Source organism: Melopsittacus undulatus, chromosome 5, assembly GCF_012275295.1.
Source record: "Melopsittacus undulatus isolate bMelUnd1 chromosome 5, bMelUnd1.mat.Z, whole genome shotgun sequence".
Classification (NCBI taxonomy): Eukaryota; Metazoa; Chordata; class Aves; order Psittaciformes; family Psittaculidae; genus Melopsittacus; species Melopsittacus undulatus.
The window spans coordinates 46,496,562-46,566,806 of NC_047531.1; the positions used below are offsets into that span (position 1 = coordinate 46,496,562).

Below are 70,245 nucleotides of genomic sequence, written 5' to 3' on the forward strand. Positions count from 1 at the left end.
AAGTGCAGAGGGAGATGAAGCCCATGGATGTGGAGTTTGTGGCCAGCCTAGCAATGCACAGGACCCCAGGTTTCCCATCTTTGTGCCTGTCCACCTCAAAGAAGTCTCTTCCTCCTACGCTGCATAGCCCCTGCAGCATCAATTGTGCTGCAGTGATGAGGGATGAAGGCTAATGACCTCTGGCTACTGATTACCTTGAACCAAGCTGTGGAGACTTTTATCCCCATGCCCTTCCTCATCTCTGCCCTCACTCACATCCTTCCTTGCTCCTTGCCAGACAAGGCAGGGTTGCCATAGCAGCTGGCATCTTCCACTGTCCTGCCTCTCAGGAGGACAGGCAGCACCAGTAAAAGAGATGGTTTTTAGCGAGAAACCTATGGCCTGTTTGTGTCCTTGTCTAATGAGAACAGCAGCTGGGGCTCCTTTGGTAACCTTCTGAGGCTGGTCTAGTCACCTCAGAACATCCAGGTGCTGTACAGAGGGAGGACTGCTAGTGTATTGGGCACACACGATGCTCCTCACCCACAGCCAGTCATACCCAGCTGCTGGGTTGCATTCAGTGGTGCCCACTTCTGAAAGCTAAACTGTTCTGTGACAGCATTAAATAAAGTAGGGGTCTGCAGACCACTGGCAGTGTAGACATCCTTGGCACTGAATCACACCTCTTCAGGACTCTTCAGTCCCCTCTCTCCCTGTCATGCAGACATGCTGCTGCACTTCAGATGCAAACAGGGCATCACCTTCCACCCCAGAAGCAGCTGCATTAAAAGGGGAGCTGAACGCCACCCCTGTCTGCCCTAAGCAGCATCATTTAGGAAATGCACTTGACTGGCTGTAGCAAGGGAGTTGAGGTTGCTTTGTACAACAGCTGGCGTCCTCTGTAAAGATGGCACTCATTTTGGGGATATTTTATATGTTTTTAAACATTCATTCCTTAGGACAAGATTCTAGATCTTTGATCTATCCATTCTTATATTTTAATGTGTCATTATGTCCTGGTGCACCTTCTCAAACCTTTCACACAAACACTTCAATGGTGTTTTTGTGAATCATGGCCTTTACAGAGCATACTTCTCCCCACCCCCAAAAAACCTAAACATAAACACCACAATCACAGAATCATAGAACAGTCTGAGTTGGAAGCGACCTTCAAAAGCCAACCCCCATGCAGTGAGCAGGGACATCCCCCACCCTCAACAAAAAAAACCCAAACAACCAAGACCACCAGATTAAGAAGCATCCCAGCCCTGTGGGATCTGGGAGATCTTAGATCTGTCATAGACCTGTGCAGCAAACCATGCCTTTCTCCTTCCCTTTCAAGATAATGGTGGCAATGCTGCCTCTCCATCTGCTACCATCAGGATTCCAGGCTTGTGGATGGGGCATTCTTGCATGGACACAGCTTCTCCCAGACTCCTTCAGAGGGTGGTCTCTTGGTGCTGCTAGAGACAGACAAGGAAAGAAGTGTAGTGTCTAATGACGGCACATCAGTGCTCAAGGCTAGGCTAACCCAAGTAGTTTGTGACCCAAAGGTGAGTGAAAACCTCCAGTGCCAAGGTGTCTAGACAAAAGTCCAAGCAGGACAGCAGGCAGTTGAACACGATCAACACAATCATGGTAACATCAGCAACAGAATCTCCTGCTATCCTTGCTATAACTGGCCCTAGAATAGATACTCCCTTCACTCTGAATTACCACAAAAGTTCTATTTACAGAGTGGAGGTACCTTTGCACAGTTACATCACAAACATCTGGGCATGGAACAGCAGCTGATGTTGCAAACAGAGCTGCCATTGGGACAGAGGCAACCCTCTCAACTGAAGGTTAGCAGAGTTTCTCCTTTTCATGTGTCAGGACAGAGGAAGGAGGCCCTGCAGAGAGGGGACCTCTGCCACCAATTGTGAGTTGTGTTAGCCTTGGAAATGCAGGCAGAGTAACAGGGGAGACCACAAACTGATAGTGATCATGGGGTGGCCTTACTGATTTCACCACCAGAGACAGGGATATAGAAGAAAATAAGTGGTTTCTGCTGATAGAAACAGGAGGGGAAAATGGAGGAAGACTTTGGAAGAAGGAAAGTCATAAGAAATGGAGGGAGGCAAGGCATGCTATGTGATGGGTTCTTTGTTTAAACAAAAAGTGTGGTAATCTCCATATGTTTAGGTGGTGTTTGAGAGAACATGATAGGGATTTATTAGAAAATAAAAATGCTCTAATTGAAAGAGAGTGGAAGCAATTTGTATTAATAATGGGAGAAATCATTAAATAATGAAATTGTTTAAAATCTATTAGTTTCCTCCATGCAGTGAGACAAAGGGGTTGATTATCTTGCAATAGAACGTATTAAAAGGAGAGCCCAGCCTGCTGGTCCCCTATGCAGATTAAAGATGTAATTTACTGAAGCAATTTATTTTCTTTGGGGAAAAAGGGGAAAAAATGGAAAAATACGATAAGAGCTGATATCAAGTCTTGGATTCTTAATTTGAAGACCTACCTCTTATCTGCCTTCTTTCAATCATCAGGAAAAAATTATTTGTTCCTTTGTTGGGGTTAAAGCTGCAGGAGCAAACAGGGTGGCTGGGGAGATAAAAATATGATCTCATGAGGAGGTCTGTTACTCACTTCTTGAGGTTTATATTATTGACAACAGTTGCTTCAAATCCAAGGCAAATCAACCTGGGCTGCCTGGAATAGCAGCAGGTAGAGCTTAGAGGTCAGTACCGAGGTGCTGTCTATCTATTCCTTATGGAAGACAAAAGGAACACAGAATCATGTTGCTAAACCAAAGATTAATTCAGAGCTACTTCATTCATTCAGTCTGTCTCTGTGCTAATCTGGCCCTTACAAACCTGAGTGAGAGAATGACAAATGACTCCAGTATTCACACTTACAGTCCCTTCCAGTCAATGGGAATTTAGGTACTGAAGTAGGAATTAGGCACTTTGCGGTGTGGCTAGCGGTGGAGCTCTCCCTTGTCCTGTGATTTGCCTGGCATGCCCACTGAAAAGGCTTCGCAGGCTGGTGCTTTTGCTGTTCTTTGGTTTTCTCAGACAAAGACCTAGATCCCTTCTTGCCCTTTTTCTCCTCTCTCCACTGTGACCCAGTATCACCAGAAGGATCTAACAAGACTCCACAGCCCTTCCTGCCTCCTCTTTCCTTGTGTCATCTGCTTGTGCTCTTTGCCTTGCTGTATCCAGACATCTCTCACATGTCACTTTGCCTCACCTTGCACCTCCACACTACTTTTGGCTTGCAGGCAATAGGGCATGAAGTCCTGCCACTCTTAAGTAGGCTCAAGGAATCCAGACCCAACTGTCCTTCCCTCCAACTTTACTATCAAAATCCATCAGAATACCATTATAAGGCACTCGTCTCGTTCTCCTAAGACAAACAGCTAGATTCTGCCTTGAAAAATAGTAGACAGGGTAAAATGGAGACATCAAACTGCAATTTCATATGTTTTAAGAAAACTACGTGAGGATTCAAGTTGAACTTAATACTGCAAAGACCACGAGTAAGGGAGTGTCTGTGAGAATCCATAACTTCCTACAAAGAGGATAAAAGACATTAGAGAAGGTATAAAGGTAAAAGAGATATGGCTGTAGTGGGTCTAAAACAGGGAAGCCAAGCCCAGATGTAAGGTGCTGAGAGATTTATGCTGAGAAGTCTGTGGTGTGGGCCAAAGTGGGTCTTAGTCCCAGCGTGAACCAGAAAGTAGGGCTAGGGCTTATCACAGGAGATAGCTTGGAGCTACCATTGTATTTAGGCAGTGATGGAGCTGTCAATGCACTCTCTGTTCTGCCAAGAGATCTCTGTGAGAGATAATGACTTTTCACACCTATGTTTTGCTATGGAATTATTTTTGCATAGCAACACCATTTAAAGACTTTGCCTACCTAGGTGCTTTGATGAATTCTTATTTCCTTTACTTAAGCTTCCAATCAATTCTTCTGTGTCTGTTGTCCTTTCAGACTTCTGCATATGCCTCTGTACCTTAATACCTATTGATTTCTTTTCTTTGTTTTTGCATCTTTCTTTTACCTCTGCTTTGCATAGGGACAATATGATAATATCAGCTGCCTGTAGGGAGGAAAATTATTATTTCCTCTCTTCCTCACTGTGAGAAGCTCCTTAGTATAATATATTAAAATGGATCACAGACAGAGAGTGTGCCCTCGCCTTCAAGAAAATCAAACTTTTTCTCCAACTTCCTAGCATAGCTACAAACTATTTAACAATCTGCCCAGCATCTTTCTCAACAGAGGTCACTCAAGCATATTTGTGCATTCTACCACTTCAGGTACAGCAATTGACAGCCCCTTTGATTCAAACTCAGTCAAATACAACAGTTCAGAAACCAAGAAATTAAACGAACTTGAAGCTGAGGCTTGTCTTTCTGAAAAGTACATCGTTAGTTTACCTACACTGGGTAATCAGCATTAGTTTACCTAAACTAGGTGCAATGTAAAAAATAGCTTATCCATACTTTGGAGATCAGACAGGTTACTGGGTGAGTAGATGGAAGCAGCTCTATAAGCTACACTTTTTATTCATGTTGGATTCAGTAGCCATACAGTTTCATACTGGTATGCCGGTAGATTCTGCGTACACAAACTTCTTCATCATAAGCACACACTATAATGTGTATAACTGTATAACCACTCACCCAGTCACAGCTGTAGCAACCAATGCATTCAGAGCATGACATTCAGTGAGATTAATTAGTTTCAGGGCACTGAGTGCACTGATGAGCCTTATCTGCCCTGACCAGTCTCACCTGGGGCTTCCACTGAGACAACCTGTGCCCGCAGCCCTCTTTAAACACAGGCCAAGGCACCTCCTTTTAGTGTGTTGTAATTGCGTTGCTCTGGAATAGAAAAGAAATCTGTTTCATCATCTTGGTTTACCTAAGCTTGTTAATAGATCTGGTGCTATCACAACCCCTGCTCAGGTAGTGTGCTTATCTTAACCTTGGCTCCTGATTCATCCTTTTTTATGGAGCAGTACTGCTCTTGTTGCTCCCCAACAATTGGCATTCATCTTCTTCACCAGCAGTAACAAATATGTATTTGCCACTCTTCCCTGTCCGGTGAGGGCACTATCACCTGAAAATAAGTGAGGAGAGAAAACTATCAGTACTACAGGGTGATCAGAAACACATTTCTACTTGCTTCACTGAAAACAAGTGGGTATTTATTCTTGATAAACACAAATAAAGTACACAATACTGTATTTCCACCAAATCCTTTCTCCATCATTAAGCACACACCCACAAACATATCCCCCAGTATTTCCCCAGTGAAGTAACATAATGATTGTAGTGTACTGTGCTGATCTTGGCTTGCTGTGTGTAGTGGGTAACTATCAACTTGTTTTTCCTTTCTCTGGGCCTCTGTGGGTGGTAAGGGAAAAGATAGATCCCAATATCAAGACTAGGACATAGATCAAAATGACTGTGGGTGAAGGCACATGGATCTGAAGAAGCCTTTGACATTTCTCAGTTACACATATGCACTGCCGCTCGGTCACCCACCCAAAATGAGAATCCTGATATAATGCTCTTCCTGTCTCTGGTGTATGATAGCTGCACAATCAAGCTGCAGAACAAACCGCACTGCTCCTAAAATCATTCCTATTCTTTGCCTGAGTAATTTAAAATCATCTTCCCAGAAGATCCTTTGCAGAAAGCACTTCTCTTGCTTGAACTTGTCTTTCCTTTTCTTTACTCTTCTATGCCTAGAAGGCTCTGAAGACCCATGGACACAGCCCTTTGGGGTTACAATTGTGACAAACGCATCCAGGACTGTTCTCAGGCTGTCTCCACTGCAATTGTCAGCCTGCTTCTGAGTTTGGCTGTGGCTTGTGCAAGTCAGCAACCTGCTAAATTGAGGTTCATGCAAGTCTGTGACAGCTTGGCCAATGCACAGAGGGCCAGCTCCATCTTCTAACCTGGTTATAGATATCCAGAGAAAATCCTACTCACTCTCCTCACCTCTGTTCTTCCTCTGCAGTGGAGCAGCAGCCATCCTCCTTTCGGATGCTCACTAGTCTAAGGTATTGGAGGGATGGCAGGGATGGCTTTGACAGCTCATTTGCACAATGCTTCAAAGCCAAATCTTGGCAGAGGATTCTGCTGACCCCTGCAATGCAGCCAAGAAGGAATGCCAGAATCTTTGATTTCTCCTTCCTTTGCTTCATTTAGTGCTTCATATCTGTTTCTCGGAGGCAGAAGAAAGTAAGTATTGTCTTCTGTGCTTTGCTTGGTATGTGTCTGGGTGTGGGTGCATGTGCATTGTGTGGAGAGACACTTTCCTCAAGATACAAAGATCATAGAATCATAGAATGGTTTGGATTGGAAAATCCTTGAAAAGAAGTGGAGTAAAAGACAGCAATGATAGATTGGTTGAACAGAGGGGTTGAACCTGAGACCACTGATGTTGGTGCTGGGAACAGCAATCAGGCTCTGCAGGGGAGACAACAGGAAGGATTGTAAGGGCTGGGGCTAGAGATCAGGGAGGAAACAGTCCATGTATCTCAGCTAATGCTCTCTGGCAGGGTAGCAACACTAATGGATATTAAAAGTGTCAGCTTCAAGATTTAGCAAAATGGTACCTCTCCTGATGCATCTCATCCTGGCACACAGAGCCCAGAGCAGAGGAGAAATTAGGGCCAACAGGCTGTACATGTTGAGTAGAGGGCTGCCCTTTCCTCTTGTCAGGAACCTTACTCCTGTGACTCTGCATCTCATGATGACAGTCCTCCGTAGTGCTGTTTGCCAGCAGCATGCCAGTTTCTGGGCAAGAAGCCACTCCCCATCACCCACACAGGTCTGTTCTCCTCTATGCTCAATGATGCCTTGCCCTCAGGAAGAACAAAGGGAGACATGTCCATCCTTCAAAGGGAAGGAAGAAGCTTGGGTATGGAGCCATCTCCTGCTGCCCCATTGAGTGGAGTGAGGTGGAAACATGACAGTAGTGGCTGGCTGCTGGCTGAAGTCCTGTGAGCTGGGTCTTTCCAGCATGTTCTGGTGGCAGTACCATCCTCAGTCAGGTATGACTTGTCTCTGCTCTATGGCAGAGCACTAGCAAATGAGATACTGCCATTCCTCGGCCCTTGGAGACCCTCTGTGGAGACATGGTGAAAGGAAGGGATTTACCTGCCTTTCCTCACTGAGTAGAACATGGGGTACAGAAAGGAAAAAGCGAAAGAAAAGAGCATTTAGAGAGGTGGAGCAATGTACTCTTTGCTAGTTCCACCCACTCCCCTTAATGTCCTCTGCTTTCTCCTTGTATCTCTGATGGGGTTTTTTTGGCACAGCGGTAGTGACTACTGGTGTCTGATCTGAATACTGGGAGGGAAAGCTAATGAAGGGGTAAGTGTGATGCCCCAACACTCTCCTGTTTATGCTAGGTTTCACCTTCATCTATCTATATCCAAGCCTTACCCTCTAGAGTGCCGAGAAGACCCAACTGAGTTTTGTCCTTCTATTGCTAAGCAGACACAGCCTGGCCTGACAGAGTTGGACTCCATCTCCTTCCCAGGTTTTCCTTGGCTGTGTTATGACTTGATCCATTTTTTTGCCAAGTGGATGACTGCCACACTGCCAGCACTGGAGATGGATGCTCTTGTTACACATTCAGCTACGGAGCTGAGGCAGTCAAGCTGAGGCTTGTCCCTGAGGCAGTCAAGCTGAGGCTTGTCCCTGAGGCAGTCAAGTTGTCAGTGACCCAAGCAATGTGATTTTCCTTGCAAGCTTACTCACAGCTGAAGAGAAGACTTCCAGGTACCCTCCTGTCTTCCTCTGGGCTAGAAAGGAGCAGTGTGCACAGAAATGTGTCACACCTTTGTGCTAATGCTCACTGTGTCCAAAGCGGCTAACCTAAATACTCCAAATTCCTAAGCTTTTGACACTGACAAATCTTCCCCTACTTTAACTGTACACCTATTTCACTACCACTCAGGCTTATATTTTGTGTTAAAGGGGCTGGAAAGGGAGGGAGGCTAGCTCCAGCTGTCACAGTGGCCAAGCCCTGGGGTCAGATGTGCTTTTGGAGCATACATCTTGATGGCAGATAGATCAGAGTGGCAGGGAGGTCCCCAGAGGCAGCCTGACTTTTCCCTCCTACACTCCCTCCCTACCTCCTTATTGCAGTGAAGGTGAGGCTAAACTGGCCAGGAGCCAGGCAAGCACAATCCCACTGAAATGCTCAGAAGAGAAGTAAGGAGCAATCACAGAAAGAGGCTAGATGATCTTTTGAGGTCCCTTCCAACCCTTGGGATTCTGTGATTCTGTGAGTGGGCAAAACCTCAGAAAAGTCAAAAAGCAAGAAGGAAATAGGGAAGAGCTTGCAGCTCAGTAAATGAGACAACACAGAGAACTGAAAGGGTTATTCTATTATAATGTCCCATTTTATAGCGGCCACATAAGGAAAAGGTAAAGATGAAATAGCTAATCCTCAGCAGCATTGGGAGGTCTGAGACCCACCTCTCCACAGGTGAATTAATTGACTTCTAATTAAAAGGTGAACTCTTGGCCTTCAGGTGCTCAAAAGGAGTGAAAAATCCTTCTTGCCTTTAAGACAATTCCTGAAGGGGCTGCTGGTATCTAGTTTCCCCTTGCAGTCAAAGCCTCTCTTGATAATAAGGTGGTTTCCTCCTGCCTCATATTCTGTTCTCTGATGAGTGGCCAATACATGTCCAGGGTAAAATGATCAGGCAAAGCAACACTACTAAATGAATGTGAACACAGGCTGCCCTGGTGCCTCTCTGTGGATCTGCCTATTTTTGTTCTCTTGTTCTTTCCTTTGTTCTTCCTTGCTAATCTCTTTCAATCCTGATCTTGTCCATACTCCTCCTTTCCATCCCGGGGTTCCCAGAAGATCCATACTCCAGGTCTAATCAGGTTCCCCGACCCTTGAGCTGCACCCTAAGGTTGCTTCTTTGGGACAGAGACCTCTGCAGTGCCTGAGGTCTCCTGATCCAAAACACAGAGAGAGAGTAGGCAGGAACAGATATACTAAGTGGGCTTCCCCTCAGTTGTGCAAGCCCTGCTACCACCTTTCGCTTCCCTGATGCACAGGGATCTCAGGCACTGCTCTATATATTCCCCCTGCTGCAATATCTGGATCTCACCTGCACATTTGGGTGGCTGTGACTTAACCGGGTCTTCGGGTTTGTGAGGGCCTCCCGGCCTTCCCTGCCCTCACTGTTTCTGGGCAGGTAGCACAATCAGCCTATGTGACAGCACACAGCCTTGGAGTCCCAAGCAAGATGGAATGTGCGCTCACTTTCACATCCACACTTATTTCTCATCTTGTTTTCCTGCTCCTAGGTATTACAGCCTGAGGGAGGGAAGGAGGCACAGTGAATAGGGTCTCTGCAGCAACAGGGAAACAGCTTTGCCAAGTGTCTGTCCTCCAGGAGGTTTTTGACCTCCTCACCACCTTCAGGGCAGATGAACTCTCTTCAATGGTCTGCAGAGGAGAGGCAGACCCAGCAGAGCAAATCCCAGCTTATGCATTGCAAAGCGGCTTTTTAAAAGATAAATTTACCCTATGGGAAATAGTGTAGATATCCCCTCCAAATGCACACACACATCCCTTGCTCTCCCCTGACCACAGACTGCAACTCCCTGTTCAGACCCAGTGCCTGCCACATCTCCTTAGTACCCTTCCTCCTGGAGCCCCATCCATACCCCCCTTATTCTTAAGGCATCCTTCCCCCAAGTCATTTCCAGGAGCACACCTCCTCCTGGTTCTCTTCCATGTCCTTCCTTCATGTTCCATTTGTCTTTTGACCCAAGCCTCCTTCCCACGTGCATCTGACACACCTCCCAGGAAACCCACTTTCTTGCTCCTTCTTCCTAGGGAGCAGTTCCATCCTCCCCCCTCTTCTGCTGCCATATTCCTACCTAGAAATGGTGCTTATCACATTCCTAAAAGGAGCAGAGGAAGAAGCCAGCAAGCCTATAAGGCCTCAGTGGTCCTGAGGGGTAAAGCCCCCCCCTTCCTCTTGTACGGATAAACATTCTTCCAAAGCCTTAGGGCTGGGACAAGCACTGCTGTGAGGGGAGATGGACTGGAGCAAGAAGAAGGTATTGAAAGCATGCCTGATGAAGCAAGATGCAGAGCTGGTTTAGGTATTCTGGTTGCAGCAGCATGTAAAATCCCATTATGGCTTTACTATGGTGAGTTTAATACATTGAACCTTTCGTCACTCCAGCTGCCCCTGCCAGGCATCTCTGAAATTCACAGCAACAGGTTTTCGATCTCTTAGCAATTCCCAGCTCACTGGAGCAGCCTGCCTGCATAGGAAATATGCAGCATCTCCCAAAACCACCCAGAGGACAGACGCTTTCTTCTTTTCCTTCCTGCCCCACAGCAAAGACTCCATGCTGTGTCAGCAAGCCTGGCTCTGGAGGAGGGACAGTTGCCCATAGCATTGTGTAGTTGGGTAATTTCCCTCACCTAAAGGCTGGAGGTTTGTCAGCAGTGGGTTGGGCTGTGAGCTGTGAAAATGTAGGGATTTGACATGAAAATGGTAGCCTTGCTGTCTGGTAATGACACTGAATGATGTGGGATCTTTTAGCAGCATGCTGAATGCTTTCCAATGCCAAGTTCTTGGTTTTCCCCAGTGTACGTCTACATCTGCTTCCTTAATGCATTTGGGAAACAGGCATGAGGAGGTATCAAGGAGGAGTCTGTAGCAAAACTAGGAATCTTGGATTTCTGTGGGAAAGCTAGGAAGAGACTCTGTATATTGCTCTGTGGCAACATGAGCATCAGTCTTTCCTTATAAAAAAAACTCAAAAGAGAAAAAACAAACCAAAGAAGTATTTTTTGACTGTGATTGCAAAGGACTAAGCAGAGCTGCACATGGTGCATAGATTTTTTTCTGTCAGGTGATGGGGACACAGGAGAGTCAGCATTTGTGAGATGAGTGTAACAGCATGCCTTATAGCAGGAGTAGAAGTGTCAGATGAAAGGAGTGCATGGAAATGGTGCAGATTCTTACCATTTTGTCCTAAGCGTCATGACACTTAAAAAAGTCCTCAGCAGCTGGAACTGGGGGAATCAAAAGACAATTTAAATTCTCATAACAAATATGAAAAGGAAGGAGGGAAACAAGTTTCTGTTTTCCAGGACAAAATATCCTCAAAATATAACTAGGCAAGGGCCCTTTGGAAATTCAAATAAAACCCTTTCTTTAAAGTCCAGTCTTATGTTTGGGGAGGTTGGTGATATTTTGATCTAGTTTGGGAAAGGTGAGGTGTGGTCAAATGGTAAATGGGTACAAGAAGGTACTGCAGTGGAAATAGAACGTGTGTGTAAGTGCATGTGTTCATAGCATCATGGAGTGGTTTGAGTTGGAAAGAAACCTAAAGCTCATCCAGTTCCAACCCCCTGCCATGGGCAGGGACACCTTCCACTAGACCAGGTTTCTCCAAGCCCTGTCCAACCTGGCCTTGAGCACTGCCAGGGATGGGGCAGCCACAGCTTCTCTGCACAACCTGTGCCAGGGCCTCATCACTCTCATCATAAAAAACCTTCTTCCTTATGTCCAATCTAAATCTACCCTCTTTTGGTTTTAAACTACTGCCTCTTGTCCTGTCAGTATAGGCTTTGGTAAAAAGTCTTTCTCTGTCTTTCATGTATATTCATATGAATACTTTTGGCTCTAAGTATCAAAAGGCTGCAGCAGGGTGTCCAGGGTGAACAAGCCCAGCTCTCTCAGCTTGTCTCCATAGCAGAGGTGTTCCAGCCCTCTGATCATTTTCATGGCCCTCCTCTGGACCCACTTGAAAGGTCCATGTCTTTCTTGTGCTCAGGGCTCCAGAGTGGGATGCAGTTTTCCAGTTGGGGTCTCATCAGAGTGCAGTAGGGGGAGAGGATCCCCAACCTTGACCAGCTGGTCACGCTCCTTTTGATGCAGGCCAGGATATGGTTGGCTTTCTGGGCTGCAACTGCACATTGCTGGCTCATGTTCAACTTTTCCAACACCATCCCCAGGTCCTTCTCTGCAGTGTGGCTCTCAAGCAATTTACCCAGTCTGCACTGTTATTGGGGATTGCGATAACCCAGGCACAGAATCTTGCACTTGGCCTTGTCAAACTTCATGATGCTCAATTGGGCCCACTTCTCGAGACTAACAAAGTACTCCTTTGTCATCCCTTCCCTTTGGTATGTCAACTGCACTACTCAGCTTGGTGTCTTCCACAAACTTGCTAAGGGTGTACTCTATCCCATTCCATATGTCATTAATGTAGATATTAAATAACTCATTACTGGTTGTCTACCATTGGTTGGCTACTGGTTGTCTATGCACACCAATAATGTACCATTACACGAATTTTAACTGCATCAGAGTAAAGGCATCACTGTAGGGACACAAAACCATGAGAGATGAAGCTGTGCTTGTCAGGGGTTAGGGTCAGCTGGCATTTCCAGGAGCCTCTAAGAGCACTTCTTCCCCAGTTCACGTGTGTCTGAGCTGCTTGCTCCCCCTTGTCCCTTTCCACTGCCTCCCTTGAAGTCCCTGTAGCCTTTTTGTGTGTGAAGCACACTTCTTCCTGCTGAATGATCCCTGGAGAGGAAGCCAAGCAGCCCATTAGCTCCTGGATATTGAGATCACAGCTCCAGAGCACAGCGGTGCAGCTGGTGAGGGGAGTCAAGGACTGCAGCAAGGAAAAGAGAGCTCTGCACAACAGAGCCTTCGTACACTGTAATCATGATTTCAGGCTTGCCAACCCTCCCTTCTTTTCCCTCCCCTGATACCTTGCTGTTTATTCTGGGTCTGTTATTGGCTTCCATTTTTGTAGTTTCCTAGTCCTGTGTCAGCTCAAGGACAAGCATAACCACATGTGAGGAAGGGGATATCTGTGGTGCAGATTTGGAGAACCTTCTCTCACCCTGGCACCAACAGCCACAGGATCCTTCCTATGCAGATGATGAAAATGTGAAGAGCTGCCTCTGTCTCTCTGCATCCACTGAGAGCTGGTCCTGGAAGCCCTGCTGAAATCTGGGGTGTTTTTCTCAGTTAGAAGGCAGCAGGCAACAGGCAAATCACTGTTATCTGTGTCTCTTCCTTCTCGGGGGGGGGCTGTGTGTCTTTTTCATTTAGGTAATAACAGGCTTTTGGCAGTGCCTCCAGCACAAAGCCAAGCTGCAGGTGAGCAGCAGGAGCTGAAGAGTGGTTCAGGTTTAGCAACTCATCTTCCACTGATAACGGGTTTTTTTCTCAGAGCATTGTGAAGGCAGACTGAGTCTGTCTGGGGGGCAGGAGAGGCAGCATCCCTCATCAGGACAAACAAAGAGGGGGATGTGTTGGAGGTGAGAGGACAGTGGCAACATTATGGAGAGGGATGAGCAAAGCACAGGGGGCAGAACGCACTGTGGGAAAAAGACAACAGAGACAAAAGTGAGCTGAAAGGATTAGTACAGGGGAAAGTAAAGGGAAAGTATAGGGGGTTCTGGAGAGAAGCATGAATCTGAGGAAAATTGAGAAGCATCGAATTTCTGATAATGACAAAAAATCCCCAGAGTAGCATTTCTTGAGGAAAGATACTCCATACTTCATGCCATGTTCGGGTAAGAGTCAGTTACAAGGTCCAAGACGTTCCTGTTACATGACTTTTCAAACAGTTGCAGAAGTTTTTATTTTTCCCTGCTATGTTTTCTCTCCTATGCTGCAATAGAAGATACATGAGAGAGCACACACACACAACGAACAAGCTCAAACTCAGTCATGGATTAGGTTTGTTAATACATCAGACTGTTTCAAGGTGTCTCTCCCAACAAGTCAGTCCTAAAACCTCATTTTTCTCCCTCCAAAATGAGTTGAATTCAGTTTTCTATGTGCACATTGCATATGCACCTCCCATATGCTGCAGGATGGTCACAGCTTTTGGGCCTTTTGCCCCAGTGGGAGATCTGTGAACCCCAGAGGAGGCTCTGGTGTACCTGTGAATGTGATTCCAATCAGATGAGGCTTCACTGTCACTCAGGAGCTTGGTGACTAGCAATAAATATTCATAGAATTGATTAGACATTAATTGCACAAATCACCACCTCTTCAGCCAACCCCAGGAACCTTGCAGCCACCCACATAGTTAGAGAGGCAGCAGAAAGTGTCTTTTCTGTAAGTCTCTTAAGGTCAGCCTAGCACCTCCGAAGGAGATGACTGTCAAATGCCTCACCTCTCAATGTCCTTTAGCACAGCCACCACAGTTCTTCCCCAAATTCTGCCCCAGATAAAAGGCTGTGCTCCCACTAGTGTAGTCCTATAGTCCCTGTAGACCTCACTGCAGTATGTCCTGCCTATATCTCCCCACACACTGCTTGCTGTCCCACCCCACAGGGACTGCCCGGGACTGCCCCTCCCTGCTCCTCTGTAATATTCATTCTTCCCTTACAAACTGTTCTGTCAGGGCTCTTCTGCAAGGAGAGGGCGAGGAGAGGCTTTGGACTGGAATGCATGTGGACTGTGTGTGCACCTATGTATAGGCAGATGTGCTTGGGTATATGTGACTATATGAGTGTGCAGGACACGGCACATTCCCATACATGTCTATACCTGTGTTTGTACTCAGAAAAGGACATGCAACCCCACTAATTCAGCAAGGTAGAGGACCAAAGACATGCTATGCTAGCAGGGTACATGGTCCCCTCCCTGCACATGCTGTCTCCTTGAGGGCCCAGATGTGACGGTCACCTTGCACCACCTCCACTCTCCTGTTGAAGCATGGAGCTGGCATGTCTAGTGCCACTACACCATACACAGCACCCAGACTCTTTCACACTCCCTGACTCCTTCCTTGTAGCCCCCTCTGTCCTATCACACAGACTCCTTGCAGTTAGCACAATAACACCAGCGGGCAGGAGCAAACTGGTGTCTGTACTGTGTACAGACTCACACACAGGCTCACACACAGAGGAATGTGATAACCTGGGACAGGCCATATTCATCTTCATTGCAGGGAGGCAGCAGGATTGGAAATGGCATGGCAAGATGAGATGGCTGCATGCCTCTGTCACAGGCACTTAGAGCAGATGTCACAGCAGTGACACTCCAAGACACCCAGGTCAGGTCTCAACCCCAGTCCGCCTGGGCTTCTTTCAGCCCCCACATTGACCATCTGTCAGGCTGGAGACAGGAGGGAGCCAGAGAAAGGTGCAGCAGAGAGGCTACAGTGCCTCTGAGAGCCATCCTGCCCTCCAGTTTTGTGCTCTGGCCTGTTTATGTGAAATCCCTTTAAGAGGGAGGACGTACTGCAATAGGTCCCCCACCCTCAGCTAACAAGCTGGTTTCCAGCCACCAAACGTAAAGGATGGGAGACAGGAGGGACTGTTCCATTGGACCCACAGTTGACTGCCCTCTTCAAACCAGCTCCAATACAGAGGGGCTGTGCTTCTTTCCATACAAATGACTGATTGCAGAGGGTATTACAGCTTTCTCCCATCCCTCTGAGGCCCTTGTAATAACCTTTTGTTCCTTTAGGCTTATGGTACAAGCTGGCAAATCTGTTGGTCCCCCTTGGTGTCAATCCCTGGACTGCTGTGGAGGGGTGAGATGCAGAGTCTCACACAGTGTATCACAGAGGGAGTTAAAAGGGCAGTAACTCCAGTCCGGATAACCCCATTTAGCTGGCATAAAGGAGCTGCTTGGTTTTCCCTTTGCGCAGAAGGGTGTGTAACACACAGCTGAGTAGTTTCAGGCCTGGCAGGGATGGACAGTACATCAAATGAATGCTACACCACTGAACAGCACTCCTGGCCAGTGCACTGGCAGAGCCTTGCTTTCCCACAGGCCCCCACTTGTTCAAGAGCTTTCATCACCAAGGACTTTCAGAGCTTTTCCACCCACTGGAAAAGGACAGGTTCAATCCATGCTTGTTCAGCATGGAGAAGAGAAGGCTCCAGGGAGACCTTAGAGCAGCTTCTAGTGCCTAAAGTTGGCCTACAAGAAACCTGGAAAGCAACTTGTTACAAAGGCATGTAGTGACAGGACAAGGGCTTAATGGCTTTAAACCAAAAGAGGGGAGATTTAGGTTAGATATAAGGAAGAAATTCTTCCCTGTGAGGGTGCTGAGGCCCTGGCACAGGTTGCCCAGAGAAGCTGTGGCTGCCCCATCCCTGGCAGTGTTCAAGGCCAGGCTGGACAGGGCTTGGAGCAACCTGGTTGAGTGAAAGGTGTCCCTGCCTGTGGCAGGGGGTTGGGACTGGATGAGCTTTAAGGTCCCTTCCAACCAAAACCAGTCTGGGATTCTGTGATTGTATGCCTTTTGATCAGCTCTGAATCCGTAATTGAGTCTAGTCTGTCTCCATTTGTACACTGCCCTTCCTCTCCACCTCCCAGAGCTTTTCTCTACCCTTTGCTAGATACCTAAGCTGTACTAAATGAGACTGCTGTCTCTCCTCACAGCTGCTCCATCTCTGTTGCTGTAAACAATTTCTAGAATGCCTTTTTAAAATGCATTAGCCTTCCAAAAAGAGGCTGATGAACAGGGCACAGGAGGAAGGGAAGAAGAGGGGATGAGGCAGGGTGCAATGATGCACTCCTATTCCACTCCTCTGCGGCTTTCTTCTCCCAGACCTTTTATGAGAATAGATGGACATCTATTACAAAAACAAATTACTGGGTGCACACAGAAGTCCTTAGGCAGGCAGGGAATAAGTGTGAGTCTTCTGTATGTATGTCTGTGTGAGCATATACACTGCCTGTGATGAGAAAGGGGAATACATCTACCAGATAGATAGCAATCTGTCACATTCAGTACCTGAAGGGCACTGTGTGTCTGTGTGTTCCTGTGTGTGGTGCTGCAGTTGCCCTCAGCAAAGGGAATGTGTGATGGTGTCCAGCACCGCATTCCTTGGTGGTGCCATTCTAGTGGCACATGTCATTCCCATCATAAATTTGCAAGGGCTTCAAGCACAGGTGTCAAAGCACACAGATATGAGTAGATGGCCAAGCTTTACAGACCTGTCCTGAACACACCCCGGCCAATACCAAATGCACTGGTGTTTAGTAGGCATGACGTCAAAGATACCACTTGGACAGTGCACATGTTGCATTCCTGGTGGGCAACATCAGGTAGTATTGTGCTCATGGCGCCAAGGACATGCTATAACAATGAGTTTGGAAATGAATTTTCTGTGCTGGAGCCAAGGAAAGGTGATGGAATCTCAAACTTACTGTCTCATTCCCTACCTCAGTCTCTAGGAGAGAAGAAGCCTGGTTCATCTCCTTCGGACTCTTGTGGTTATTTTGACGTATGTAAATTACACAATTACCTGTCTCTGTGCATTGTTTTGCCTCTCACAAGATGTCCTTCCCACTGTGTCCTGCTAGGAAGAACTCCACTCTGCAGTGCATGGATATCTGGGGGAAGAAGGGAATGGAAACGACATAGGAAGCCTGAAGAGGATTTGGGTGAGGAGGGTCTGTGAAGGGCTTGGATAGCCCCTGCTGTCATAGGAATGATCCAGCTAAACTCTAGGGAGGGCTTAGACTGCACAGACTGTGAGTAGAAGAGAGACTCAAGGCTACAAATTGATGGCTTTTGCCACACAGAGCATGAGCCTGGGAGGTTCAGGAACAGATATTTCTCACCCAAATCCTAGGCTCTGGAGCATCTTTCATCAACCAAGTGCATATTTACATTTCTCTTACATATATTGGAGATGTTGCCAAGGGGGCATATTCTGACTTCACCTCCCACCTCTGGACATGACCCTGCCCCCCTGCATTGAACCCAAAGCAAGAATGAATGTGTGTGCAAGCACATGTGCTCTAGAGTGATGGGCAGCAAATTCACTCTGTATCACATCAGTGACAAAAAGATTCAACACAGGAGACATTTGCAGGCGAGAGCAGAAGAAAACCTTCACGTTTCTTCTCTAGGGTGAACGCGTGCTTCAACTCCGAGATACACTCCCTGCCTCTTGAAATTAATTCAACATTCCTGTGGCTTGGATAAAAATAACTGGAATGAATAATCAGTCTGTGCTGGCCCTGCTGCAGATTGCCTGGTAGATAGAGCCCTCTGCAGGAAGAAAAAAGGCAAGAGACAGCACCAGTACTAGAAGACACCACAAAAGGTAACAGATAAAAACCAGAGCTTACCACATCCCTTAACCCTGCAGGTGTAGTTGTCTCTAGTGAGTCTCTGGTATTTGCCTCTGTGCTGCTCCCAGTTTGCAGTGTTGCATCTCCTTGCCCCTTTCCCCTCATCCCATTACCTACTCCCATGCTGCCCAGCATCTGTCTGCTTGCACCATGCATTAACCTGTCTGCATTTTGGGTGCAGTGCAGAGCTGCGGTGGTGCTCAGGCTGCTTTGCAAGGCACAGGGACACAGCCCTACTATCTCACATCCTCTGCCTTTATCGCTGAAACGATCATGTGGGCCTGAGTTTTGGGCTTGTTTCAAGCACTTTTATTTCTTCCTTTACACAAGAGACAAAAAACCCCACCTCAGACTCCAGATGAAAACAGTGTGTGTAGATGGGTTTGCCTCAGTGTGTGTGTGCTTGTGTGTGTGGTGTGTATACAGCCTTCTGGCTGCATGCCTTTCAGATACAAAGCTCAGGCCTCTGCGGTGGTACAAGGAAGCAACCTTTCTCGAGGAGCCATCAGCCAGGAGGAGAGCTAGTGTCTGGGTTTCTTATGTTTCGTATGGAAACCTGTGGTAGTCCCTGAGTCTCAAAGCAAAAAGACAAAAGACCCAGAGCTGCTTATCTGGTCCTACAGCCTCTCTACACTCAGTTATCCCTTATCTCCCTATCCTAACTTCCTAAAAACTAGGACTTAGTTACAGATCAGGGTCCTCCCAGGATTACAGCCCTCATGACTATAGAAAGAGGTAGAGAGGGTTCTCTTCTGAGCAGAGGGATTCTTATCTTACTCTGGTCTCTGGTTTCACAGTGAGATCTTAGATATCAGTGGCTCCTTCTGTACCACAGCTACACATCTGTTCATAGAAAGGAAACCACTGGGCTGCTCTGCAACTGACTGGACCATGCTTGGTGGCTCTGAGAGCACCTACATGGCTCCTCAGAAAAATACCCAGGCCTGGTTTGATGGCAGGAGGGGCTGGAACATTCTGGGGATATTCTTGACTCCTCTCAGATCCTGTCCTACATGCCTGGAGCTATATAGGAGAACCCAAAGGCCAGCTGCTGTTGAGCCTTTACATTTGGACATGGGAAGCGCCATGCCCATTGTTCCAACAGTCCTCAGTGGGTTGCATGCTGTGCCTCTGCCTTCAGTTTGAAAAAGGAAGAAGCAAATCTTGCAAGTTGTCCTATCAGTCATCTTCCTGTCAAGTGGGAGGCAGAGGGAATCAGTGCTCCCACATTTCTGCACTGGAAGAGCCCAGCATGGGAGGGAAGCTGTCCAACAACTACATCTTCCTGCTGTCAGTGGCCAGGTCAGAACTCAGTTTTTGCTGGCAATCTTTTTCTTACGGGCAGATACCAGATCATAGAAAGGATCCTGTGTGATGCTCATCCTGGAAATAAGAGCAAATGGTAGCAAAAGTAAGAGACTTAATGCTGGAAAGAAGCACAAGCAACCTAACTGAACTTGAACTTATGTGGGTGCTAAGGATATAGATAGTAGTAGCCTGAGGAGTATAAAGAAGGACTACAGAGCTCTGGGAGGGGTGGTCAGGGGTTCTTGAGCTTAGATAGTCTTTTTGACAATCTCCAAGACACAGGGGAGGACCTTCCAAAGGCAAGGAGGATTGGACAGGTTAATAAATGGTTAAAAGGGTGGTGTCATAGTCAAGGGTTTGGGTGTCTTGGACATGGGGCCCACATTTGTAGGCCAGGCCTACTGGGGTCTGGTGGAACTGCTCTGATAAAGAAAGGGAAGAGTGGCTTTGCTGGGAGGCTTGCCAGACTTGTCAAGGATGCTTTAAACTAGTAGTGTTGGGGGAGGGGAGCATCATTCCATCCCAACGCACCCAGTCAGTTGCCAGCACCTATAATAAATACTCTGAGCAATGTAGTAATATTCTAGCCGCTCCAGCCACTGAGCTGGCTTCATTTGGAGCTCGGATCAGATGCCTCTATACAAATGCCTGTAGCATGGGGAATAAACAAGAGGAATTAGAGACGTGGGCACGTCTACGGGGCTATGATATAATAGGCATCACTGAAATATGGTGGGATGGCTCATTTGACTGGAGTGTTGGAATGGAGGGTTATAGGCTTTTTAGAAAAGACAGGCCCAGTAGGAGGGGAGGGGGAGCTGCCCTTTATGTTAGGGATAGGCTGGAGAGTATGGAACTCTGTCTGGGGACAGGTGATCAGTTAACAGAAAGTTTGTGGGTCAGGGTTAAGGGGAAATCGCTGATGGGACACATTACTTGGGGATATGTTACAGACCTCCTGATCAAGAGGAACCTGTGGATGAAGAACTCTACAGACAAATAGGAAAAGCCTCACGCTCACAGGCCCTTGTTCTCATGGGGGACTTCAACCACCCTGACATCTGTTGGGGCGACGGTACGGCCCGGCACAAGCAATCCAGGAGGTTTCTCAATTGTGTGGAAGACAACTTCCTTCTGCAAGCAATAAAGGAGCTGACGAGGAGAGGTGCCCTGCTTGACCTCGTGCTCACCAACAGGGAAGGGTTCGTTGGAAATATGACTCTCCAGGGAAGTCTTGGATGCAGTGATCATGAGATGGTCGAATTTGAGTTCCTCAAGACAGTGAGAAGAGCATGCAGTAAGCTCACTGCCCTGGACTTCAAGAGAGCAGACTTTGACCTCTTCAGGAACCTGCTTAGCAAAGTGCCATGGGATATAGCCCTAGAGGGCAAGGGGGCCCAAGACTCTTGGTTAACATTCAAGGATCACCTGCTACAAGCTCAGGAGTGTTGCATCCTGACTAGAAGGAAGTGCAGCAGGAGGGCCAGGAGACCTCCTTGGATGGATAAGGAACTGCTGAGAAAAAATCACAGGAAAAAAGAGGCTTATAAAAGGTGGAAACAAGGACAGGTGGCCTGGGATGAATACAGGGATGTTGTCAGGGTAGTTAGGGACCAAGTTAGGAAAGCTAAGGCCCAATTGGAGCTAAACTTGGCAAGGGATGTTAAAGATAATAGGAAGGTATTTTATAGGTATGTAGCGGCTAAAAAACAGACTAAGGACAATGTAGGCCCCCTCCGGAAACTTTCAGGAGAACTGGTTACACAGGACTTGGAGAAGACTGAGGTTCTGAATGGCTTCTTTGCCTCGATCTTCACTGGCAAAGGCTCTGACCACAGCACCCGAGTCTTGGAAGGCGGACGCAGGGACTGTGAAAACCTAGACCTTGGGCCCACTGTACATGAGGATCTGGGTCGAGACCATCTTAAGAACCTGAATGTACACAAGTCCACGGGGCCTGATGAAATCCATCTGCAGGTCCTGAAGGAGCTGGCGAATGAAGTTGCTAAGCCACTGGCCATCATATTTGAAAAATCATGGCAGTCAGGTGAAGTTCCTGATGACTGGAAAAAGGGAAATATAACCCCCATTTTCAAGAAGGGGAAAATGGATGACCCAGGGAATTACAGACCAGTCAGTCTCACCTCTGTGCCTGGCAAAATCTTGGAGCAGATTCTCTTGGAAGGCATGCTAGAGCACATGAAAAAGAGAAATGTGCTTGGTGACAGCCAGTATGGCTTTACTAGGGGAAAATTCTGCCTGACCAATTTGGTGGCCTTCTATGACATGACTACAAAAGTGATGGACGGGGGTAGAGCAGTTGACATCATCTACCAGGACTTGTGCAAAGCGTTCGACACTGTCCCACATGACATCCTTGTCTCTAAATTGGAGTGTCATCAATTTGACAGGTGGACCACTTGGTGGATAAAGAACTGGCTGGATGGTCGCACTCAAAGAGTTGAGGTCAATGGTTCAATGTCCGGCTGGAGATCAGTAACGAGTGGTGTCCCTCAGGGATCGGTGTTGGGACCGGTCTTGTTTAATATTTTTGTCGCTGACATGGACAATGGAATTGAGTGCACCCTCAGCAAGTTTGCCGATGACACCAAGCTGTGTGGTTCTGTTGATATGCTGGAGGGAAGGAATGCCATTCAGAGGGACCTTGACACACTTGTGAGGTGGGCTGATGCCAACCTCATGAAGTTTAACCATGACAAGTGCAAGGTCCTACACCTGGGTCAGAGCAATCCCAGGCACAGCTACAGGTTGGGCAAAAAGGAAATTCATGGTAGTCCTGCGGAGAAGAACTTGGGGGTGTTGGTCAATGAGATAAAGAACATGACCCAGCAGTGTGCACTCACAGCCCAGAAAGCCAACTGTATCCTGGGCTGCATCAAGAGGAGCGTGACCAGCAGGTCGAAGGTGGTGATCCTGCCCCTCTACCCTGCTCTCGTGAGACCTCACTTGGAGTATTGTGTGCAGTTCTGGTGTCCTCAACATAAAAAGGACATGGAACTGTTGGAACAAGTCCAGAGGAGGCCACGAGGATGATCATGGGACTGGAGCACGTCTCGTATGAAGACAGGCTGAGAAAGTTGGGGCTGTTCAGCCTGGAGAAGAAAAGGCTGCGTGGAGACCTCATAGCAGCCTTCCAGTATCTGAAGGGGGCCTACACGGATGCTGGGGAGGGACTATTCATTAGGGACTGTAGTGATAGGACAAGGAGTAATGGGTTGAAACTTAAACAGCACAGGTTTAGATTGGATATAAGGAAGAAATTCTTTACTGTTAGGGTGGTGAGGTACTGGAATGGGTTGCCCAGGGAAGTAGTGAATGCTCCATCCCTGGCAGTGTTCAAGACCAGGTTGGATGAAGCCTTGGGTGACATGGTTTAGTGTGAAGTGTCCCTGCCCATGGCAGGGGGGTTGGAACTAGACGATCTTGAGGTCCTTTCCAATCCTAACTATTCTATGATTCTATGATTCTATGAACTGAACTATGTACAGACCCACAGCAGAGGATTTAGCTGTGGCTAAGGATTCCCCAAAAGGGACCTTAAAACTTTGAACTTAAGAGGCACCACAGTTGCTAGAATGCAAATAGTTCTTTCCACCCCCTTTTTCAGGCTTTGGTAGCCAAATAAACTGCCTGACCATTTGTCCCTGGGGCTGAACAAAGGCAAGCTCTGGCCTCCATTTCTGGTCTCCTCACCGTATTGCCTCAATCCACTCATCACGTTCTGCTGGTGTGGCTGCTGAAATCTTGTAGGACTGATGTTTGCCTTCGACCACCTTCCCATCCCCATCTGTTTTGCAGGCTTTGATCTTCTGCCCTTTGCAGTTGGGAATGAAGAGCTCAAAGCAGTTCTGTCAGAAAGGGAGTAAAACAGAGCAGTAGGGGAGGACAGGGTGGAACAAGGAGACTGTGCTGCCTTCAGCCATGGGGATAGGTTGAAGGTGAAAAAGGAGAACATTCTGTCTCTAAAAGGCAACAGAACCTTTCCTTCCTCATCCCAAGAATCCCCCTATGAGTTAGATCTCCAAGATACCCCTCTTAGATAAATATACCCTTCCTGTGAATGAATGGACACTAAAACAGCCTTTATGGAAAGATGGAGCACCAACAGCTACCAGAAAACACCCTCTGATATCTGTCACTTTGCTCCACTCATGAAGATGTCTTCCCCTTTGAAGCTGATGCAACATCCTCTCTTCTGCCTGTCACCACACAGATAGAAGGCACATTCAGGGACATGACACATCAAGAATGGGTATCCACAAAAGATGCACAGACTGAGTGTCACTTCCTGGGCAAGTTTCCCAACACCACAGCACTGTCTAGTCTAAATGTCCTGTAACTGATTACGGAGAATCATTGGAGAGAAACTGAACCCCCATCTCCTGGGTGATGGTGCAGAATGAGTAAGGAGTCAACTATGGACACTCATCTCAGCCCCCCTACACACACAAAAAAACATACAATACAGCCAGGCAAAGGACAGCTCTCCCTTTACATCAGATCTTCCCTGGTAAAATACAAACATGTTTAAAATACTACCATAGTTTAGAAGAGGCACAAGGCAGTTTGGAATGGCACTTTCCCTCTAAGAAGCATGGTAAGACCTGAGCCTATATTAGCAGAGCACCAAGCAAGGGAGACTTACTGGCTTTTTGGGATCATCCACCTTCCGGACTGATAGGTTCTCCAGGGGGATAATGCCCAGAGGTTCTTTGTCCTGAAGGCAAGGAAACATGAATTAACACACTACATGCTCCCCACATCTATGCCAACATACAGAGCCTTTCTGATTTACCAGACGTGCCTTTATGGGGGTGACAACAGCAGTGTATGCCTGGGGAGACCCCCTTCATTTACACAGTGGGGGGGCTCAGTAACAGAAGATCACAGCAATGTCCAGCCTCCCTTCTCCTCAAGAACAGAGGAGAGGAAATAGTGCAGGAGAAGAGGTCTGAGTTCTGTCTGGGAGCATAGGGTAGTAAGCAAGAGTTGCCTTCCTAACCCTCTGCTCCCCCCTGGCTCCAAAGATGCTCATAACCACACAGGACACCATTTCTTAACCAGGAATGAACCCTTTACCGTGGTATATTCAAAGTAGTAGAGGCAGTTATCGGTCAGAATGAACCAACGGCGTTTCCAGGTTTTCACACGTCCTCCTAAAGGCAATGAGGTTCCAAAGCCATTAGTCACACATTTTGCTGTTTGTTCCCATCCCATTCCCCCTCAAGCTCCAGACACACACACAGAGGCATTCCCTCCCAGCAATCCCTGCAGATCAGCACCAAGTAGGTGCTCGCTGCTGATGTGAGGCTCTGTGGTGGGCATGCATACACACAGGGAGCAAATTTTGCTCTGGTGAGGCTGTGAATGAGGAGAGGTGAGAGAGATCTTTTTCATCCCGTGTTTTGAGCAGACAGAGCATGCAGGAGCTGGAAAGAAAGAGCAGGCAGCTGGTTTCAACAGCAGATGTCAGCCTCACCCCACCAAAGCAGAGATGCTGGTGGGTTCCGGAGGGGAGATCTGTGATGGGAGGCAGGCAGCAGGCAGGGAATTCAGAGGAGCCAAGGAGATCTTTTACCTTACCTAGTTTCAGGAGCCAACCCTCACGGTTAGGGTTAAAGAAAGTATGTGTGAGGTCATTTCCATCGTCCTCTGGTATGGAGAATGGCTCGTTCTTTATGCTTTCAAACAGATTCTGCCCCAGAGCATTGGTGGGAGAAAGAAAGAAAGAAAGAGGGAAAGAAAAAGACAGGTTTCTGACCAAGCTTGTACACAACTCTCCTAAGTCCATCTGCATAATCACTCTGTTCCTACAGGGTGAGATGGGTGAAATGGGGAGGGGAGAGATCAGTGGGTACTGGGATACAAAAGCTCTCAGTCTGCAGCTCATAGGGTCTCAAAGGGGATCATCAGCTCTTTTCTGCATCCAGTGTCATAAAAGGGAGACTCAGTTTGGAAAGGCACAGACACAAAAATGTGCACCCATATGAAGAGAGGCTGCAGTGACCAAATCCAGCATGTCACACGAGAGCCACTGTGGGTAGCTAAGGCACTGGGAGGGGGAGACATGGTATGGCAGAGATTGCAGATGTGTCTCTGCATAGGGCCATTTAAGCCCTTGGTTGGTGGTGCCAAACACTGTGCTGAGAAATTGTATATAGAGACCAATACACACATTTAAATGACAAGAAGTAGGCTGATTTCACAGATCCAAAGCCTTTGCACTGAGGGAACACAAAGGATGACATTCATAACAGCAGTGACAGGGAGGCAGGTTACTAGTTTTCAAGAGATACAAAAATGTTGCTCTTATAGGTTGGATATGCCATCATTTGTTACACAAACCCCAAGCAAAAATACCCCAACAAACTGAAACAACTACAGGCTCCTGCGACTTCCCTCAAACTGCCTGAAAGAAATGGCACTCCGGAGAAAAATCCAAAGCCTTTGCCCTGAGGGAATGCTGCTTAGCAAACCCAAGCGTGGGATGTAGGCATTATCTTTGACAGAAGACAAGTTACTCTCCCCAGGCTGGCTGGGTGAAGCTAAGCACATGTAGGCAGGCTGCCCACCTCTACCTTGCCTCAGAGGGCAGGTCCATGCCTGCTGAAGCTTTGGGAAAATGGTAGCTCCCGTTTTGCTAATGGATGCATCCCCTGTTTCTGTCTCCCTTGATGTGCATCTTCATTCTCTGGGATCAGAGGTGCCATGGACCTGCTGAGAGCTTTACAAATGCTGGAAGAGATGCTGGAAGAGACACTGATGCCCACTTGGGGCTTGTTGGTTCTACACACTCAAAGCTATACCCTGATGTATGAGAGGTCAGGCACTGGTGTCCTGACTGATGTGAACACTGGAGTCAGCTAAGACATTCAAGCATGAACAAGGGAAAGGGATTCATAAACTGGACCATGATGACATTGTCTCACACACAGAGACACAAGAAACAGACAGTCCCCTCGGGACTAGGACTTTCAAAGCTGGCCAAAAGAGTCAGGCACCCAACTACATCCCACAGAGCCGAGTGCCTCATCGTACAGCCTCCTACGTAGATGACACACAGACACTCACGGCTCATGTCTTTTTCTCTCACACAGTTACAGTATCTGTCCCTGTCTCACACCAACACACTTGAAAACACAAACTTAAACTGATACTGCTGTTCCCTGAATGGCTCCAGCCACATCTCTCTTGCTCCATGTCTTCACCAACAAGCATATTACACTGAGACCTGTGGACCTTTGCTTCTTGGTGGACCCCAAGTCAGAGAAAGAAGAGAGACTGATGAGAAAATGGGAGGTATTCGTACCTTTAAGAGCTCTTCTGGCAAGTCCCCTCCATTGTCAATGCCTCTGTTGATGGACACAAACCTTTCAAAAGGGGGTTTGTCTTTCACATTGGGGTTGTGCAGGCTGGTGTTAAGCATGATGATGGAGAAGGAGAGTATATAACAGGTATCTGGCAACAAGAAAGAAAACCAGGATGAGTGGAAATTTTCTTAAAGGGCAAATCAATACACCTAATCAATCTTAACAGGCAGCTTTGTATCCAGTCACTGGAAAACAGCACTGTTCTCTCAGCTGGAGGAGGAAAAGGAAGATGTCCCTTCTAATAGGAGAAAAAGGGACAGAGTTGATATCCTACAATGGAGGCGATCCTATCCCCTCAGGTTAAAGGGGCAAGTTGGGTAGATCTGGTCTGACAACGACTCTGCCAACAGGAAAGTTTCTACAGACCCATGTCTGTCAGTGTTATTGTTGCTGTGATGGGGTGTACCTCATGTGGAGCTGAAGCACTTCTCAGTTTATTTCCTGTGGGGATGGACTGGAGGAGGAGGACTGAAGACCGTCTGTCTGTTGAAAAGCTTCACAAGAACTGAGCTGCCTCCTTCAGCTTAAGGGGCAACATTCACACTTCCAAGTGATGCCCTCTGTGCTTTGTGAATGGAAGAGGAAGGCTCCTCTCTCTAGTAAACAGTGGAGCTCAGCTTCAAAGGCCTTCTTCTCCCTATGCCTACCTGTGGACTGGAATACTCCTGGGTTACATTTGCAGTACCAGTTGGCAAAGGCCTCCATCATTCGATCAATCTTCTGCGCCTCCCCAGGCAGCCGAAAGCTCCATAGGAACTGTCTGTGAGAAGCAACATATCACAGAATTAGATTCAGAGCAAGAGACCTTTACCCCTTCCCTCAACCCGCAGGGCACCATGAAAATGAAAGAAGTCATCCCATCACAATGGAGACAACATGGTGCTTGAAGCAAGAGCTCTGCTCCTCTCTCTAGAGATTGCCTGGGCTCAGCACCCACAAACACCCTCAAAGCAGGAAGCAGACCAAGTATCCTGGAAGTCATGGCTCCTCTTCCCTAATGAGGAAGTAGAGACTTCAAGAGAAAGAGTCCTGTCAGGAAGGTGGCCTATAAGAAAACAAGATGCCCTAAACCAGAGTCACTTTGTCACTGTTTCAGCCTAGTAGGGCTTCACAAGCTTCCTGGGTGGTAAGACCCAATGACTGAGCAGGCTCCTGCCCCATCTCCTGCATCCTGCATGCTCACTCACCTCAGTGCCTGCACCAGGTTGAGGTGGGCAAACTCATGACATGCTACAAAGGCTTGGAGGATCTGGATGTTCGTGGGGTCCCTGGGAGAGGATAGAGGAAAGGGTCAGAAGAGAGCTTTGCACTGCTCAGTTTGAATGTCCCTTGGTGTGACAACATGTGCTCTTGCTCCATCTCAACCTCCACTTCCCCTCTGACCAACAAGAAGTCAAGAGGCACACTCTTGTCTGGGAAGACTGATCCCATTGCAGACAGGAAGAAAGGTAGCTCATACAGACAGCCTTAGCCATGCTCCCTGGGCTGTACTGCCCACCCAGCCCACTGCAGTTTGAGGCACCTGACTGAGGTCACCTAAGTAGTTGAGAGGGGCCAGGCAGGACAGGTCCTCCAAAGGGCTTCCTAGTCCTGGCCGTGTCACTCACCTCCCACCCAAGTAATCCCCAATGGCTGCCTTGTTCAGGCCTTCACCCTTGTGCAGGAACTTGGCGATCTCCTGCAGGTCTGAGGACAACAGCTGGTGCTCAATCAGGTACTGGATCCCCTGGGGAAGGAGAAGCAAGACAGTGAAGTAAGACAGCTCGGGGGGGTAATGTGAAAGTAGGACCCCAACACCCTGGTATCAGCCTTCTTTAGCTCTCATGGTCAAAAAAAGGCAAAAAAAGGCAAAGTCAAAATAGTAATTTTTAACATCGTCAATCAAAATATCTTAGTGCTCTGCTTCTAAATGTATATTTTTGTGAATTAAGCTAAAGATTTTTTTTAAGAAGTTATAATTAAAAAAATATACTCAGACAAAAATTTGGGCTTGAGACAAAATTATTTTTCCAGGATCTTCTTCTACACAATAAAACATAGAGGTCTGCAGTCTTTTCGACTCCATCCTCCCCAGCCAGGAAGGTTGGAATATGCTTTTTTAGGGAATATAGAGGGTCTGAGCTGAGCTGTGGAAAGTCAACATCCTGTGTTAGAGGGAACTTCATGATTTTCAAAGTCACAGAAGGTTGAGGTTTTGTGCAGATTCTTAACGGTATCCAAAACCGCTGTGACTCTACAGACCACATTGCAATTCTCCTCACAAAATGCAATAAAGGAATGAAAATTGTTTTAGATCCATCAAAATGTTCTACTTCAACAGAATCAATTCACTTTGCCTTGTAATATATAAAAAACTATGTCTAAAATGCCCCAAAGAAAAAGCCATTTCAAAAGAAGGAATTGAAATGTTTCTGAGATTTTTTTCCACACTATTTTCTCTTTTTCCCCAGACAGATTTTCAGTAAGATCAGTTTAATTTTGCAAAGCATTGCAATGATAAGGGGGCTCCATTTTCCAGAAGAAAATGTTTCTCCCAAAAGGTTTTGCTCAGGCAGATTCCTAACGCTTACCTCCTCTAGCCTCAGGAACTCGCCCTGAGACCTTGGAGATGGGAAGTCATTTAAAGTATCAGCACTGCATGGACAAAGTGCAATCTTAGCAAGGAGGGGCAATGAAAGTTCCATACATTGCAGCACCTCTCAGCCTAGGGCATGTAGCAAAAGGGAAGCAATAAACAGATCTGCATAATAAAGGCATGTAACACAACTTTTCCACCAGGCTGATTGGCGTTGGATTAATAAAGCTAAACTGTTTTGGGGTCAGAGCTAGTTCAGATACTTCCGTACAGCATGGCACAGTGCCACAGAGAGAGATGCCTCTGGGGCCTCAAACCAAGGTCAGACAGAAAGACATGATGAAACCAGCCCTAAGTACTGATATCACTGCTGAGACAGCTCCCACTGGCAGGGGGATGTACAGAGGACTGGCAAGCCCTGCAGCCGTGGTGTGGACACTTGGGAAGGTATCTTGAGGATCTCAGCAGGGTAAAGGAGGAGGAGGCATGAAAAGCTGTCACTCAGCCCAGCAGCCACTGAAGATGCCAGCTGTGGTGGTTAAGCTGACAAAGAGCAATCATTCAATCGCAGCTTGTGGTTTTCCTTACTGAGCTCAAATAAATGGTCCACCAGTGAGGAGGAAGGAAGAGGAAACTGTGTTGCTCGCACCTTCTCTACTTCATCATGACAATTTTAGAGCTTTCTGCAGGGGGCTGAATGCTGTGGAGTCTGGACCCCACCGGTCAGAGTCACAGAAAGTGGAAAACCTGTATTCACTCCGCAGTCCAACCAGTACAACCAAAACTGTAACTACTTCCAAAATGTTGGAGTCAGCTTCTTTTCTTCTGCTCTGAATAAGCCAAGGAATCTGACACACTCTCAAAACTCCCCTTCCTACTTCATCTCTCTCCATCACACTGTGGACAATTCTCACACAAAAAAGAGAGATTTGGCTCTCTTAACACATTGGCAGTTTTAAACCACCCTCCCTCTATTTCTTAGTTTTGGGTTGCATGTGATGGGATGGCCTATAGATACATGATGGGGGGCTGGGGGTCAACACAACTTGAGCATATCAGAAGACCGTATTCAGGGACAGGATGCCACTAACTAGTAGATAGTAAACCATGCTCCCATGCAGCAGTTCCTTTAATATGGGTGTCTGCAAGTGGACGAGGAGACAGCGGACACTCTTCTTCCCAGCTTTTTCCCCATAGGTGAAATGAGCAAATTCTACCTTTGCAGGGTCCATGTTGAATTTCTTCCTTCCCAGGGACAGAAGTTTATCCCTCTGTGACAGTTTGCTGCAAACAAAAAGAAGGAAAATAAAACTTCGAATAAAGGGCCATGTTTCAATTCACTCACAAAGTAACTGAGATATCTCAAGGATAGGTGTTTGACTATCCAGGAATAAAGAGAAATCTCAGGGGAGAGAACGGTATTCCTGGCCTTATTTCCCTGTCCTTGTTGTAAACTACATCCCAGAGGTGTTTGTGTTTTTTCAACATCAAGAGAGAGACTTTGTAAACAAAGGAATACTCATCTTGTCCCACTTGCCTGGTCTGCTTCCCAGTGTTATTGTCTGCCTCTTGCCTCTCATCTGCATTTTGGAAGCACTCAATCTGTGCAAACACTTCAGCAATTTGTTCCTTCAGTTTCTGCAGAAGAATGAAGAGGAGAATGAAGGTGATGAAGAAAAACCAGCAGACACATACACAGAATGTCTGACTTCCTCAGCCACAGGAAAAGGACAGGTCAGATGGTCACTACCAGCTCAGGTTGTCTGTGAAATGGGTACTGCTTTAGCTGACCCTGCTGGATTCTGGGTAAGAGGAGCAGAAGGATATCCTCATGTTTGCTGTCCATCAAGGCTGGAAAATCAAGCTGCCCTCCAAGGCAAGCGCCATGTGCTTACCATGGTGGAAGCAATCACTGGATGGTTGTAAACATATGCTGTGCCCCACGCCACTGCCCGGAACACTATCCTGGGCCTTAAGAAACAGATTTTGTGGTGACACGACACCCCAGAGAGAACAGAGTCAGACAATGGGACTCATTTCCGGAGCAACCTTATAGGCACTTGGGCTAAAGAGCATGGCATCGAGTGGGTATATCACATCCCCTACCATGCACCAGCCTCTGGCAAAATCCAAAGTACAAAGAGCTGTTAAGAGCTACACTGAGAGCAATGGGTGGTGGGACACCAAGGGGTGTATTGGGATACACATTTATCAAAAGCCACCTGGTTGGTCAACACCAGGGGATCTACCAACAGGGCTGGCCCAGCTCAGTCAAAACTTTTGCATACTGTAGAAGGGGATAAAGTTCCTGTGGTGCACATGAAGAGTGTGTTGGGTAAGACAGCCTGGGTTATTCCTGCTTCAGGTAAAGGCAAACCCACTTGTGGGTTTGCTTTTGATCAAGGACCCAGGTTTGCTTGGAAAGTGCAGTGTGGAGAGTGCGCGAGAGAACTCATCCAAGTGTTGATTTCAGTTCCTCCAGCAATGTCAGATGTGACACTCCTTCCATTATGCCCATTTCCTTCTAGCTTTTACTTTGCATAGCCCTGCTACACATCCAGAAAAAGGGAAGTGGAACCAGTAACTTTGAAGTTAATATGAATCCTGAAGTGGCCACATTGTGAAAAGCAAAATTTTTAACATACCTATTGTCGTGGTTTAAACCAAAATCAGCACAGTTTGCTCACTCCCCCCCGCCCCACTCCCCCGACTCCCGGAGAGTTAGGAAGGAGAATCCAAAGAATGTAGCCCCCACGGATTGAGATAAGAACGGTTTAATAGCTAAGGTATAACACAATCACTACTGCCACTACTACTACAAATAATAATGATACAGCAAACAACAAGTGAAGAGAATACAACACCTCACCAGCCACCGATCCATAACTCACTCCACCCTGCCCGGCCAAGCACTGCGTGCTACCTCCCACAGCGCTCCACCCCTTCTGGCTCTCTCCCAGCTGCATCCTGGGCATGACGTGCTATGGTATGGAATACCTCTTTGGCTAGCCTGGGTCAGGTGTCCTGTCTCTCCTTCCTCCCGGCCTCCCTCCTTCCTGGCAGAGCACGTGCTCAGAAAAGGCCTTGAACAAAAACTAAGCAACTGTTCCCAGCCCAGAAGTCAAAACACAGCACTGCACCAGCTACAAGAAGGAGAAAAATGACTGCTACAGCTGAACCCATGACACCTATCATTCAAATACCATTGAACAGATATCTGTCTTTAGGTGGATAAAGAAGAAAGATGGAAAAAAGAAGAGTAATCACTACCAAATTTTATAAACTCAATTGTAGAATTCAGTCTCCTTTAGGCCTGTGACAGACCAAGGCTTCCTTGGCTGGATGTTACCAAGGGAATGAAGGTGTCTATATCTGCTTACTTCCATTCTGCAGTTATGGCTCTCCTCAGAGCCAGAGCACATTGCAGCTCTCTTCCAGGAATCACCCATATTCTTCCCCACACAAACCAGAAGGGGAAGAAGGAATGTTTTATGACAGATCTTGCTTCAACAAGAAGTGAGGATGCAGCTGTGGTATGCATCCAGAGAGAGAAACTGAAGTTCCCCAATATCCCATAATTTAAAAGAGCTTCTGGAATTCAGTTTTGCTCTGGCCTTTTACTCTGCTGTGCTTCACCAGTCTCCAGAGCTGAGATTGTTCCTTATGGTGCTTTACGTATTGCACAAACATAACAAAGCCATGATCTCCTGATTTTCAAATGATTATCAGTTTTGTTACTTTATTCACTTTCATCTTTTGGCAGTGTAACCAGCAAGTCTAGTTCCATCCTTTCCTCTCCTTCCTCTTCCCTTACCAGTTATCCCCCCAAGTCTTTGTGTTAAGGGATATTGCTAGATACTTTCTGAAGAATTCCACTTGGGAAAATGTCTCTAGTTCTAGGTTCTCTTTCACCTAAATCCATCCTGCTCCATTGGACAATGCATGCCTCATTGGTTAATGGCTTTGGGATTCAGAGTGTGGGTCTGTATAGTCTAGCAGCTATAGTCCATAGTGGGTAGAAAATGTAGCACTCCAGTTCAAGAAACCTGCCTTCAACAATGCCCACTGCCTATTCTGGAAACCGAAGAGACAAGAAGTACAGCAAGCAAACCACATGCACATTTACAACCTGTTTTGCAAGAAGGGACAAGACACCTGATTTGCAGCAGAGGTGGTGAGTCTGGAAGCCTGAGAAGTAATGAAACCACATTCCATGATCGTGGAGACAGAACAGAATAGAAAGTATATGGCACCATGCATGACTGTGGTGTGATATTAATGACAGATTTAGAATCTGTCACTTTCCGACATTTTAGGAGTTAGCAGGGAAATGTTTATCTGCTAAAAGAAAATAAGAAAAGCAAGCTCAACCACAGAAACTTGTGTGGAAGGTCCTGCGGTCACATCTCTCTAAAGAGACAGGATCCTCCATGGAGGACTTGTTAGAGGTGCACAAACCAAACGAAAGTTCGATAAACACAGGGGATGTAGCAGGTAACTGAGACTGAGATGTCATTACCAGGTAATCAGTGATTAAAAATAGTCATAAATGGTGAGCCAGATCCCTGCCAGTATGACTTGGTGAAGTCACAGTCATTTGCTTAATCCTAAATATGCAGTCCCAGATCATCCCTGCTAATGAGCTGACCAGCCTTTCTCAAATGTCCAATTAGGGTAGAATCATAGAATCATAGAATAGTTAGGATTGGAAAGGACCTCAAGATCGTCTAGTTCCAACCCCCCTGCCATGGGCAGGGACACTTCACACTAAACCATGTCACCCAAGGCCTCATCCAACCTGGTCTTGAACACTGCCAGGGATGGAGCATTCACTACTTCCCTGGGCAACCCATTCCAGTACCTCACCACCCTAACAGTAAAGAATTTCTTCCTTATATCCAATCTAAACCTGTGCTGTTTAAGTTTCAACCCATTACCCCTTGTCCTATCACTACAGTCCCTAATGAATAGTCCCTCCCCAGCATCCGTGTAGGCCCCCTTCAGATACTGGAAGGCTGCTATGAGGTCTCCACGCAGCCTTCTCCATGCTGAACAGCTCCAACTTTCTCTGCCTGTCTTCATACGAGACGTGCTCCAGTCCCCTGATCATCCTCGTGGCCTCCTCTGGACTTGTTCTAACAGTACCATGTCCTTTTTATGTTGAGGACACCAGAACTGCACACAATACTCCAAGTGAGGTCTCACAAGAGCAGGGTAGAGGGGCAGGATCACCTCCTTCGACCTGCTGGTCACGCTCCTCTTGATGCAGCCCAGGATACGATTGGATTTCTGGGCTGTGAGAGCACACTGAAGCTGGCTCATGTTCATTTTCTCATTGACCAACACCCCCAAGTTCTTCTCTGCAGGACTACCATGAATTTCCTTTTTGCCCAACCTGTAGCTGTGGACTCCTGCAGTAGAGTACTATAGGCTGGATATAGACTGGTGGCAAGTATGCCAGGGCAGCCTGTAGCTCAGGACTGGATCAAGCCAGAACAAATATCTTCCATGCAGGAGCACTTCTGCATGGCTTTAGCTGTTAAATGAAAACACTCTTTGGTGAAGACAGTTTTTAGAAGGCTAAGCAGACAAGGAACATGATGGTCCTTACCTTAATGTCCTCCAAAAGCTCCTGTCTATGCTTCCTGATTGTCTCTATTTCAGCCTTTTCAGCTTCACTCAAGTCAGTTGACCCTGGAAGAAGAAACATGAGTGTGAGAGTAGTGCTGGACCAACCAGACCACAGGAAATGCTTCAATGTCTCAGCACCTATCCTCTCCTAGGGTCATGTCACAGCAACCCCGATGTTTGTGTTTCAGCATCTATGTGCCCTGCTGTTGCAGTCACTGCACTTCAAGCTTTGCCCTATAAGTTATTCGCAGTCCAGAGTGAGCAGCACAAGCCCCTGTACTCCTCCTAGCAGCCAGATGCTATGCTGGTAGCCCTCTGATCTAACCCTGAAGCAACCCAGCCTATTCAACCAATTTTCCTTGCTGTGAGCACAATGAGGAGGTTATACCAAATGCTCTTTGGTGGGCTATATGTCAGTCATCTTTATGTACTGAAAAGCTGTGACCTAGATAGTTCATCTGCATCCAAACCTCCCATAAAGAGCCATTGGCTTCATGGGTTGATCCACAACAGCTAGATGCAGAAATGTCTTAAGAAAGAGAACTGAGGTTTTCTAGTCTAAGGGCAGGATATGGTGGGATGGAAGCTTTGCTGAAGAAGAAGCATCTGTGGGAGGCTGTTATTCTGTGGGCTACAGACAATGCAGAAATATGAGTAAGCTTTCTTGCAATCTACAGGAAGTCAACCAGGTACCAGCAAAGACAAAGTGACCACAAAATGATTCATAAAAGACCTAGAAGAATTGGGGTGACAGCACTGCTGCTAAATATAATCCAGGTGAAGCACAGCCTCTTCATCAAGGAGAAGGAGAAGGCTGCAGCCCCAAGAGAAGCAAAGCACATTGTGAGCTCCAAGAAAAGTGCCAGGCACTCACACAAGGCTGAAAGCACTGGAGCTCCAGGGATGCCACTTCAGAACTTGCAGAGCCCTTGCTGCACTTAAAGGGTGCAAGACAAAGCTCCCCTGGGAAGCCAGGTCAGGTCACTGGATGCCCTGCTCCACTGCTTCATAAGCCAAAATCCCCTGGGCCTCCCATCTTCCTGGAAAAAGGGGAAGTGTCACCAGCTGCCTTGGAAATTCTCTTAGAGTGGATCTCACATGCAAAACAACTGCTATAAATATGACTGGAGAAAAAAGGGGAAGCAGCCAACTAAGACAAAGGAAAGAGGACAAGGGCAGTCATCACAGAGCCCATACACTTCCTTACTGCCATGGGCACAACAGCTCAGAGAGACCTGCATCCCACCACCTGGATCTTTCCCCCATCTTCATGGTGGTTCATTCATGTGCTAAGCCTGTCCTATTAATTTTCTCAGGCTGAAGCCTCTCTCCCGTGGCTCTCTCCCACTGTTTTCAAGCGTTGCATTCCCTGGGGAGAGGCTGCTGAGTCTCTGGGAGGAAAGCGCCAGGCAAGGAGACAGCATGAAGCCAGGGCAGGAAGGACCCGTGTCCCCTCCCAGCTCTGCAAGCAGTCCTCTTCAAGAGCTGAAAGAGGCTGAGGCAGGTTGAGAGGGGTGGAAAACCTGTGGCATTCCATAGCTAGCATCAGCCAAATCTGTGTGGGATGGGAAAACAAGCAAGCAAACAAACAAACAATCAAACAAAAAGAAGCAACAATAGCAAACTCTATGCAGTGGCTTTGCTGCTTGCTGTTGCTGACTTCCCCTTGACTGTCAGCCCTGTGCCTGTGAGCAGTGTCTGGGTCTTTCAGCTTACTTTATGTCTCCCACTATCCTCTCCATCTCCCTGACTTTATGTCTCTCGTCTCTATGGGGACTGGTAGTTGTGGGTAATTTAATGACAAATCACCACTCAGAAGCTTTGTCCTGTATTTCTTTCCACTGCAGCAGCACACAACTGAGGAGCCTCCACTTCCCCACCCCATCAGCAAAGTTTGTGGTGTGGCTGGTTGCTGTGCTTCAGTTGTTCTGTGTAAACTGAACCAGACTAGAGCATCTTAAAGAGATCCAATGCTCCCAGAGGGCATCATGTCACCCACATGACCCCTACCATGACTGTAAATAACTCAGTCCCTCTCCCTCCTGAACACTGAAAACCCCTGCTCACAAGGGACTTACCTGTCCAGTTTGTCTCAGAATGAGAAAGGTGTGGAAAGGTGTGTGGAGAGAGTGGGGGAGAAAAAGCATATGCCTCATGGAGGAGGGGAGGGAATCGAGGGATAAATAAGCAGGAAAGGGTGACATAGGAAGGAAAAAAAATGGATGGATAAAACTTTCAGGGCAACTTAGACGGAGCTGCAGGAAAGGTCCTTGTGAAGTTTCCTAAGTCTCCGTAGCAGCTAAAGTTCCCATTTGCCTTGGAAAATGATTCTGAGGTTGGTGCTTGCATGTTACGTCTCTTCGCTAGCAGAAGGCCTAATACCATGCTCAAGGGTGCTCTGAGGCTGCTCGTCAACATTATTGCACACATTGGGGTCTGCAGTTAGGAGGAATGAACTCATAAGACTAGTCTGGGAAACCACCCATGGAAAAACAAAGAAGGTAGGAAAAGCAAAGAAGGTAGGAAAGGCAAAGAAGGTAGGAAAGGCAAAGAAGGTAGGAAAGGCAGCTGAATAGATGAGAGCAGGTTGCTTTGAATTTCCTTCCCCCTCCACACTGAAAAGAAGGCAAACTGTCAGGAGAAGGACACTTGGAGTGAAGCACCATCTGCTTCAATGCTTGCAATGACAGAGGGAATTCATCTCTGCACCAGGCAACTGAGGAATGGCTTCAGCCTCATCAAAGTCCTCAGTACCACCAAGTTTCACTTCCCCCTAGGGCTAGGTCAGGACACAGATGAAGCATGGCCCTGCTCAGGGTTCTCTGCACAGGGGGAAATCTCACCCTGATGAAGAACAACCCACAAAAACACCCACAGGTTTCAGGGAGATGCTGTCAGCCAAACCTATGCTGAAGTCTTCCAGATCAGACACAACACACAAAGAAATGGTTAGCATCCTCTCCAGGGAGAACATGAAGTTGCTGCTTGGAAGTAATTTTCAGAGCGAAAATGTTGAAAGCACATCACATCTGCAGGGCTTACACTTGCTCTTGAGGTTGTTTCCCCACTGTCAGGGCAGACACAGGTAGAAAGACCTGCCATAGCTCTTCATGAATTGCATGGGCTTGTGTTTTCAGTGCTGTCACTCAAAACAGAACACAGACTTCAGTTCCAGTTGTGGTGACTTACACCCTCAGCTGACCCATCTGGAGGGCAGGTTGGAGTTACCCAAAGGCCCGGGTACTCATGTGGCCAGAATAAAGTACAGTTTGCTGGTCTCATTCCCCACTGCAAAGGGGTATGCACAGCCATCCAGGTGCTAAGTCAGGCTTTCAGTCACAAGCAAAAGTATATGAATAGGAAGACAGCTTTTGGAGCATGGATATGTGGTCAGTGAATACCCAGGACAGCTGGAGGGATGGACTGCAGTAACAGTAGGTGGATGTTATGAACAATGACTACTCCTATAGCATTGTTGCAGAGCATCCGTGTGCTACCCATCTACAGTATAATAGCAGAGGTTCAGTTGGCTTATTTGTAAAGCAATACAGGGCTCTGAGTGTGGCTGCTATAGGGTTTGGGCACTTCCACCCGTGGCAACACACAGGCAGAGCAACTTGATGGGCATCTTCTGCCTGGATGAGGCTGTCTGGTGGAAGAATTTCACGTGAAGTTCCTTTCCTTCTTTGATATGGCTGTTGCGTCATCTCCAGCACAGACTACCACCTACCCAACCAGCTACCAGGAGGCCTTCCTAAATTCCCTCCAGCCCAAACTGTCTCCCTCCTGAAGCCACTCCACAATTCTCTTCCAGCTTGTGTCAGAAGAAATTCAACATAGACCTCACATGGGTCTAATTTTCACATTCCAGCTACGGAGAGAAAGGTGTGAAGAATAACTTATGTTGTCTCCTGGTCCCCTTTATTCTACATGACAACTTAGAGCAATCAGGATAGCTTCCAAGCACTTTTGCCTGTGTCTCTCCCTCCACATATCCTAGCACATACCATGGTACCAGTCTGCTCTCCCATGTTTCATACACCCACCTCAAGGATCTGGCATACTGGCTCTGTGGTTTCACCTAAACAGTAGCTAGAGGGTCCTGAGGGAAGCTAGAAGAGGACATCCACTGCAGGGAGAGCAGGCTCCCCACAGGCATAGGTCTCATCCGCACACAGCTGTGGCAGACAGGTACCTAACAGGACGATTGCATCTGCAGGTAGGAGTGATTCCAGGAAAAGCTGTGCTATTGCTGTGCATAACTTTTAGGACATAAATAACTCAGTAGCACATAACTTGACTGAAGGACTGTGTCAGGCCATCAGTTCTGAGAGCCTCAGTTACTGTGTCTCTGAAAAATAAGACAATAAGCAGCAAACCCCACCATCACCACCACCTCCATCCTGCCCAGTTTCTCCTGGAGAAGCTCTATCCACAGTTGCTTTCATTGATGAGGGCTGGGTGATCTGAAGAGGCACAACTTCACCAACATTCATAGCCAGATGCTGGTGAGAGTTTAACTCCCACAGTTCCACCAATTTTCCTGACAAGCAAGGCTGGTATGTGGTTTGAGCATGCCCATTCCTTGGTCAGCCACCTAGGAACTGAAAGGTGCAGAACAATTGTTGAAACTGAGTACTGCTTTTTCCCTTCACTCTGTGCTCTATATCCTACACGCAAAAGCCTGTGAGGATAGAGAGTCAGACACAGCAAGGCTATTGCAAAATGATCCCTTTCTTCCTGGCTCTTATTCAGCCTATTCCAGTTCCATTCTTCCTATCTTCTGCTTTTGCATACACACAGCTTCCTCAGCCAGAGGCTAGAAATGTTCAGACTGGCAGGATGCCTTTCCCTGCTGAATCCCAAGCACTTCATCCACCAGCTGCCAAAGCAGGAAACAAAACCTGAGATCTCTCTCACTTCCTCAGATGTGGCTTATCTCCTTCCACCCACATTGGCCCTTTGAGATTATTTCAGGACCAGGCAGGACCACCTGCAGATGGAGTTTGTAGAACCCTAATACAGCCGTTTACCTTTATCATGGACATACGAAAGACAGATTCCAGCTCCAAAAGCCTTGCAAGCATGCTGCACTGGGATACCCATGAGCACAAGAGGCTCTGCAAAGGCAATCCAGCTCCTGTGGGCTCTAGCGAAACAGCACTGAGGAGCCATGTTGCATGAAGAGAAGCCAAAGTTTTTAGACGCTCATCCTAAGTATCACATATACCCTTGATACCCCTGAGTCAGTTCCCAGCTTAGCTCAGGACCACCAGCACAAGGAATATCAGCAGTAGACACTCTCAGCACAAAGGCCACTCAAATCAAGTGGGAAAATTTCTCCCCATGGATAAGAGATTTGCTGATGGGAGAGCACGTAGAAATAAAATCATGCCTAATGCCAAAGACTGACAAGGAATTAACTGCACCACCAGGGATCTTCCACCACCTCATTCCTCCAGCCACCAGCCTCAGCATCCCCTCTAGCAGCTGAGATTTCATGGTGTGCTCTGCTCTGTCCAACTGAGCACACAGCCCTCACAGAAAACAAGGCAAAGGATGGTCAATGCTTACCAGCAGGACAAAAGTCCATCCTGAAGAGAGCAATATGTTTGCAACACAAGTGTTGCTCCTCCTTGCCTTCTGCTTGTTCAGATGCTTTACAGAACTGAAACAACTGGGAGTCAATGACCAAGCTCGTAGCAGCATTAGGGGGGGCGGGTTGCCCTGTGACTCCGCCCTTCCTCTCCTCATCCCTTCGACCACATCTCATGAGCTTGCCTCAGTGAAAGGAGCTGTATGTGATACCACTGTGAGCTAACAGAGGCTCCCTGGACATTTCAGATACACAAATCCACAGATGCATTTCCATCCCAGCAGCTTTTCTGGGAACCTCTGAGTCTGTGTCTCTGATTGAGGGGGCTGAAATGAGCAGTAAGAGGCTTTTCTCTGAGAAACTCTGAGGCGAGGGAAAAGGGAAGTTCTTGATTCAGAAAACCCATCTGATTTGGGAAGTGGTTTCATTTTAAAGGAACAGTTCTTCCTGGGTTAATTCTGTAACAGGGTGGGGTGTGTGTTGTCATTGCCCCAAAACTGGAGGATGGTTGATGGAAGGGAGAATCATAGAATCACAGAAGAGAGTCTCTCCCTTCCTTTCCCTCTGTCACTGCCCACTGAGTGACTTTGAGTCTTGCTCCTTTTTCTCCCACTAACAAGCTGTTTTTATTTGGAAGCCTTGTAAATCAGAATGGAATGAACTGGGGAAGTCTTCTCTCAGATTTATCGGTACCCCTGCTGGTTGGGGACCTGGCCTTAGAGGACAGTTTTGAAAGCATTTGTGCTGCTCTGTTCACCTGTGAGGCAGAGGGGTGCCCCTTTTCCCCTGTTCCCTCCACATAGCCCCAGAAGGCTGTATGCTTCCTCTTGAGCTGTTATTTGATTGCCATGGGATTTATGTGGCAGATCTCTCATATAGGCAATGTGGGAAGAAAGAAGCACCATGTCAGCACCAGAAGAACTAATGATTGAATGATAGGTCAAGGTAAAATTCAAACCAGGTGTGATGTTCAAACAGGGCTCTTGTCTCCTTTATCAGGGCTGAAGCTGTAAAGGGGTGGCTTCTCTCTGTGCATGAGCACACACCTCTGAAGCACTCTACATCCTTAGCTCCATGACCTGTTGCTGTACTCACAGCAGGTCTTGAGCAGGACCACAAAACAAGTTCAGACTTCTACCCAGCATTCTTCCATGAGACAGCAAGGTAGAGTTTGCAAGAGCACTGCATGTGTAGAAAAATAAGAAATGTCCTTCTGACTTGTCATGCAATCAGAGCTAGAACCTCTGTAAGCTTGCCACCATTTAGAACAGGTTTGTATGAGGCTGAAAGTCCCTGACTCACTAGAAAAGTGTTATTATCGTCCCACATTCCCATTAACTGAGTCTGGTCTGAGATCCTCTGGAGAGGATAAGTGGCTCTTTAAAAGGCTTGACGTGAAAGTAGGATCTGGCTGAAAACTCTAGCTAAGGTCCATTGCTCTAGGGCCATTTAACCTCACAAAAGCACAGCTTGCCCTCCCTTTCTCTCAGTCCCTTGTGTTTGCTCTAACCTGTGGTTATGCCATAGCTTCAGTGACATTATTGGAGAGGACAAGCACTCCAATGACCCTTCAGTGAAGAGTGGGGGATATCCCAACCTTAAAGATGTCAAGGGGTGGCAGAAACCCAGAATGAATCCACACAGGCAGTTGTAGGCAGGGTCAAAAATAACCTGTGATCTTTAGGAAGAGTCAGTGGTAAACATTTAGCACTCACTTCCTGTGGTCAGTGTCAATATTTTCAAAGAAGCAGCTAGAAGCTTATCTGGGAGGGATAAAAGGAAAGAGAAGAGAGAAAGCTTTATTTAATACAAACTAATTTCAGACCATGACACCCATGTCCACCCTGGCCTTTGTTACACCTGCCATGTCATAAACCCAGCCAGGAAATAAGCACCACTTGGCCAATCCCTTCCCTCCCCAAGTGGGATGGGGAGGATAATCGGAAGAATGCGAACCCCATGTGTTGAGATAAGAACAGTTTAAAAACTAAAGTATAATGTAATACTATTGCTACTAATAATAGTGATAATGATAAGGGAAATAATAAGGGAAGAGAATATAAAACTGAAGGGGAAAAGGAAAAACCAATAAACACAAGTGATGCACAGTATAATTGCTCACCATTTGCTGACCGATACCCAGTCTGACACAAGCAGCAGTGGTCCCTTCTGGGTGACTCCCCCCAGTTTATGTACTGGGCATAATGTGCTGTGGTATGGAATACCCCTTTGGCTGGTTTGACTTAGATGTCCTGTCCTGTCTCTGCTTCCTCCCAGCTTCTTGTGCCACTCTTCACTGGCAGAGCATGAGACTGAAAAGTCGTTGATCAGGGTAAGCATTACTTAGCAACAACTAAAACATCAGTGTGTTATCAGCACTGTTCTCAGAGTGAAGCCAAAACACAGCACTGCACCAGCTACTAGGAAGAAAATTAACTCTATCCCAGCTGAAAACAGGACAACACCCAATGTCCGTATTTAATATTTATCAGAGGCCTGCCTTCAGGTCACAAATTGCCAAGAGCCCACCCCTTGTCAACTCAATTTCTACCTTGAGACTCTGGGCCACATCACAGGAGAATTTACTACCCCACAGTCCACCATGTCCCAGTTCCTGCACTGAGTCCAATGTGTCACCTCCAGTCTTTCCATCACTGTTTTCCACAAAAAAAAATATTTTTTTAACAGTCTCGCAGCTGACATCAAGCAGACACACCAACCTAAAGGACTTCCTTGAGAGATCTGGTCTTGCCTGCCACAACCGTAGGTGACATGTATAAGCTCTCGATCAGGGCTGTTCTGTGGGCAGGCCAAACCACAAGCAAAGACCAAAATGGATGTCTCTGTGCACTGCAGAGGTATTCTTAGCCACTCAGAGAGCAATGCAAAACCTGTACCTTTGTCTCTGATCCATATTTGTTTCATCTCTTAACTCCTTGATGCTGCCTTCTTCCCACCTGTCTGTTGGAATCCCTGACTGCCCTGTTTTGAGACCTTACTCGCCACTTTCATTCTCCTGGTTCTGATAGCTTTGCTTTTAACAGTTGTTGGCTTTAATGCACTCTAAATGCTCTCAGGTATTTCATCCAGAAGAGTCTGAATGGGTAATGCACCATTAAAAGATGACATAAGTGTATTTCATGCAAAAATTAAGCCCCTGTGAGTTGTTTTCTCATAAGGGTACACAAGAAGTGAGACAGAATCATACTTCTAAGCTAGTTCTAGAGCATCTCCCATTATTTCCAAAGTGAAAGGGAAGTATGTCTCCCTCTCCAGGTCCTTAGTCCCACACTCATTTGTATGGTGCACCAACCAGTTTGGTTCCAGACTTACCCTGAAGCAAAACAAGAAGTCTTTCTTTTAAGAAAACCTAGATGCAAACAATGTCAGTTTGCTTGAGCACCCCAAACGGGCAATACAGATTAGTGGTTAACTCAGGTGGATACCAACACTACCTCAGCAAGCAATGCATCTGGAAATGCCCTTAAGGTAAATAACATATGTTCTGTGGTTATGGCATGAAAATACTGTGAAAGGCCTACAAAACAACCCTCTCATTTCAAGTTAAAAAACAAAGAGAGAAAGAGGAGAATGAGAAAAAATGAAGGGAGGAAATGGAGGAGAGGAGGGGAGAGGAGATTGGAAAAGGTCAGATATGTCTTGGGTTGTATTGGGGTGGTATTTGGCCCTTTTTGTCCCCTCCTATCACTCCTCTTCACACCCACCAGTCCATAGGTAAAGCAGTGTGTCTCTTGTGCCTCCAGAGCTGTTGGGAAGAGGGACAGGAAGAAGCAGATCCCTGGAAATCAGCTTTTCTGGTACAGAACTGGGGTTAGATACAGTAATTGTTTCTGGCACTGCACATCCTTCCCAGCTGTGGTTATCACAGGCTGGGCCTGTGTAGGCAAGGGTTGGGAGTGTGTGCAATGGGGACATTCAGGCTGGTCCAGCAGCTCTCAGCTCATCAGGCATGGACATGCCTCGTCAGGCAGATCAATACCCCAGGCTGATCCCCGTGCCTCCTGTGCTATGAACCACTTTTTCTCACAGGATGCTCCCTGTCTGTACACAGACTTAAACTGGAGCTGGAAATATCTGTTATTCTGGTGGCCACAAAGGAAAATATTAAACCAACAGCACTGGTGCCTTTTCTACTACTTGGTATAGGCTTAAAATAATTGCGTAAATAAGAAGGAAATATAAATATTTGCTACTACCTTCAAGGGGATAAAGACAGGGACAAAGTGACATTTATTTCTCTGTGCCAAACATGCCAGCTGTGTTCCCACAACTATCCACAGAGAGACAAAGTGCAGATCTGTAGAGATTCAATAGTCCCTTCAGGAGGTGTAGGCTGCTATTCAGGCTGGGCTGAGGGATGTTAGGAGAGAGTGTAGCACATCTTACACAGTATTGTGGGGTTTACAAATTGTACACACAGTATTTGGATACAAGATAAAACAATACTAAAGCAAAGACAACAGCAGGATTTTTCATATAAGAACTGGAATAAAGTAATCCTTATCCAGTAAGGAGCAACACTGAGGCAGAGCAGTAGCTCAGGACACAAACATGCAGGCAGTAAGTAAAGCTACTGGTGCAAAGTACCTGGAATAGTCTATTCTCAACTGTTTTTACTAATCCAAGGAAAAAGAGTGTGTTTTAAAGATAGGAAGTCAGTGATTACAAAAGGCCACAGGGAAAAAACCCCACAACTCACATAAAGATTACAGGAAGGTCACACAGAGTCTGATGAACTTCCATGAAAAGCCAGAAGGATTTGTTTTGTTGGACTCAGAAGTGTAGCAAGGCTGAAGCTTTGTGCCTTTGAGAAAAAATGGTAAAAGACATGCAAAAGATTTTTCTTCGGCAATTCAGGAAATACTGATCCTGTAAAACAGAGTGGCCAATCTAAGTGACTAAAATCTACGGGTGTAGATTTCCTTAGTACTCTGAACAGCTCTTTTCACTTCCCTGAAGCAGCCTTCCTAGAAGATACCATAGCTTGACAGTATTCGATCTGGTTTTACAAAAACATAGTTTATCTAACATCTGATTACATGTGAAGAGTGTCAGCAGACAGGGGAGTCAAGTCGAACCATTGATACTCAAGTTATAATTAACATGGGTAATCTCTAGCCCCTGTTACCTCCCTTCTGCAACAGGCAGGTGAAAAATGCTGTTGAACCATCTGAGCACCTCTTGGGAAAGCATGCACAGACAGATATTGATCTGTATTTATCACCATTAAGTAACAGATTGGTATCAGTGAGGTGGCAGTTGTCACTGGCTGAGAACAAAATGACTGTAAGAATGGAAACCCATATCAAGGATCACTGCGGACTTGCAGAAGTACAGAGAACCAGATAAGACCAAGCCATAAAAACCCAGTATGATTTAGAGTCTGCAAACAACTTTTCAGCTGAGGGAAGAGCAAGAATGAATCAGCCATCACAAAGAACTAGAACATGATGCCCAAAGGTCTCTGCCATGGTCTTCTGCTTACCTAGGTACACAGTGGAGAAGAGGTGGAAGAGGTGAACATATTTCAGTGTTCCAGATAGGAGGATGGCAACGGTCCTGCTGTTTTGCTCCAAACTGACAACAGTCACATTCTGAAGACAGAGAGGCCTCCATGACACAGTGTGTCAGGAATGGACCACACGTCCCTTATTGTAGTAGGGCTGGTCTCCAGAAAAGTCCATGGGCAGGGCAGGTCCAAGACTCAGTAAACACTATCTGCAAACTGAGTTGCTTATGAGCCATGTTATAAATGCAGGTAGTTTGTGTCCAGTGAGGCTGTATTGGAAACTATATTTTTTTCCTAAGCTTTTGCTTGTCAGGGTAAATTTAGGCTAGAGCAACCCTTGGTATGGCCATGTTAGATACAGACCCTGTAGGAAGCAATTCCACAACCACTCTAACAGAGAGTGCGGAACATCATGGCCTGAGGTGAATCATCCCACTTCAGTTATGATTTGAGCTTTGAGTTCAGGGCAGGCTTTTCAAAGAAGCATGGCAGCCAGTGAGAAACCACAGCAGCAAGGGGAGAGGAGGGCAACAGGGAGGGGTGGGAGCTTTGAAGAAGAGAAGCAGCAAAGCAAGAACTAAAAGCAAGGGGCAGATGGTGCAAAGCTGTGTGAATGGGGAAGTGGGATAATGCAAAAGGGGAATACAGCAAGTGGGGACAGTTTGCAGCCCAGCCAGGCTGAAGCAGATAACTCTCTTCCTTGCTGGAGGCTCAGCACACATAGAAAAGGTCTCACAGCCCCTCAGGATTTCCTGAGTGATAGCTCACATAAAATAAATCCTATCAGGGCTGAGGGTAATGAGAATACCTGCTGTGGCCATGCCCTGCATGCGCAAATAAATGAGACTCGTGTTCTCCCTAGGAAAAGATTCCTGCCGCTACTGTTTGTGCTGAAGGACAAGCTTCCTGCTCAGCTCCTGCTTTACTGTGAAGTGCAACCATCACTTCTGAAAGAGCCTTCTTGCCCTTTTCCCATCCTCACTGAGGAAGCAGAACACCACAGAAAGAGAGGGAGAGATGGGGCAGTCCTTGCTGCTTTGAAATCTGGGAATGGTATCATGCATTTCTTCCCTTGCCCACCATCCCACATGAGTGCCATGCAAACCCAGACCACTCAGATCTGGTGCCCAGGGCACCAGAAATCTCTCAGAGCAGAACTGTCTCACTGAGCAATTCTTCCCCATTAGCATCTTCCTCAAACTCAGTAAAGGGAACAAGAAACCCCATATGGTTTACTGCCTGCCCTCAGCCCTGCTGCACATGCAGAAGGAAACTCATGTCAAGAGCACCTCTTGGTGGTGTGGGAGGACATTAAAGCAGAAACAGACCTGTATGTGCTGAGTTTGGGGTTATGGGCCTATTTCCTGTAGTTGCTTTCTCTTTCCTGCAGCCTGTATGACTGAGATGTTTCACTGTAGCAGGTGCCTATTCTCAGAGTTATTACAATGTGTGTCATCTGAATATAATATCCCAATTTTAATAATTTAAAAGTGATGGAAAGAAACACCCTAAAAGCCTTTATGTACATCGCTATCTTCCCTCTTACAGAGGCACTGGTGGAGGAGGGATGTTTATAGAGTCACCCCAGGAGTGGGATTGGAGATACACTTTCTTTCCAGGACTTATGTAGGTTGTTGTTGGCTATATAGAGCTACAGTGCCTTTGACACAGGGGTCATCCAGACATGGGGTCTCACCAACACTCAACACCACTTTTAGCTTGTCTTCTTCCCCAGCTCCTTCCACGCTGCCAGTCACACAAGCCCATATGCCAGACTACAAGGACAAAAGTGCACACTGGATTCAGTAGGTCAGTGGTCCTTGTTCATCCCTGCCAACAAGGTCCTACTGTGCTACTGGCCAGTTTTCCATCCGTTCTCCCTTAGCCTGAATCCTGTTCCAAGCCCCAGTATCCTCACATGACTGTGGCTCTGTCACAGGTAAAACTCATTCTTCAGATCTCCCCAGCTCTTTTCTGCTCAGACATCATTCCCACCCCAGATGTTCATTCCCTGTTATTCCCACCCTACTTCTACCCAGGTCCAAAAGGGTTATTGGAAATCTTCAGAGAAAAGATCTGCTGAAGACAGAGATGTTCCTTTGGAGCAAGATATACTTGCCTTCTCATCTTAGTCCTATCTCCTGGCATGCTGTATTCTGCATCTGCCTGCCCTTTCCAGCTCCTCCCTTTAACAGTCTTTGTCACTTTCACTTCTGTCCTCCTCTGACCTGTATTCCTATGGCTTGTTCCTGCTCTCGCTTGAAGAGGAGGCAGTGGGTTTCCTTCCCCCCCCTTCCCTACCACCCACAGAGGGAACACCTGGTTACAGCTGGTCACTTTGTGCTTCTGAAATTGCCTCAAGACTTGGAAATGTTCCACAGTTGAAGGTTTCTGGGCTGCAGCCAGTGCCAAGTGATGGATTGGAGAGCAGAGCTCTCCTCCTGAGCAACAACAACCTCCCACTGCTACAGCAGCTTAAAGGTCACTAACCTTTGGAGAAACACTTTCCCTCAGAGTTCCTTCCTTCAGGAACATCCCAGTTGGAATCCCACTGTTCTTGGTCTAACTGGCCTCCTGACAAAGCCTGGAAATTGTAGTTAATCCTGTGTCACCACATCCCTTCTTCTTTAGAAGGCATCTCCTGCCCATCCACTCATCAGTTCAGGCTGGAGCACACAAATGTGCCCATATATGCACTTTTTCAGGCTTAGCATTGCATGGGAGGAGAAGGAAGAAGAGGCAGATCCTCATTTCAAGAAGGGAATGGAAGGAGTAGAGTCTCCTGCAATCTTTCTGTTCCTTGTCTCTTCCTTCTTAGGGTATTGCTTGCTTCTTTTTCTTGCTGCCTAGCTCTACAGTTCTTCTGGTTTTGAAGGACAATGAAGAAAGGCTGAGAGAGTTGGGATTGTTGAGCCTGAGAAGACAAGGATCTGGGAAGACCTTACTGTGGCATTTCAATACATAATGGGGGCTTATAAGAAAGATTAGGACAGACTTTTTAGCAAGACCTGTAATGACAGGACAAGGGGTTATGTCTTTAAACTAAAAGAGGAGAGATTTAAGTTAGATATAAGGAAGAAATTTTTTATTAAGAGGGTGCTGAGGCCCTGACACAGGGTGCCCAGAGAAACTGTGGCTGCCCCATCCCTGGCAGTGTTCAAGGCCAGGTTGGACAGGGCTTGGAGCAACCTGGTCTGGTGAAAGGTGTCCCTGCCCATGGCAGGGGGTTGGAACTGGGTGAGCGTTAAGGTCCCTTACAACCTGAACTGTTCTGGGATTCAACAACAAGATGGAAGAGGTCTGGCAGCAGCTCCCACTGGTTGCGTTTGTACAGAAGTAGGGGAAAGGGTGAGTATGAGATGCTGGTTTGCAGGGCTTCTCTCATGCACCAGTCTTGGCTGTCATAGTACTGGAAACATGCATTAAAACAGTTCGTTGCATCCCTTGGAGCACTTGCTCCACTTCATGGTGAACACAGAGGTTCACACAGTACTTCTTCGTATTAGCAATCTGAGCAGGACCTTATTGCCACCAGAGAGAAAGGATAGGGATGGCATGGGCATGGGATGCCTAGAGGCTGCTATAACTTCCTGATTCAGCCTTCACACAAAACACCGTTTCTTATGTTTTGCCATTGACACACATGGGCACTGGGAAGACATGAAAAATCATTGTCCTTCATCACCCCATTACTTCAAGTTCAGATTCTCTTCCCTGCCTACACCTCCTCCAAAGTTTGGATGATAAAGGAGGAAAGAGGAAATCCACCCTTCCACTTTCTCACCTGCTTCTAACCTTTGTCCAGCTCCCCTGTAAAAGCAGTTTGGTGCCCCCAGCCATGTGGGATGGGGTGGGAATGGGTGAGACACAGGCGGAGAAGAAAGATATTGCAGTAGTCATCATCCCAACCATGCAGTCATGCATGCCCCGCCTTCAGCTAACGGCCTCGGCCGCAGGGTTGCTGCTGTGGTGGGAAGGGAGGAGGAACCGGAGGGTGGCTGTCAAATACAGTTCCCTCTTCCACTTCCTCCCTCCCTCCAACCTGCCGCTCACTGCAGCACAAGGGCCAAGACTCAGATCTGCCCATCTCTCCCTGCTGTTTGCCTTGGCCTGACTTCCCTTTGCTCCAGGTGCTGACCTCTGCCACCGCTCCAGAGACATGCAAGCCATCAAGTGTGTGGTGGTGGGAGATGGGTAGGTACCCAAAGGTTTGCTGTGGATGCTGGGAGGGAGAGCAGGTCACAAGGGGCAATAAAGAGGGCATCTGCTTGCTGAACCTTCCCCAGCTTTGCTTCTGACCTCCTGCAGACTGCGTTCCCTCCATCTCGCTCTTCCTTCCCCAGAGCAAGGGACCTTTCTCTGGGAATGAAGTAGAAGAGGATATTTTGAAGGGCATCTGTCAAAGGGGCACGGAAAGTGGGTCAGGTCTGTCCCAGCACAGGAGGTGATGGTGTTGCTGCCAGGTTCAACCTGTACGCAGGAGTCAGATTTAAAACCCGACAAGTGCAAGTGCTCTCCTGCAGGTGAATGGCTCCTTGAAAGCCATCTGCTCACTGGGACTGACTGGGAGAGGGCACAGCACTATGATCCTGAATCTCTGTGTTCAGCACAGTATCACTGCATCGGAGTGTGGGGGAGAGAGTTTGGCAAGGGTTTTCTGTGGGCACAAGGAGAACAAGCTCTTTACATTGAGTATGTATATCACTTCAGGAGTGAGAGGCAGCACAGCTTTGCCTTTACAGTGTGATGGTGTCACTGCCTATATCCCGTGATCCCTAGAAACGGCCTGATCTAAGCCCTTAGTAAGGGAAGCAGTCAGTACTGCTTAGGGCAGAAGGGACAGGACTTATTCTTGCCCTGTCAGATAAGTAGATGTGGGGGAGGAGAATCCACGTTGGGCATGGAGTAGGTTAATTCCTTTCTCAGCAAGGAGCTGACCAGGCTCCTATCTGGGGCAGCTATCAGGTAGCAGATGAAAACACATTTGCAGCAACCCAGCTCCCCACAGTCACTTCCTCCTTCAAAACTCGCCTGGGGAAGAAGATATCTGCAACATAGGAGTACATGTTAGACATATTCTCCGGGGCTGGAGCCAGGGGATGGGGAGAAGGGACAAGGAAGGAGAGAGCCCCCAGTAAAAACCATTACCTTTAAGAAAAGTCCTCTGAGGGCTTCAGGCTAGAGCTGGGTGTTTCTCTGTTGCTCTGTTAACCCTGCAGTTTCCCCCTGCACATTACACTTGAGGCTGCTATGCCTCAAGGCAGCATTCCCCTCCTATCATGGCTAACCCCACAACACATCCTGCTTTCAACTGCTCTGACCAAAACTCTTAAATGTCTACTGTCCTGTCGTTTTGCTTCTCTGTGCACTACACCTCCCCTCTCACCATCTTGCAATGCAGCAGTCCGGTTATCCCCCCACAGCTCTGAGCAATTGGTCCATCACCCTTCACACCCCTCCCGGCCACATCAGCCTTGACCCTCCCTTGCCTCAACCTTAGTGACCACAGGACTTTCTGCCATTACTCAGCTAAGCCCCTTGATGTTGCCCCATAGCTATTCTGGCCCTATATCCCCCATCACTGACATATTAGCACTGAGCTCAGCCCCAGTAACCTCACCTCTTCTCTCATAGCTTGGTAGTAACCTTCACCTCTTCACTGACCCTTTGCGTTCCTCTCTGTTCAATTGCACTGGTTCAGAACCATCCCCCTGTGCATGACTGACTCACCCACAGTCCTGTAGATCTCCTGAGCCATTACTTGTGGAACTTCAGGAAGCCTCTGTGGCCCTCCCTCAATACCTCTGCAATAAAAGAGAAGTAAGGGAGCTGGGAAAGAGAAGGGAGAGGAGGATCTAAGAAAGGGAGGTGGCAGCAGGAAGAAATAAGTGTAAGAGCATGCTGAAGAGCTTTATTTCCCCCTCAGCTTCCCCACAGAGCAGTGGCCAAGGCAGACAGCTTGTGAATAAGGGCAAAGAAACTGTACCTGCCAAGGGCACAAAAAAAGGCAGCGATGCAGTTCTGTAACAGGGGACTTCACAGGTACAGCTGAGATGGTTGGAGCATCCCCAGCAGTGGGACTCCAGCCTCTCCTCAAGGAAAGACATCCTTCCCATCCTGTGGCTGTGCACACAGGCTGAGGAGGCAGGTTGTTCCCACCACCTCCATTTTACATATACTGCAACTGAAACCTGACCAGACTTTCCCAGGCCACGCAGACCTGAGGAGCAGCAGCACAGCATGAGAAGGATTCTCCTACCCACTCCCATCCTGGGTGCTTTATCTTCCTCAGTTTACCTGTTTTCTACATTACAGGCTTCAGCTTGACCACAACACATTCTTGATAGCTTTACTGCCTCCTTTCCCACCTCCCTCACACCAGTGCTCTCATCCCATCTGGTCCATACTGCTACCCTGGCTCATCGGCACCCTGCTGCAGCATGGGTGCGGGGAGGCTAAGGAGAGAGGAAACAGAAACACCACCAGCAGCCTCCACCAGCTGCAGGGAGAGGCACCTTGATGGCAGCTTGCAGCTCTCTGCAGTGATGCTGCAGCTCTCTGCACAGGCAAAACTGGAATGTGTTGTGGCTAAGGCAAGAAGAGGTGCCATCGGTCCATGGCCACAGTGCCTGCAGAAGCAGGCAGGGGTGCCTGTGCTCAGAGGCATGTCATGGCACTCCAGCACTGAACCAATATACCTACCCTGGCTGTGAGTGTGCTGCACTGTGCATGCACTGGGAAATGGGCTCTCACCTCCATCTCAGAGTCGATGTGTTTTAGCTGAGTGATCTCTGTACCAAACTGTACAAACAAGCCTTTGTGCTCAAAGACAACATTTCTGGGTGACATCCTGTCTTTCTGTCTGCGAGTTGCCTAACCTATGGCTGTGTGCTGTCTGTTCCTGTGAATGCATTTCTGCTTCCAGGGGCTTCCTGACAGGGCTAGCTTAGAAGTGTGAAAGGATTGCCCCATCCCCATCTCACCCTAACAAGTCTGCCTGCACTACACAACTTCCTGCTGGTTTTCCTTTCTCTTCCAGAGCTGTAGGCAAAACCTGTCTCCTCATCAGCTACACCACCAATGCCTTCCCAGGAGAATACATCCCCACTGTGTGAGTAAAGGAATAAACTGGTTCTGGGGTGGATGGGAGGAGGCATAGAAAGCAGGATTCAAAGGGGTACAAAACCGCATTGTTGTTCACCCTGAAGGCAGGGTTACAATGTCCGTGCCAGCAGAGGAAGGGCTGCCAAACTAGCAAAGGTGCCTTCCAATCTGTCACCTTTCACCAGAAGCACAAGTGGACTTATAACCCCTAGTATAAATGGGATATTTGGGAGAAATAAGCCCACCCAAGGGTCTGTCTGCCTGCTAAGTTTATACATGGTTTACACACAGATGGGGTCCTGCTAGGCAAAACAACCAGGCACAAAATTGGCCTAGACCCAAGAAAAGACAGTTGGATAGATAGAAGTCCTCACTTCCTTCCTTATCATTGGAGCAGGCACTGCTAACGCTGACGGTAAGAGTGCAGGATTCAGCTCAGTGCCAGAAGAGAAGCACTATGCAATCTAGCAGATGTATGCATGAGGCTGGGACAGACATGCAGACTCTTAGCATAAGAAACAAGCTTAAGGTTGCTTTAGCAATTTGAGTGGTCAGATGCATTTGTCCTTCCAAAATGCATGGGATTATGTTTGGGGATGCACACCTTACATACTCATATCACACCATGGGGATGTGGAGTATGCTATATGCTTCCTGAGGTGGGAAAAGGAGCTAAGCACAGTATGTCAGACTGCCAGCTCGGGTTCAGATTTCTTGGGAAGGAAAGATGCAAGGAAACCTTAGTGTCACTATTTTCTCCAGGCCAATTTGCAGTGGCATTACAAAACATAGCTGTGGCAGCAAGAACCCTTCTTTTCTCAGAAACTGATCTGTGGAAGGACACCATCCCTTCAAGCACGTAGCCATGAAGTGGCTATGCATTTTGTGTGTCACACCCCATTTCTCCTCCTGTCTGAGGCTTGTGCCTGGAGACACAAAAGGGAGGCCGTTCTGTGGTCCTGGACTGCATAGCTTACCTCACAATGGTGGTTTATGCTGTGAGCACATTCACAATGTCTTTGTGTTGGAGCAAAAGGGAGGAACACCTCTATTGTTTTAATATATATATATATTTATTTCTATGAAGTCTTTGCTCCCAGGCATGCAATCCTGATAGCTGTTCTCAAATATTTCACACTGAATTGTCAAAGAGTAAGGGGACACACGTTGGCATATTGGCCTCAGGTTCAGTAGAAGTGTTGAGGAGTGCAGGGCTCTGAGGCTGCTACAGATGCATGGGTTCTTCTTCTTCACTTTTAAGAAGAAAGAAGGGGTTTAGAGTACAGAAGAAACACAGGGACTTGGTCAGAGCAGACACAGTTGTGGGAAGGATACTGGAGAAAACTGAAGGTTTTATGGATCTGCATGAAAGATGGCAAAGGCAGAGCTGCAGCCAGGCACCGGCCCAGGACAGATGGGGAGGAGGCTGATGCTGAGGCGGAAGTCCATAAGGTTCATAGCATCACCTAGGTGAGCTGAGAAGAGGAATCACCACCCTTTGCTCCCAGGTGCAACTAGTAAATCCCAGCTACACTAACGGAAGAGCTCCCTCTTCTCCTGTTTGAGCTCTGGCCTATGTCTCTGAATTCCAGGTTTGATAACTATTCCGCCAACGTGATGGTTGACAGCAAGCCTGTAAATCTGGGGCTATGGGATACTGCTGGACAAGAGGATTATGACAGGCTGAGGCCGCTCTCTTACCCGCAGACGGTAGGTAGCACTCTATGTCCCTCCTCCTTTGTTCCTCCATCAAATATGCCTTTGGCCCCAGTGCAAAAATCAACATTTGCCATAAAACAGTGACACGACCATTCCTGTCTCTCTCTGCCCGTTTTTGAGTACCTCTGTTGATATACAAATGCTTTGAAACCCTTGATGTAAAAGGCATCTAAGGGTATTTTGGAGAGTTCATCTACTGGTGCAACATAGCAAGAAAACCCCTGAGAATAAAAGAGCCAAACCCTCCTTTTGTGAAGTTAAATTGGCTCAGGGAATTCAGGAGCTGAAGCAGGAGCTTCTTACATTTCTGAGAACCCTACTATTCTGGCTTCTGCCTTTTAAGAGAGATCTGATGTGGAGACACATGCATTTGATCTGCTGACACATCAACTAAGCCCAAGCATCTTGCGGAACAAATGGATGCCTCCACAGATACACAGATTCACCAGTTTTTTACCACGTTAATAGAGTGATTTTGGGTTTAAAGAACACTTTCCCTGGGGGAAGCTGTTCCAAGCAGTCTCTTGGCAAGCTCAGAAAGATGCTGCTGCCTCAGGCATTGGTCTCAAGGTTACCATTGCAACCAAGAGGGCTAGGAATTGTAGGCACTATTTGTTTCAGTTAGGTTCAGCCACTTAAAAGCCAGACACCTGGTATAAGCTGTTTGTGTAGGCTCCTTCTACAGTCAGTGCAAGCATTTGTATTTCTCAATAAAGTGCTTGCATCCACCCTGGGACACATCCCAAGGATAAGTGCAGGAACTGTTTTCCAAGTGTTTTGCCTCTAATGGTTATAGAAGTATGGAAATGAATAGGCTGGGCCTGACACCCTTATTTTAGCTATGTTGGGTGAAATAAATAAAACCCACAAGAGCTGGTTTGGTTTGGGTTTTAATGCAAGTCAAATTTCTGCCATGCCCAGGAGAAGCACTTATGCGGATACCCAAAATTCCACCTCACTTGTGTCCTGCATGTGCACTTTTTGGGCTGACCATACCTCTGTCTCAACAGCAGGCAAAATTACTCTGTCCTGAAAGCTTTCTGGGGTTCTGTGAGAAATTAACAGGATGCTGTCAGGCCATTCCCCATGAGGATGAGTACACCTACCGCAAAAACCCCAACCTCATAGTTAAACATTTGGTTCTTCTGATAATGGTGGCTATGGTTACCATGAGTCAGGGGAACAAACGTCCTTCTCCCCTCTAGAGGCAATTAGCAACATTCAGGACTGTCTTACACTGAGAGACCGCTTTCCCTAGCATGCCTCTTTGCTGCAGAGGGAACATGCTGCCCACCCAGCTCTTCTCTGCCCTCTTTGCCCCCTCTGTCATGCAGTCCCATGCTCTCATCCTAACTGTGCCATGGTTGTATACTTACAGGATGTCTTCCTGATCTGCTTCTCTCTTGTCAGCCCAGCATCTTATGAAAACGTCCGTGCTAAGGTGAGGTGGAGTATCATGGTCCATCAGGGGCTGAGGAGGGTGAGATTGGTGGTGCTCTGTGGGTGAAGACTGACAGTGGGAGGTCTGGATTCAGAGAGGTACGGTAATATTTACATCAGTCAGAAGGAACTAAAACATCAACCTTCTTCAACATGTCTTCTCTGAACCATCTCAGAGAAGGTGGAAAGCCCTATTAACAGGCTAATATTCATCTTGCTGGGCTATTGAGCTGTGTGGAAAACCACTAGCTTATATTCCAATGGCACCTTTCAGTCAGGACAGCACAAACACACAGGACTAGTCCATAGGGAGTGAGAAGCAGGGACCCACAGCCTTTGGATGGGAAGTGATGGAAGAACAAGGACACTGAAGGAGAGAACAACATAGTATTTCCTTCCTATCATTTTCAGGCTGCTCCCTGGGTTTCAGGGAGTCGTGAAGTGTTGAGAGCAGCTTGTGCTTTTGCTTAACAGAATTTGATCCAGAAGGCCCAGCAACAAGGGCTGGCCTTGTCCAGGCTATAGTGCCCACCACTGGATGGAAGGGCTGTGAGGAAGGGCTGTGAGGAAGGACAGGGCATAAGCTATCTCGCTGCCTGTTTCCTTTGTGCATGCCCATATTGGTGACTTTTTCTCACATCTTTGCCCTTCTGCTCTCTTACTAGTGGTTCCCTGAGGTACGGCATCACTGTCCTAACACTCCCATAATTCTTGTGGGCACAAAGCTGGATCTTCGTGATGATAAGGACACCATTGAGAAGCTGAAGGAGAAGAAGCTATCTCCCATTACATATCCTCAGGGCCTTGCTCTGGCCAAGGAAATCGGTATGTACTTAGGACATCATTTGACTTCCTGAAAGGAGAGAGGCAGAATGTAAGAGCTTCCCCTCAACCTAATGAGACTTTCATAGAGGTATCTCCCAGTTGTATCTCTGAGGCACACAGGGAGACACATCAAGAATCATGGGACAAAATGCATGTCAGGAGACTCAGGAAGGAGATCTGCTCCTTGAGAAAGCCTCAACCCCTCAACCCTCTGTTTTCTGCCTCTCTCCGGCCCCACAAACACACAAATATATGCTTGTACATTCCCCCCCCCTTTTACTCTGTTATTTCTACCTCTGCCAATGTTTTTATGTGAAAGCCGCAGCTGCTGTGTGGGCAGAGGCCTCTCCTCCACATCCGGAAAGATGTGGAAGAGTGAGTTTTCTAACATCTCTCAGGAAGAGCTGCAACTGCAGCTTCCTGTCCCTGACTGACTACTGGGGCACATACATGCAGCCCCTGGTATGCAGGTCTCACCCCACCATTCATCTCAGGGGCATCAGCTCCTGCTTGTACTTTGGCACACGCACAAATGCTTATTACAGGTAACCTCTCTTCTCAAATACAGCACAGAGAGGAAAGAGAGAAGGTGGGAAACAGCTTGAGGGAGGAGTTCTCAACCAAGGAGTGCGTGTCTGACCAGGATAGCACAGCCAGCCTCACACAATGGCTCTGCTCTGGCAATGAGGATAGAGAACAGGCAAACCCTGGTCTTGTATGGCTGGCAAGCTTTGTCCTGAAGTGAGCTGCCTGAGTGAGAGAAACATGTCCTGACAATGCCTAATGGCTTTAATCGCCTGAGCTGTGTTTATTCAATTTGCTTTGCTTTCCAGCATGAGGTGTCTGAGATTTTGAAGGTACAGAGTCCCAAAAAGGGAAGTACCGTGTGATCTGAGATGACACAAGAGGTGCTTGAGGCCAGGCAGTCTGAATTACTCTTGAAGCCTAGGAGACTTGCAACCTCATCTCAAGATGAGACTCAGTGGTGTTCAGGTGGCATGTGCCTGAGGACACTGTGCAACGGGCACTGCGAGGAGGAGGGTGTTGTGCCTGTGAACTGATGTGAGCCAGAAGCGTGTTGGTGATGCATGTGCATCTCCGTCTGCTTGGTGTGATCTGTGGCATTCCTCTTGCATGTTTCTCTTGGGTATCATGGGTACCCCCACTGCCTATGTCAGTTCCTTCCTCCCTATCACAGCACTTGCTTTTCTCCTGACAGACTCTGTGAAATACCTTGAATGCTCAGCTTTGACACAGCGCGGCCTCAAGACAGTGTTTGATGAGGCCATCCGAGCAGTCCTCTGCCCGCAGCCCACTCGGACAAAGAAACATGCATGCAGCCTCCTCTGAGTGAGTAAGTCTGGAAGGGATCCCTTGGAATTACACTAGTGGCACTTTTCTGCTCCCAAACCTGGGTGGTCAGGGCCACTGGGCTCCTATGACCTGCTATGCCTGGTAGGATCAGTCATCCTCATAGAGAGAGAGGGGGAGAGAAGTCCTGCTTGGGGAAAGGACAGGACATGGCATGACAGAGTACACACATCACTAAACCACTTCCCCCTCCTTTCTGCTTGCCCATGGCCATGTTTTCCCCCATCTCCTGGTGCAGTGCAGCCCAGGATTTTCCACCTCTGCCCTCACAGGGAAGAACTGTCTGTCATCCTCTGCCACAAAGGGAGCTATATCCAGGGTGCCCAGGGGATGACCTGCTGTGAGAGGTGCGAAGCTGCAGGCTTTGCCTATAGGAAAAACAAAACAAAGCAAAAAACCTCTGCTGTTTCCTATTCATGGCAGTTACCCAGTGGCCTTTCCTCTTACCAGGCCCTGCTCACCTCAAGGGGTTTCTCGTGTTGCTGCTCGTCAGCAGGCAGCGGCTTTTCCCCCAGCACTCCTATACTCCTCATATTGCTCCCACCTGCCCTTCCTCTTCAACTCAAGGCAGCAAAGGGAGGACAGAAGCTTCAGGACAAGGGCCAAAGCTGGCCAAAGCCTGAGGGAAGAGAAGAGCAAGAGCTTTCTAGTTGGGACCTTGCCTTTCATTCTCTTACTGCCACTGTGGCAAAGGGAGGGAGAGCATGAAATAGACAAGCTGATGCTGCAAGGTCTGTCATGTTTTTGGCTGCAGATCCCATCCCCATCTTGATGCCAGGCTCTGCCCAGCACACAGCAAAGCAATGGTTCCAGCACCCCAGTACCATCAGTACCTTGTGGAGGTCACTGCGCTTTTTACTTCTGCTGGCTTGAAAGACTGTTGTGGGTCCGGCAGCACTGGTTTGCCCGTTTGCACAACTTCCCCACACTCAGCCCTTCCTCACCAACCCCCGAGCTTACAACATAGTGAGTAAGTCCCAATAAACACACTGTACATTCTTGCTATGTCCATGATGTGTTGTGCCTCAGGGGGATAACAGCCCTGAAGCAGGGAGCAATGGGATGGCTGGAGTGGAGGTACTTGCCCGCTGTGACAACCCAGGCAGCACCAAGCTGAGCTTGGTACTGGGGAGCCCCAGCTGCTATAGGATGAAGAGAGGAGGCCTGACTCATGCATCAAGTTTCTAAGTTCTCAGCTCAGCCCCCTGCGTTCCTCCATATGGTGCAGGTGTCATGGGCCAGCCAAAGGTGATTACACCTTTGTAATCACCTGTAATCAGCCATCGAGGTGACTGCACCTCAGCTTTTGCCCTTCCCCTTCTCATCCTCCATTGTTCAAGAGAAAAGTTGTCTCCCCTCTTAGACACACAGAGGATGAGATGCAGGCATTGGGATAGGACACATCTGGTAGGAGACTCCTCTCTGTGGGGACTGCGGCTGTGGGTTGCTGGGGACACCCCTTCACCAAAACGTTTCTGCATTATCGCTCCTAAGCTCACGTCACAGGCAGTCATATCAGTACCAGCACTCACTCCCGCTGCCAGGCTCAGGCAGAACGAGAACAGGAAGGGGGAGGGCAGGGGGGAAATAAAAAGAGCCAGGAATGAGTCACCAGTCCAGACAAATTGCCTCCAAGTCACTAAAATGAAGCTGAAGAGAGTAGTCCCAGTGGTACCATGGATCTGGCAACTGTGAGCACCTGCCTTCTTGATGCATTGCAGGGACTTGAGAGTAAGTGGTGTTACACAGGGTGGCTGCTACTGCCACTGCTTGCCAGAGGGAGGAGGGCTCAGGGTGTAGTGATTGGCACTGCAAAATCCTGCAGTCCTAGGAGGGCACAGAGAAGCTGTGCATCCAGCTCACCGCTCCCCATTGCAGCACCAGTTCTGGGTTTCAAAACCTGCTGAGGAGCTAAGATGTACTGAGGAGGTGCATGGGTAGTGCCAGCAACAGCCCCCCACTGTGAACCCCTGAGGTACCCTGCTGCCAGGAAGATTTCTGCACATGAATTCCCGGTCAGATCAAAGGCAGTCAGTTCAGTGATGAGGCACATTATTCACTGATAATGTCCAGAGCAATCCGGGAGAACATACTGCGGCAGCGAGTTCCACAAATGTCTGAATTGCACATGGACTGCAGGAGGAATTGCCCAAGCCTCATCCAAAGGTAATATAAATTGTGACAACGTAAGGCCAGAAGGGCAGAGATAAAGTTTCCTGTGTGAGCATACACCTGTGGAAGGGCAAGGGACACAAAGCCCTTGAGACTGGGATCCAGCCTCCCTTAAACTTCCTCAACATTACTCAAACCAATGCATTCACAATGGGTTATCACTTCCTCTCCAGTTTTCAACCTTTGGTTTTTGCCTTCTCAGTCTGTCCTATGTCATATACAGCAATGCAGAGAGGAGAGGTTCATCATCTGCATAAAGCAACATTCATGTATCTGCCCACCAGTGGTGGTGCACAGGCTGAGCTCCTTCAAACACAATTCAAGCAGTTTGCACTACTCTGTTAGAGCTGAGGCAGAGAACAGAGCCGGAGATCTGGAAGTTGCAATCCTGTGACTCTGCTTGTGTTAACAAGTCCTGCAACTGGTATCTGGCCTGAGAAGAGCTCTGCTGTTGCACAGCTCTGTTTCTTCTAAGACATAACTCAGGGGCTCCCTACATGGTGCTGCAGATACCTGCCCCGTCATGTCAGAGGTAGCCACTGGGTGCTACCTGTGCCATTCTGTGTGTCTCCAAACAGCATTGTGGCCAAGATTTAGGTTAAGGCATCTTGACAGCTTTCCAGCCCTGCACTGCCTTCACCTGGTCACCTTTGGGTGGCACTGGCTGGACATAAAGTTGCACAAGCAGGTTTGGTAGGCAAGGTTTTAGACCCTGGGTATATTCCTCTCTCAGAGATACTTCCTGCTTCTTTTAAGGCTGGAATTGGCCTTAGGAGCTCAAACGCTCACAACAGCAGTGGCAAATGTCAAAAGCTGGATGACTGCAGAGCACAGAGTCACTGATGCTGGCTGCAGGGCAGGGGATGGTGTGAGGACTACAGAGAAGCACTTTGTGCAGGGAATGGGATGGGAAAATCCTTAATTCCCTTCCTGGTAGAACTGCTCTCACAAATGAGCTTGTATTTGCCCTGCCCCATTTCTTCTGGGTGCCCTCAGATGAAATCTGGTAGGAGAGACTGGAGCTGTGGAACTGGAGCTTTTTTCCAAAGAAGGTACAAAACGCATGAGATTGTGCATAGAGCCATAGGAGGCTGGGGAGAGCTGAGACAGACATCCCCCGTTTGCCCATCTGCCCTCCACTCCATCCACCTGGAGGTGCTCGCAGGGCAGAACAGGAGGGAGAAAGGTTTGTGTGCTCAGCATCCACGCTGGGTTCTGAGCATCTTCCCTAACAGAAGGCTTTGCCGTGTCCCTGCGGCTCTGAGCAGCACCGGTCTTGCTTGCAAGATCCCCGGAACAGGGAGCCCCTCTCTCTCGGCATTCACGGGATTTATAGGGCTCTTTGCACTGCCAGGGGAGCCGAGCTGAGCGCCCCCCAGCCACAGTACTCTCCCACCACACAACTGCTGTCTGCATCCCTCTCTCCGCTATCCCCATCTTCTTTTACCACACTGTCCATCCTTTGCGCTCCCCCTCTCCCCTTGCCCCTCTCCTGCATCTCCCTCTCTCCCTTTTATTCCCCACCTCTCTCTCTCCCCCCGCATCCCCTCCTTCCCTTTCTCTCCCGGTGTTCCCGTGCGTGCCGCCCATTGGCTGCCACCAGCCGTCGTCCCCCCCCCCCCGGCAGCCGCCGCTCCGCTCCTCTCCGTCTCGCCCGGCGGACGAGCCCCTTCTCCCGCGGATGGCGGCGGGAGCGGCGGGCAGAGCCCCTCCGCCGTGAGGCTGAGGGGCCCGCATCCCCGGCCGGAGGGCAGCACCGCCGGCCGGACACCCCCGGCCATGGGAGCTGGTCCCGGCCCCACACCGGCCACGGAGGGGGCGATGGGCAGGTCCGGGGGGCAGGACTGGAGCCTCCGGTAGCGCACGGTGGGACCCTCTTCGTTCCCGGGACCGCTTTTCTCAATTGCCTTTAAGAAAGGGGAAGGGGAAAAAACATGACACGGATTATGCCGGAGAAGCAGAGGAAAATGTGCATCCCAGCGACACGTAAGTACCAGGAGGCTCTTCCCAGATGTCTCCCGCGGGTGTGAGTCCATGCAGAAGTTAACTCTGCAGTCCCAGAGGAGGAAACATGCCCATCCAACCCCTCCGACCACCAGCCCCGCCAGCCCAGCCTGGTCCCCAACAGAGAGCTCAGCCCCGAGGTGAGGCAGGGGGAATCCTGAGCTGTAGCAGGGCAGTGGGAAACAAGGGGGACAGGCAGGGATGGGGGCAAGAGGGACTGGAGGTTATTGGCCTCTGTGGTCCCTCCCAGCTCCTGTTCCTGCCTTGTAACCAGGTCCAGGCTCAGCTTTTAGCATCCACCTCCTCCTCACTTCCAGTGCAGACATTTATTAATTTTTTTTTCCTACAGAAAGTGGTGGCACTGATTTGCATCTCTGCCCTCCTCTCTGCCTTCCTCCTGCTCTGCAGATGTATGCACCAGGTATAGTCTGGCAGCACGTGTTAGGGGATCCCAAGTCACTTGCAACAGGTACTATCCACATGAGGGACAGACCCCAGGCAGATGCCAGTGAACAATCAATCAGCCTGAGGGCAAGGTTCCTCATCAATGCCTACCTATGTGGGTACTCCCAAAGCAATTGGTAGAGTGGATCCAACCCAGATGAGGCGCTGGTGTCCAATAGGACATCAAACTAGCCAGAATGGGTGTGTGATACAGCATTTGAGTTGGTAGATGGTACTTGCCAAAGTTAGAATGGCATAGGCAGACTGCACTTGCTTAAAGATGAAGTTTCACCACTGCAGCTGTTTGAGCAGGAGAACAAGTTTCTAGTGAATCAGTGCTTCGTGTTGCATGCCTTAGCATTTTTAACAGGGCATTTGAGCCCTGAAGTTCCAAACTCAAGCTTGACTGGGTTGCTAAACTCCAGCCTGAGCAACCAGCTTTGAGGTCTGGACCCCAGACATTTCCCCATATGCTCTTCAGCCCCAGCCTGAGTGTCCCCATCTGTATTTGATAATTGTAGGACTCTGTCTCCAAATGCTGTTTTATTTTTAAGTTCTTCTGCATTCTGGAGGAACTTCCAAAAGGATTCCTAACTGTGTACCCAGCTTCTAGAGGATCATCTTATGATCTTATGAACATCATCTTATGCCACTCTTTGCAGGGTTCTTTGTCTCCAGAAAAGTCTCTGCCCTCCCATTTCCTCCAACAAGTGATGTGCATCACTAGAACAGCACTGAAAAAATACTAAAACAAATCAGAAGAAAGATCCTTGAGCTTAGAAATAGTTTCAAATCCTCTTGCCCATTCATTGCAGTCACTCATGATGTGCTGTACTGCAGTACCACAAGAGATGGGCTTCTATCGGGACAGCAGGTCACAGCCCAAGGCACCTGCAAATGAAGAAAGTCTAAGCAATTCCAGTTTTTTAAAGCTTATCTAAGTATAGCAGGGAACATTTATGCAATAGCCTGTAGAGCATATAGCCTTAAGGCATATTTGCCCAACTGTGGCTTTAAGGGGTCTATCAGAGGATGTTCTTTCAGCATAAGATCTGATATACCTGTGGAGTCTGTTGGGTTTACCTATCTGATATCCATTTGAAGTTCAGGTCTCCCCTAAGGTATACAGAAGTTGAAGGACACTTACTAAAAAGAATAAAACCTGTAGTATTAAAACTTTTGCGAAGAAAGATGTGATGATACAGAGAATTCCATCTGGGAGAAAAGTCCCTGGAGTGTTTCTGGCCTCCTGAAAGTAGTTAATACTGGGAGTTGTTTCCTTTGAGATTCCCAGTTTTCATTTACATAACAGAAGAGCTCCAGAGCCCTTTTTGTTGGGATGGGTAAAGGTGAGCTTCAGGGTCCCTGTTGTCTTCCACCAAGTCATCCTCCCTTCCAAGGAGCTAGTTCATCAAGAAGATGATGCATAAGGTTTCCCAGGATGTCTCTGGCCTGGAGTATACACTGGGTGCTCTATCTCACAAACATGGAGCCCTGACAAAAGGCACATTCTTCCCTTATCTGTCTCTTCTCTGCCTGCAGCTTCTCACCCAGTGTCAGCAGAGAGATGGTGGTGAATGGAGAGCTTGTTTGTTCAAGGCTCTCCCTGAGTGACCTGAGTGCGGTTTCCATGCCAAATCCTGATGTGACAGACAGTTGGGCACCTCACGTTCAGAAGGCTGGGATACTGCTTTGGTGCTGCAAACAGCTGGAGCAGGCAGAGCCTCTTCCATTAACAGTGTGTTACAGGGTGAAAGAAAACAAGAGAAAGAGACAAGAGAGATCTGGGGTGATCCTTCTTAGTGTACCCCACATAATCCAGCTCTTCCTTTCCTCTTAAACCGGTTTAACAGAAACCAGCTAGCCTCCAGCTCAGGTGCTCAGCTCAGCCTCTTGGCTTGGACTGAGAGCAGAGATGCTTTTGTTTCTGCCAGTGGGACTAACAACCCCAAGATAACCTGGCCAGTCCAAAAAAAAGCTGCAGCAAGCAGAAGGGTACTCAGTGAATGAAGGGACCAGAGCTGGAATTGCACTTTGTCACTGGATGCTCTTCCCTCGTTGTTTCCTAAGGCACCCGCCACTCATAAATGAGAGTCAGGCTTTTGGTAACCCAGTATTCAAGCCATTAGAAAACAAGAAATTTCCCTGTCCCTAGACTAGCATGTGGTTCATTTCCCAGAGGATCTTTCCCTAGGGGAGAGAACCCATCAACCTACATTGAGCCATGTTCCTGTTTGTCACTCCATGCCCTCTCCTGTGACTCCCAGGATTAGATGGGGTTGATACTGTTCTACATCCTCCAGCTCCCAGAATCCACAAACTCACCTCAACTTTCCATGTCTATTCACACCTACACTCAGTTAATGTGGTGTTTTTATCTGTGGCTTTATCTGTTCAGCTGTCATGTCCCCACTATCAATGGCTTTTTTCTCCTCCTTTTACTTCCAGATTGGTAACTGATCCTGCAAGGACACTGCCCTCCACCTATTCCCTGCCTCTGCTATGGACACTTCTGCTTTCAGCCTCCCCACGCCAGTGGTGTCCGAGGAGGGGAATGCCTCTGGCAGCTGGGCAGGCTTCACCACCCCCAACAGCTCCACCATCACCAGCCCTGGTGTGATTTTCAGTGGTGTCCTCATCCCCGTGGTCTACCTCATTGTCTGTGTGGTGGGGCTGGTTGGGAATTCTCTCGTCATTTATGTGGTCCTGCGCCACTCTGTGAGTGAGTCAGTGACAAACGTCTATATCTTGAACCTGGCCCTAGCTGATGAGCTCTTCATGCTGGGTCTGCCCTTCCTGGCTGCACAAAATGCCCTGTCCTACTGGCCATTTGGGTCTTTCATGTGCCGCCTGGTGATGGCTGTGGATGCCATCAACCAGTTCACCAGCATCTTCTGCCTGACGGTGATGAGTGTCGATCGCTACCTGGCCGTGGTCCACCCAGGGAAGTCCTCCAAGTGGAGAACAGCACGGGTGGCCAAGGCTGTGAGTGCAACTGTGTGGGTTCTGTCTTCTGTAGTGGTGCTGCCCGTAGTCGTCTTCTCAGATGTTCCTTTAGGGATGAACACTTGCCACATCCAGTGGCCAGAGCCTGCTTCGGTGTGGAGAGCTGGCTTCATTGTCTACACTGCCACCCTGGGCTTCTTTGGGCCACTGCTGGTGATTTGTCTCTGCTATCTTCTCATCGTAGTGAAGGTTCGCTCCTCGGGCAGGAGGGTGAGGGCTCTGTCCTCCAAGCACAAGCTTTCAGAGCGCAGAGTGACCCGCATGGTGGTGGCTGTTGTGGCTGTCTTCATCCTTTGCTGGCTCCCCTTCTATGTCCTCAACATAATCAATGTTGTCTGCCCACTGCCAGAGGAGCCATCCCTCTTTGGTGTCTACTTCCTCGTGGTGGTGCTGCCGTATGCCAACAGCTGTGCCAATCCTATAATCTATGGCTTCCTCTCCTACCGCTTCAAGCAGGGCTTCCGGAGGGCCATCTTCCGGCCATCCCGCCGAGTCCAGAGCCAGGAGGTGCCAGAGTGCCCTCCAGAGAAGACTGATGATGAAGGGGAAGAGGGTGAGATCAGCAAGATCACGCAGAATGGAAATGACAGGCAGGAGCACCCTCTAAGCAGTGGGGAAGGAGAAAGCAACCAGCAAAAACCACTCCCTGAGGAGCCTGGGGGATGCGAAAAGAGCAACAAGTTGCATGTCAGTTATTTATGATGAAAGGGATGGTGCAGGGGAAAGAGACACTGGGACATGGGATCCCCTTCACCCTCTGTGCTTTTCCACCACAAAGGCAATGGGAGACACTCATACAAAGGAATAGTAAAGTCCAAGACTGCTCAAAGATGAAGAAGACTCCAGGAACTTCTGGAAAGAAACAAGGCGTTATTCTTGGCTTTGGAAGATACACCTGAGGTTTTTGTGGTACCAGGTAAAGGAAAGACTGAATCCAGGGAGAAGTGAAGAGTTGATGGGCACTCACAGCATGGAGAAAGCAAGGTCAGCCCTAGATTGCATGATCCTTCCTTAGATGACCCAGTGGTGAAGGGCATCAGCTGCCATCTGACTCTGGCACTTCAAGGAAGTCCTCAAATGGCATATAGAATGAATAGGCATCCCAGGACCTTGATTATCTTCCTGATAAACATGAGAAGCAGTTTACCCTAAAAGAAAAACAGGGAGGAAAAATGCCTGCAGCAAAGACATAACAGCCAGTTGCATGTATGGCTGACCCCTTTTTAGCTCTCCAGTAAGTCTTGGGGACAACATTCCTCCTACCCATGCTGACTGTGGCTGGAGACCACTCAAAGCTTCTTCTTCCTTTCTAGGACTCTCATGGACTCTGGGCAGGCGGATGAGACTTACCTGAGAGAGCAGATGGGACACTTCTTTCCTTCACCTTGCATTCTTCAGTGCTTTCCTGGTGCCTATGCACCCTGGTGGAAGGTATAACAAGAGTAAAAAAGAAGACAACAAAGCATGGGCTGGAGGCAGGGTTTCCTACAAGCTGAAATGCCCTTTCCTTTTGTCTCTCCCTAAGCCTTACTGTAAATAAACAAAAAGCCTTTGGACTTCAAAAGCCAACTGGGCAGAACTACTCTGTGTGTTTAGGGGAGTGGGGTGCTATAGATTTGGCTTTGGCTTTCCTAATAATACACAATGTCTTTGAGATGAGTTGATCTCTGTATGGAGTAATGTTCGGCTGGTACAGGAGATCAAGGCATGTATCAGTACAGGATGGGGCAGGGAGCAGAGGGAGGTTGTGAGAGAGCTATGGTTGCAGGAATCTGGACAATACTAGGAATTGATTTGTCTTTGGGAAATGGTAGAGTGGCTAAGAATTAATAAGAAATGATGTGTCTGCATGCGTACAAAGGTGAATGCATGCAGAACTATGTGTACATTGTATGAGTATGGGAATGGCTGAAGAGGACTGTAGATCAAGAGTCAGGGCTAGTGGAAGGTATGAATAGGTTGGGCATTGATGCTAATCAGTGTGTGACTGTGGGGTGTAAGTGTGTACAAAGCTGCACAAGGTGGTGTGCATGTGTATAAGTGTATACAAACACGGATGTGGAAGAGTGTGTATTTCACTGTGTGATGATTAAAGGGTAGATAGAGGTGTGTAGGCATGCAAGCATATGTGGAAACATGTGCACATGTGAATGCTTGGGTAAGAGTGTGAGAGTATGTGTGTTGTGTTGGATGAGTTGTTGCTTCTGTGCATCAGTTGTTGGTGGGAGGTTGTGGGTGGGCCTGTCTGAGTGTGCAGGCTAGAGGAGCAGTGATGTACAAGGGTGGGTGGGATGAAGGTCTCTCGCTCCACTTTGGCTTCATTCCTGCAGGCTCTGCTAAATGTCTGTCACCACACCTTGAACTTCCCCATGAGTGTTGTTGCTAAGCTACAGCCACCAAGAGGGCTCTCATACCAGAAGAGCCCTTCATTATATCTGGGCACTTTTCTCCACAAATGATTTGAGAAATGGGAAGCAGGGACCCACCAGGAGGAGAAATGCTTTCTTGAGGAGAAGCTGAAGAAGGCCATCAGTGGAGGGCCGCTGATGGAAAGATGTCTCACAGGACACTTGAGAGAAGTCAAGAGATGTGAAGGATGGCTTGCGTCAGGTGTGCTGGGATGAAGACAAAAGCCTTGGGCTGGGAAGCAGAACAAGCTGCAGCAGCTGAGGATGTTGGGAACAGAACCACTTTATGAAGAAGCAAGAGACAAAGTCACCCAAGGTGATGTGTGAAGTGGAGGCCTGGAAGTTATCAGAGGAATTGCAGTGCAGAGCACCTGAGTCTGGGAAAGGACCATCACAGGTTATCAGGTGAGAAGACATGTCCTAGCCAAGCCAGAGAGCAGAGGAAGGGTGGAAAGGGGCTGCAAACATGACCAAGAAAAGACATTCATCCATGCTTTCAGCCACTGGTACAGCCATCGCTTCCCTGACAGAGAAAGATTGCCCCTGAGTCCTCTATCCTGAGACATGAGTGCCAAGCTGTCCATGCCTGTAGGCTCAGCCTCAGGACCTGACCTACCCATGATACCACACGGCTATGGCTTAATTCATCTTACTGAGCACCCCTGAGCATGGACAGGCAGACACACCAGAGGGCAGGCTCAACCTGTGGGGAAAAGAAAGTGCTTGGTTCTCAGTTTCTGTCCCGTGCTACCTCTTCACACCTCCTCCTCCTTCAATCCATGCATCAGCTGCCCACACCGTGGGCCCCAGTGAGAAAAGCAGCCAAACTATTCATGGGTGAGGGATACACAGTCTGGTGGACTAAAAAAGCTTCTTCTTTTAGGGGAGCTCCCATAGCGTCCACTGGAGGAATCAAACAATAAATCCTAGTGGAATTAAGATGAACTGCCAAAGCTCCTGCCTATATATGGGGTAACAAATAGTAGGAAGATAAAAAGGACTAGCTATCAAGGGGTTGGATAGACAAACAGCACAGCACTTTAAGCAGGGGGCTGTGTTGCTCCTCTTGCAGTGGGCACCATTGGCACAGCCATCAGCGTAGGACAGAGGAGAAATGGTAGTAGCTGGGGAGCATATAGCACTGTTTGTGGTTTGTGACCAAGCACTGAAGAAGGCATATGACAGTGAATGAAGACCATGCAGGAGGCATCTCAGATGGGTGGGGGGCACATATAGGAAGGGTTTCCTTTTCCATCAAGGGGCTGCCCATCTGCCATGGGGAGGTGGGGGGAGTTCCCAACATGCCTAACAGAGCTGCTCTCCTTCACCACTGAATTGAGCTGAGGCTTCACTTCGCATGCCTTTGCAGCTCCATCTGCTGCAAGTCACTACTCAAGAAACTCCACCAGCTGGTTGGCTCCTTAAAATACCTACATCTCCAAAGAGCCCAAGCACGGGGATGTCAGCACCAAGCCGGTGTGCCAAGGAGACATCAGTGTGATCCATGGAGTCTGAGCCCACTAGCAAGGCAGCTCTGCAGGGGAGCCTGCTGTGGAAAACCAATTGCATCCCAGGGAGACCTGCAAAACTAAGGGGTA

At 48.0% G+C, this 70,245-nt stretch overlaps 3 protein-coding genes across 5 annotated transcripts; 2 read left to right on the forward strand and 1 right to left on the reverse strand.

Moving 5' to 3' along the window:
• Positions 1-18,433: 18,433 nt before the first annotated feature.
• CYTH4 (cytohesin 4) lies at positions 18,434-40,801 on the reverse strand. Of its 2 annotated transcripts, XM_005150374.3 has the most exons (13): positions 40,603-40,801; positions 35,009-35,091; positions 30,935-31,035; positions 30,615-30,681; positions 28,430-28,548; positions 28,010-28,090; positions 27,470-27,582; positions 26,762-26,910; positions 25,036-25,147; positions 24,532-24,608; positions 24,098-24,169; positions 23,146-23,300; positions 18,434-19,506 (listed from the first exon to the last, which is right to left on the reverse strand). In XM_005150374.3, exons 1-13 carry the CDS (start codon positions 40,799-40,801, stop codon positions 19,434-19,436), a joined length of 1,401 nt encoding a protein of 466 aa, XP_005150431.2. In that variant the 3' UTR covers positions 18,434-19,433. The 2 variants fall into 2 exon arrangements, with proteins under 2 accessions (XP_005150431.2, XP_030905809.1); XM_031049949.2 differs by lacking the exon at positions 28,010-28,090 and having other exon boundaries at positions 40,603-40,722.
• Positions 40,802-50,135: 9,334 nt separating this feature from the next.
• Positions 50,136-59,615, forward strand: RAC2 (Rac family small GTPase 2). 2 transcript variants are annotated; one of them, XM_005150376.2, is made up of 7 exons: positions 50,136-50,348; positions 53,194-53,265; positions 54,851-54,968; positions 56,356-56,418; positions 57,083-57,242; positions 58,462-58,596; positions 59,368-59,615. In XM_005150376.2, the coding sequence occupies exons 1-6, from the start codon at positions 50,314-50,316 to the stop codon at positions 58,590-58,592; spliced, it is 579 nt and encodes a 192-aa protein (XP_005150433.1). In that variant the 5' UTR covers positions 50,136-50,313; the 3' UTR covers positions 58,593-58,596; positions 59,368-59,615. The 2 variants fall into 2 exon arrangements, with proteins under 2 accessions (XP_005150433.1, XP_030905810.1); XM_031049950.1 differs by having other exon boundaries at positions 58,462-58,592.
• Positions 59,616-62,661: 3,046 nt separating this feature from the next.
• SSTR3 (somatostatin receptor 3) lies at positions 62,662-67,023 on the forward strand. Its single transcript, XM_005150375.3, has 2 exons — positions 62,662-62,771; positions 65,682-67,023. Exon 2 carries the CDS (start codon positions 65,736-65,738, stop codon positions 66,939-66,941), a length of 1,206 nt encoding a protein of 401 aa, XP_005150432.1. The 5' UTR covers positions 62,662-62,771; positions 65,682-65,735; the 3' UTR covers positions 66,942-67,023.
• Positions 67,024-70,245: the final 3,222 nt, after the last annotated feature.

What these genes read in the sequence shown, in the direction of transcription:
- CYTH4 (XM_005150374.3), bottom strand. Translation starts at nt 40,801, where the DNA reads ATGAGATGTGGTCGAAGGGATGAGGAGAGGAAGGGCGGAGTCACAGGG. An exon ending in TCAACATGGACCCTGCAAAG is followed by an intron (nt 28,549 to 30,614) that starts GTAGAATTTGCT and finishes CTCCTTCCCCAG; the next exon opens with GGGATCCAGTACCTGATTGA. An exon ending in GGGTTGGCTCCTGAAACTAG is followed by an intron (nt 24,609 to 25,035) that starts GTAAGGTAAAAG and finishes CATTGCCTTTAG; the next exon opens with GAGGACGTGTGAAAACCTGG.
- RAC2 (XM_005150376.2), top strand. Translation starts at nt 50,314, where the DNA reads ATGCAAGCCATCAAGTGTGTGGTGGTGGGAGATGG. An exon ending in CGCTCTCTTACCCGCAGACG is followed by an intron (nt 54,969 to 56,355) that starts GTAGGTAGCACT and finishes GTATACTTACAG; the next exon opens with GATGTCTTCCTGATCTGCTT. An exon ending in TGCTCTGGCCAAGGAAATCG is followed by an intron (nt 57,243 to 58,461) that starts GTATGTACTTAG and finishes TTCTCCTGACAG; the next exon opens with ACTCTGTGAAATACCTTGAA.
- SSTR3 (XM_005150375.3), top strand. Translation starts at nt 65,736, where the DNA reads ATGGACACTTCTGCTTTCAGCCTCCCCACGCCAGTGGTGTCCGAGGAG.